This window comes from Rhinoderma darwinii, chromosome 12, assembly GCF_050947455.1.
Source record: "Rhinoderma darwinii isolate aRhiDar2 chromosome 12, aRhiDar2.hap1, whole genome shotgun sequence".
NCBI lineage: Eukaryota > Metazoa > Chordata > Amphibia > Anura > Rhinodermatidae > Rhinoderma > Rhinoderma darwinii.
The window spans coordinates 31744882-31816970 of NC_134698.1; the positions used below are offsets into that span (position 1 = coordinate 31744882).

The following is a 72089-nucleotide window of genomic DNA, read 5'->3' on the forward strand; positions in this document are numbered from 1 at the left end:
TGGGCTCCCGTACAAGGCAGACTCGGACGCCATTTTCTGGCGTCCGATTGCCACAGCAACCCAGCGATTACATCACTGGGTTGCCGGTAGGGTGAAAACCTATCAGATGCTGCGCTCTATTGAGCGCAGCATCTGAGGGGTTAATCTGACGGATCGGAGAATAGCTCCGGTCCTGGCAGTTACAGGAGGGTGCCAGCTGTATAATACAGCTGTCACCCCGCGGTGATGGTGCCGGCTCTGCTTCTGAGCCCGCACAATCACTGCGCCGTACATGTACGGCGCTTTGCGGGAAGCACCTCCCGACAGCGCCGTACATGTACGGCGCATGTCGGGAAGGGGTTAAACTACAAGAAACAAACACCTTTATGTAAGAAAAACTTCTCTGTTCCACTGGACAGGGCACCTAGAATATGTGTAGTTACTGGGTACATTGTATTTGCACTTGGTGTTACACTTTTCAGCAGGATTTATACTTTATTCTCAGCTGATTACCTGTAACATCTTTTACTCGCAGAAATATTCACAGATACCATACGTTTTATCTGGCAAGTGTCTAAAATCAAATTTTTCTTACTCTAATTTGCATTGCATGGGAAGGCCTCTCAAGGTCTGTTCTCTTTGTGGGAGGTGGGTATGATAAGGTTGGCACCGGTCTGCCAGGACTGTTCTGTAGGCAAATCAAACAGCTCTACAGGCCTAGGGGACAAATTTCTCACTAGTATATAACGTACAGGTCAGGGCAACATATTTATCGCTAGCATGAAACGTACAGGCCTAGGGGACACATTTATCACCATGTTTGTAACTTACAGGCCTAGGGGACACATTCATCACCTGTATGTAACGTACAGGCCTATGGGACACATTTATCACTAGTATGTAATGTACAGGCCTAGGGGACACATTTATCACTAGTATGTAACGTGTAGGCCTAAGGCAACACATTTATTACTAGTATGTAACGTATAGGCCTAGGGCAATACATTTATTACTAGTATGTAACGTACAGGCCTAGGGGACACATTTATCTCGAGTATGTAACGTACAGGCCAGGGGGACGCAATTAATACTAGTATGTAACGTATAGGCCTAGGGGTCACATTTATTACTAGTATGTAACGTACAACCCAGGGGGGACACAATTATCACTAGTATGTAAGTACAGGCCTAGGGGACACATTTATCACTAGTATGTAACGTACAGGCCTAGGGGACACATTTATCCCTAGTATTTAACCTACAGGCCTATGGGACACATTTATCACTGGTATGTAACATACAGGCCTAGGGAACACAATTATTACTAGTATGTAACGTACAGCCCAGGGGCACACATTAATCACTAGTATGTAACTTACAGGGCTAGGGGACACATTTATCACCATGTTTGTAACTTACAGGCCTAGGGGACACATTCATCACCAGTATGTAACGTACAGGCCTATGGGACACATTTATCACTAGTATGTAATGTACAGGCCTAGGGGACACATTTATCACTAGTATGTAACATATAGGCCTAAGGAGACACATTTATTACTAGTATGTAACGTATAGGCCTAGGGGACACATTTATCACTAGTATGTAACGTACAGGCCTAGGGGACACATTTATCACTAGTATGTATCGTACAGGCCTAGGTGGATACATTAATCACTAGTATGTAACGTATAGGCTAGGGCAACACATTTATTACTAGTATATAACGTATAGGCCTAGGGCAACATTTATTACTAGTATGTAACTTACAGGCCTAGGGGACACATTTATTACTAGTATGTAACGTACAGCCCAGGGGGACACATTTATCACTAGTATGTAACGTACAGCCCAGGGGGACACATTTATCACTAGTGTCAGGTCCGTATTTCACACCGAAAAACCACCTCTGTAAATTGAAAGCTGAAGGCATGCCTGGAGAGAAGTACACCACACAGATGTTTGGTACAGCTTCCCTCTCTCAGTCAGGAGGAAGACTGAAAACTTTTTATTCAGAACAAAGAAACACAGAAAGAGACACATGCCTCCTCCCCAGAGATGTGGGAGTGCCCAAGCCCCCACCAGTTTCTCAGACTCACTCTTCTTGCATTCCAGGGGGCGGTGTCTTCCATAGGTGTGTCCAACATGAACAAAGAACTTATTATAGATCAGTATATTACACAAAGAACTGAAATGTATATACATATCTGTGAAGATAATATTTTTCAAACAATATACATAGTAATGATCCCTGACACTAGTATGTAACGTACAGGCCTAGGGGACACATTTATCACTAGTATGTAACGTACAGGCCTAGGGGATGCATTTATCACTAGTATGTAACTTATAGGCCTAGGGGACACATCACTAGTATGTAATGTACAGGCCTAGGGGACACATTCATCACCAGTATGTAACGTATAGGCCTACGGAACACATTTATCACTAGTATGTAACTAGTATGTTAACGTATAGGCCTAGGACAACACATTTATCACTAGTATGTAACGTACAGCCCAGGGGGACACAATTATTACTAGTATGTAATGTATAGGCCTAGGGGGTCACATTTATCACTAGTATGTAACATACAGCCCAGGGGGACACAATTATTACTAGTATGTAACGTACAGGCCTAGGGGACACATTTATCACTGGTATGTAACGTACAGGCCTCGGGGACACATTTATCACTAGTATGTAACGTACAGGCCTAGGGGACACATTTATTACTAGTATGTAACGTACAGCCCAGGTGGACACATTTATTACTAGTATGTAACGTATAGGCCTAGGGCAACACATTTATTACTAGTATGTAACGTACAGGCCTAGGGGACACATTTATTAATAGTATGTAACGTATAGGCCTAGGGGACACATTTATTACTAGTATGTAACGTATAGGCCTAGGGCAACACATTTATTACTAGTATGTAACGTACAGCCCAGGGGGACACATTTATCACTAGTATGTAACGCACAGCCCAGGGGGGACACATTTATTACTAGTATGTAACGTACAGCCCAGGTGGACACATTTATTACTAGTATGTAACGTACAGGCCTAGGGGACAGATTTTTCACTAGTATGTAACGTACAGCCCAGGGGGACACAATTATTACTAGTATGTAATGTACAGGCCTAGGGGACACATTTATCACTAGTATGTAAGGTACAGGCCTAGGGGACACATTTATTACTAGTATGTAACGTACAGGCCAGGGGGACACATTTATCACTAGTATGTAACGTACAGGCCTAGGGGACACATTATCACTAGTATGTAACTTACAGGGCTAGGGGACACATTTATCACTAGTATGTAACGTACAGCCCAGGGGGATACATTTATCACTAGTATGTAACGTACAGGCCTAGGGGAAACATTTATCACTGGTATGTAACGTACAGGCCTAGGGGACACATTTATTACTAGTATGTAACGTACAGGCCTAGGGGACACATTTATCATCATGTTTGTAACTTACAGGCCTAGGGGACACATTCATCACCAGTATGTAACGTACAGACCTATGGGACACATTTATCACTAGTATGTAACGTACAGGCCAGGGGGACACAATTATTACTGGTATGTAACTTACAGGCCAGGGGCAAACATTTAGCAATAGTTTCCACAACAGTGACAGACAAGACTGTACGTCACATTTAAATCAATCATATAAACAACTGTAAAAAAAACTTTACTTTTTTTATGTGTAGGTATGTTGAAACGTAACCAAGTTTTGTACTCTCACCGATGGAACTTTTCTTCCACAATTATGATAATAAGCCTTTGACTATCTCATCCCAGGCACCATCTTTTTTAACACGGTCATGATAGGATTCCCCTCTGGAATCCCAAAGTTAAGGCCTCTCCTGGACCATAGTAATAAACTTCTCCACCTCGAGAATTCTTGACATGGCTGCAGTTTTCTTTTCTGGGATCTCCTGTGGTCCATCGTGCTGAACAAACACTTTCTGGTTCCACCTACTTTTTTTTTTATATATCTTTATTTTTGCCGTTTCTTTAGCAACTGACGCGTGAAAACTGGACACCACACGGATGTCATCCGCATGATGTCCATTTTTTTCACGCATCCATAGATTTCAATGAGCGAGACACACTGCAAAAATGGAACAAAATAGGACATGCTGCGTGAAAAATCACGCAGGTCTGAACAGCCCCATTAAATTGCATGGGCCCGTGTGTTGTGCGTTTTTTTAACGGACACCACATGGACGTGAAATACGGTCGTGTGAATAAGGCCTTAGAATGTAAGATTCACATGTAACTTTCACATTTTGAAAAACGTCTTCACAATAAAGACTTTTGTTTGAAATGGAATAGAGAATACATTTATTGGTCTGTAATTAAACGCCACACTAAATACTTATATAGGTGTTGTTTTGTATAATTCATATGCAAACTCTTCTGTGTGTGCTTCATCTTTACATAACCCAATAAAATCAATTTCAAGATGAAATGGTCCGTCTGCTCTGTCAGCAAGTGTAAATCCAAGAGTGGTAATCTTGAAAAAGAAAAAAAAAACATTCTATTAAAAGACATTTACAAAAATCTGCCAAGATGAAGCACAGATTTACATGCAGTGTGCATTAAATTAATGCCAACTCAAGAGGGTAGGTCCCAGCTGCATGTGGGCCCATGAGAAGTAGGGTCACTGTGGGCTGCCTGTATACTCAATCCATGGTCTTGAGCATGGTTACCCAGATTGCCACAGGTCCCCAAAGCCCTCGGGACCCTGGCATCCACCCAGGTTTGCCTCCTGCTGCCACAAGCCTTGCCATAGCTAAAAACACATACAATAAAATAGCAAAATACTGAGCCTTTTAATAAATACCATTTACACACCTTATCTGGCCACAGTGGGTACTGACCATCTTGAATTCTTCCTCGGCTTGTCATGAAAAACTTGGACAAGGGAATCTGTAACATAGTTTGAAAATTAAAGGTTACAGTGGATCAGTCATCTGAATAAGGACATCATATTCAAAGTGCAGCATATTATTCCAAACCGCACAAAAAAATTTTGCGCCATTTGACTAATAGCACCTTATCAAAAATTATATGTAACGGAATCCTAGTTGTAAGTCCACTGTATTCATGGAGGGAGTACTACCCTTATAAATACATCAGACTCATAACTTATTTTTTAACAAACATATTGTAAAGCCTCAAGAATAAATAAAAACAACATAAAAATAAACAGGATTCCATTGCGGAGAAGTAATGCAAATAGTACGGCGTGTGACTGCTGAGGCCACTGATCAGCTGCAGCGGTATCATGATGGCCAGTTGTGAACACACACCGGTGGGGTCGTCTGCAGAGGATCAGAGAGGTGTATAGGTTTTTTTTTGTTTTTTTTATATCATTTGCTGCTGTTGCTTGTTTGTTTTTTCCCGAAGTCGGATAACCCCTTTAACCCCTTAACCCCTTCAGGACCCAGCCACTTTTTGACCAAATGAAACAGCCTCATTTTTTAAATCTGACATGTGTTACTATATGTGGTAATAACTTGGGAATGCTTTTACCTATCCAAGCGATTCTGAGATTGTTTTCTCGTGACATATTGTACTTTAAGTTAGTGAAAAAATTTGGTCGATATATTCAATATTTTTGTGTGAAAAACACCAAAATTTAGAGAACATTTTAAAAAAATTAGCATTTTCTAAATTCAAATGTATCTGCTTGTAAGACAGATAGTTATACCACACAAAATAGTTACTAGCTAACATTTCCCATATGTCTACTTGAGATTGGCATCATTTTTTGAACATCCTTTTATTTTTCTAGGACGTTACAAGACTTATACGTTTAGCAGCAATTTCTCAAATTTTCAAGAAAATTTCAAAAGCCTATTTTTTTAGGGACCAGTTCAGTTCTGAAGTGGCTGTGAGGGCCTTATATATTAGGAACCCCCACAAATCACGCCATTTTAAAAACTGCACCCCTTAAAGTATTCAAAACAGCATTTAGAAAGTTTCTTAACCCTTTATGCGTTTCACAGGAATTTTGCAGAAATGTAAATTTTAATCAATTTTTCCTGTAATACTGAAGGTTTTTACCAGAGAAACACAACTGAATATTTATTGCCCTGATTCTAAAGTTTTTAGAAATATCCCACGTGGCCCTAGTGCGCTACTGGACTGAAACAAAAGCCCCAGAAGCAAAGGAGCACCTAGAGGATTTTTGGGCCTTACTTTTCTTAAATTATATTTCAGGCACCATGTCAGGTTAGAAGAGGTCTTGTGGTGCAGAAATAATGAAAACACCCCAAAAAAGAACCCATTTTGGAAACTACACCGCTTGAGGAATTAATCTAGGGGTGTAGTGAGCATTTTGACCCCACAGGTGTTTCATAGATTTCATTAGAATTGGGCAGTGAAAATGAAAAATTACATTATTTTCAAATAAGATGTAGCTTTACCTCAAAATTTTTCATTTTTTTCAACAAATAAATGAGGAAAAGCACCCCAACATTTGTAAAGCAACTTCTCCAGAGTACGGAAATACCAAACATGTGGTCCTAAACTGTTTTTTGGACAAGCAGCAGGACTCAGAAGGGAAGGCACGCCATTTAGCTTTTGGAGCCCTGATTTTGCTGGATTCATTTCTCTGAACAATGTCGCATTTGTAAGGCTCCTAAGGTACCAGTACAGTGGAAACCCCCCAAAAGTGACTCCATTTGGGAAACTACACCCATTGAGGAATTAATTTAGGGGTGTAGTGAGCATTTTGACCCCACAGGTGTTTCATAGATTTCATTAGAATTGGGGCAGTTACATTATTTTCCATTAAGACGCAGCATTAGTTCAAAATTTTTCATTTTCTCAACAAATAAAGGAGAAAAAGCACTGTGACATTTGTAAAGCAACTTCTTCAGAGTAGGGAAATACCCCACACGTGGTCATAAACTGCTATTTGGACACACAGCAAGGCTCTAAAGGGAAGGAGCGCCATTTAGTATTTGGAGCGGAGATTTTATAAGATTCGTTTTTTGACACCATGCTGCATTGAGCTATAGTACCAGTACAATGGAACCCCCAGATAAATTACCCCGTTTTGGAAACTAGATCCCGCAAAGAATTTATCTAGGGGTGTAGTGAGCATTTTGACCGCACAAGTGTTTTGCAAAAATGAGTAAACAACAAATGTTGCAGATTGAAAATTGCTGTTTTCCACAGATATGCCATTTCAGTGCCCAATGTGTTGTGCCCAGCTTGTACCACCGTAGACACACATCCCATAAATTGTTAAGCGGGTTCTCCAGAATACAGTAATACCCCATATGTGGTCATAAATTGCCGTTTGGGCACACTGCCAGGCATAGTTGGACCACCATTTGGCTTTTGAAGCGCAGATTTTTCTTGGTGTTTTAGTGGTATTTTATCTTATAATGTGGGGGCATATGTAAACTGGGCGGAGTACATCAGGGTATATGTAAGCTGGGCGGAGTACATCAGGGTATATGTAAACTGTGAGGAGTACATCAGGGTATATGTAATATGTGTGGAGTACATCAGGGTATATGTAAGCTGTGAGGAGTACATCAGGGTATATGTAATATGTGTGGAGTACATCAGGTCATAACAGGATGATGTAATAATGGGGAGAATGAATAATCCATGGATTGGTGTGGTACGCTTTGAACCAATCCTTTATGCACAGGCCGGGATTATTGGGTATTATACAAAATAGCTGCGCTCCAGTATTGCCTAATCTTTGACTTCTTCACTAGCCCTATAAGCCGCACAAGGCCCTAAAGTTTCCTCATCTCCGCTGCGTCTACGGGGTCCACCTGTGGGGTCCAGCAAATGACGATGTGGGGTATTTAGTGAAATTCTTCTGGACCTAAAAAATGAGTCTGGGCCGTCATTTTGCATCATTGCGTTTTGAGAGTCATAACGTGTTATTTTTCCGTTGACGGAGCTGTGTGAGGGCGCGTTTTTTGTGGAACGAGCTGTAATTTTTATTGGTTCCATTTTGGGGTACATGCGATTTTTATCACTATGTATTCCATTTTTTGGGAGATGAGGAGACCCAAAAAAACAGCCATTCTAGCACGTTTTTTTTTTTACTGTATTCACCGTGCAGTATAAACAACATGTTAACTTTATTCTGCGGGTCGATACGATTACAGCGACACCAAATATATATCGTTTTTTTACGTTTTACTACGTTCCCACAATAAAAATACTCTTTTCTAAAAAAAAATCATGTTTTAGTGTCGCCATTTTCTGACAGCCATAACTTTTTTATTTTTTAGATATCGCTGCGGGACGGCCTGTTTTATGCGTGACGAACTGTAGTTTCTATTGGTACCATTTTGCATTACTTGCAACTTTTTGATCACTTATTAAAAAAATTTGAGACAAGATGACCAAAAAATAAAATATTGTCATTGTTTTTTATTAAAAAAATTTACTGTGTTCACCGTACAGTAAAAATAATGTGACATTTTTTATAGATCAGGCCGTTCCGAACGCGGCGATACCTATTATGTATAGTTTTTTTTCATGTTTTCATTTTTTTTCTAATGATAAAAGAGTTGATCAGGGAAACAGGGCAAGTGTTGTTTTTATTATTTATTAATCTTTCTTTCACATTTTTTACTTTTACACTGACCTGGGGACTTGAAGATCTGGTCTTCTGATCCCTGCTATGATACACTACTTATGTAGTGCAGTGTATTGTAACTGTCATTCTTCAACTGACAGTTAGCGTATTAGGTCCTGCCTCTGGCAGGACCTAATAGGCTTCCGTACCTGGGCAACAAGGAAGCCTAGCAACGGCTTCCTGGTTGCCATAGCAACCATCGCCAGCCACGATCCATCGCGGGGCGGCGCGGGGGGTACAGAGGGAGCTCCCTCCCTCTGTAAACCACTTCAATGCGGCGGACGTCATTGACAGCCGCATTGAAGGGGTTAAATGGCTGCGATCGGTGGTAACAGCCATCGCAGCGGCATGTCAGCTGTGTATAACAGCTGACAGCCGCTGAAGATAAAGCGCGCACAGCTCCTGTGCTCGCTTTATCTTCAGGGCGTGACTGTACGCCCGTGTGCGGGAAAGCACTTGGAATTTGGACGTACAGTCACGCCCAATCGTGGGAAGGGGTTAATGACCAGGCCATTTTGCACGTTAATGACCAAGGATTGTTTTTTGTTTTTTCACGGTCACATTCCAAGTGTCGTAACTTTTTTTTATTCTTGTTTTGCAGGACAAGTTGTATTTTGTAATTGTACCATTTTTAGATGCTTATAATATATTGATTAACCCCTTAAGGACGCAGCCTAGTTTTGGCCTTAAGGCTCAGAGCCCATTTTTCAAATCTGACATATTTCACTTTATGTGGTAATAACGTCGGAATGCTTAAACCTATCCAAGCGATTCTGAGATTGTTTTCTCGTGACACATTGGGCTTCATGTTCGTGGTAAAATTTGGTCGATATATTCAGTGTTTATTGGTGAAAAATTGCAAAATTTAGAGAAAATTTTGAAAAAACAGCATTTTTCAGTATTTAAATGCATCTGCTTGTAAAACAGACGGCTATACCACCCAAAATAGTTACTAGTTCACATTTCCCATATGTCTACTTTAGATTGGCATCGTTTTTTGAACATTCTTTTATTTTTCTTGGACGTTACAAGGCTTAGAACATAAACAGAAATTTCTCATATTTTTAAGAAAATTTCAAAAGCCTTTTTTTTAAGGTACCTCTTGAGTTCTGAAGTGGCTTTGAGGGGTCTATGTATTAGAAACCCTGATAAAACACCCCATTTTAAAAACTAGACACCTCAAAGTATTCAAAACAGCATTTAGAACGTTTTTTAACCCTTCAGGCATTTCACAGGAATTAAAGCAAAGTGGAAGTGAAATTTAAGAAATTTCATTTTTCTTGCTGAATTAAAATTTTATTAAATTTTTTTTCTGTAACACAGAAGGTTTTACCAGAGAAACACTACTAAATATGTATTGTCCAGATTCTGCAGTTTTTAGAAATGTCCCACATGTGGCTCTAGTGCGCTCGTGGACTAAACTACAAGCCCCAGAAGGAAAGAAGCACCTAGTGCATTTTGAGGCCTCTTTTTTATTAGAATATATTTTAGGCAGCATGCCAGGTTTGAAAAGGTGTTGAGGTGCCAAAACAGTAGGAATCCCCCAATAGTGACCCAATTTTGGAAACTACACCCCTCAAGAAATTAATTTATGGTTGTTGTTACCATTTTGACCGCACAGTTTTTTCACAGCACCTATTTGAATTGGGCTGTGAAATGAAAAAAATTTAATTTTTTCCAATAAAATGTCATTTTTTATCAAAATTTCTTATTTTCACAGGGAACAAAATACACCATTTTGTTGCCCAATTTCTCCAGAGTGCAGCAATACCCCATTTGTGGCGATAATCTGTCGTTTGGGCCCATGGGAGGCCTCAGAAGGGAAAGAGCGCTGTGTGTTCTTTGGAGTGCAGATTTTGCTGGTTTGGTTTTCGGGTGCCGTGTCGCATTTGCAGAGCCCCAGAGGTATCAAAGCAATGGAAACCCACAGATGACCCCATTTTGGAAACTACACCCCTCAAGGAATTCATTTATGGGTAATGTAACCATTTAGACCCCATAGTTTCTTCACAGAACTTATTTGAATTGGGCTGGGAATTAAAAAAAAAAAAAAAATTCCAATAATATGTCGTTTTAGCTCAAAAATTCTTATTTTCACAAGAAATAAAATACTCCATTTTGTTGCCCAATTTTTCCTGAGTGCAGAAATACCCCATTTGTGGTGATAAACTGCCGTTTGGGCCCATGTGAGAGCTCAGAAGGAAAGGAACACCATTTGGCCTACTGGGGATTTTCTAGTGTGAAGTCATGTATGCAGAAGCCCCTGAGGTACCAGTACAGTTGAAACCCGCAAGAAGTGACCCTGTTTTAAAAACTACACCCTTAAGGCATTCATCTAGAGGTGTAGTGAGCATTTTGACCGGAGACCTACACCCCATAAACTGTAATGTGGTTTTCCCGGGTATGGCAATACCCTACATGTGGCTGTTATCAGCTGCCTGGGCACACAGCAGGGCCCAGAGGGAAAAGACGAGGGGGGATAAGCTGTGCGGAGTGCATCAGGGTAAGTAAAATTGGGGTAAATTATAAACCAAGGGATGTATGATAAATTTTAAAACACTCTTTCATACAGAGCTCTGGTTATTTGGGACACGTGTCACATTGATATATTGTGTCATCCCTCATCGCCCTCTTATAGCAGACTTTGCACCTCTTTTGACTTTTTCCCTTCTTGCCAGTTTGGGGAACTTCTCCTGGAAAGTGTTGCCGCCCTGGTACGATGCGTGTGGCCTCGCTTCCAGAAGTACTGGGTGCCCCCCCTTCTTGGTCCCTAAAGTTTAGGTTCTTGATAATCACCCCTTGAAATTACAGGAAAGTTCCCCTCTGGCCTGCACATCGATGTAGCACGTACGCATTGTACAATGCCATCTGTATGATGTGCACGGCCAGATTCTTATACCACACCGCATGGCGCTGTAGGGCTTCAGGACTTGATCTGACAAGTCCATCTCTCCCATGTACCTATTGTAGTCCAGGATGCAGTCTGGTTTGGGGGTGGCCTTTGCTTCATATATCCTAAATCTGTAGGCATACCCTGATGCACTCTCGCACAGCTTATACGTCTTCACGCCATACCTTGCCCTCTTACCCGGCAGGTACTTGTGGAATTGAACCCTCCCTTTAAAATGTACCAAGGACTCATCAATAGAAATACACTTCTTGGGGGTGTATGCTTGGGAAAACCGGGCACTGAAACGGTCTAATAGGGGTCTCCGTTTAGACAAACGGTCAAAACTGGGGTCATCTCGGGGTGGGCACGGCTCATTATCAGTATAATGTAAGAAGCGAAGTATTGCCTAATTTATTTATTTTTTTAGATTACAGTTCAGTTCTGAAGTTGCTTTGAGGGGCCCATATATTAGAAACCCCTATCAAACACCCCATTTTAGAAACTAGACCCCTCAAAGTATTCACAACAGCATTTAGAAAGTTTATGAACCCTTTAGGTGTTTCACAGAAATTTAGAGCAAAGTAGAGATGAAATTAAAAAAAATCCTCTTTATACCATTTTTTTTATAACACAAAAGGATTTATCAGAGAAACGCAACTTATTACGTATTGCCCAGATTCTTCAGTTTTGAGAAATATCCCACATGTGGCCCTAGTACGGTAATGGACTGAAGCACCGGCCTCCGAAGCAAAGGAGCACCTAGTTGATTTTGAGGCCTCTTTATTATTAGGCACCATGTCCGGTTTGAAGAGGTCTTGTGGTGCCAAAACATTGGAAACCCGCCAAAAGTGACCCCAATTTGGAAACTAGACCCCTTGAGGAATCCATTGTAGTTTTCTTGGGGTGCATGCGGCTTTTTGATCAGTTTTTATTCTATTTTTAGGTGGCGTGGTCTACTATTCTACTATTGTTCTTTTATTCTATTTTTTTACAGCGTTCACCGTGTGCTATAAATGACATACTCACTTTATTCTGTGGGGCGATACGATTACGGCGATACCAGATGTTTATAGTTTTTTTTTATGTCTTATGGCGTTTGCACAATAAAATAAGTTTTGTAAAAAATCATTCACTTTTTGTGTTACCTTATTCTAAGCGCCAGAACTTTTTTATTTTTCAATCAATAAAGCCGTGCGAGGACTTATTTTTTGCGTAACGAACTGTAGTTTCGATCACCACCATTTTTAGGTACATGCGACTTTTTGATCTCTTTTTATTCCATTTTTTGGGAGGTGAAGTGACCAAAGAATTGTGATTGTGGTACGGTTTATTATTATTTTCTTTTACGGCGTTCACCGTGCGGGATAAATAACGAAATAATCTTGTAGTTCAGGCCGTTACGAACGCGGCGATACCAATTATGTATAGTTTATTTGTTCGTTTATATATTTTTATTAATAATAAATGACTGATAAGGTAAAAAGGGGGATCTTTACTTTTAATACTTTTAAAACTTTTATTTACTTATTTTTACACATCTTGTTTTTACTTTTTTTTTTACTTTATTACTTTGTCCCACTAGGGGACTTGAGGACAGGAGGCCCTGATCGCAATTCTAATACACTGCACTACATGCGTAGTGCAGTGTATTAGAACTGTCAGCTACTCACTGACAGCAAGCATAGTGGGTCCTGACTTTGTCAGGACCCACTAGGCTTCCGTCGATGGCATAGCCGGACGCCATTGTTTGGTGTCCCGTTGCCATAGTCACCATCGCCGGCCGCTATCGTGTAGCAGGCCGGCGATGGCAGCTTAACCCCTAAAAACCCGCGATCTCTAAAGAACGCGGCTTTTAAGGGCTTAATCAGCGGGGACACAGCGATCGGTCCCCGCTGTAGCAGCTGTGATAGCTGCTGTACGAGACAGCAACTGTCACAGCTCCTGTATGTGTCGGGAGAACGTCCGAAACGGCCGTTACTCCCGAGACGTACTATTAGGTCATGGAGCGCGAACGATACAGCTGCCATGACCTAATAGTACGTCCAGGAGAGGGAAGGGGTTAACTTTTATTAACTTTATTTTAGGAGAGAATTAAAAATAAGCAGCTATTCCAGCATTAATTTTCACGTTATAAATTTACGCAGTTTACTATGCAGCATAAATAACATGTTAACTTTATTCTATGGGTCGGCACGATTACGGGGATACCAAATCTGTAAAGGTTTTATATGTTTTCCTACGTTTGCACAATAAAAAGCCTTTTAGAAAAAAATTACTTGTTTTTGCATCGCCGCATTTCAAGAGCCGTAAATTTTTTATTTTTCCGTCAATGTGGCCGTATGCGGGCTTGATTTTTGCGGTCCAATGTGTAGTTTTCATTAGTACTATTTTGGGGTGCATAGGACTTATAGATTAACTTTTATTTAATTTTTTATGGGGGAAATGGGAGAAAAGAGAGAATTTTGCTGTTTTTTGCGTTTTTTTTGGACGCCGTTTATCCGGTGGTTTAATTAATGTGTTCATTTTATTGTTCAAGTTGTTACGATCGCGAGAATACCATATATGTGCATGTGTTATTTGTTTTGACACTTTTACTAAATAAAACCACTTTTTGGGCAAAAAAAGTAGTTCTATTTGATTTTGACTGTAATTTTTTATTTTTTTTTCACAAACTTTATTTAACGGATTTACATTTATTTTTTTTAGTCCCACCACTGGACTTCATTATGCAATCTGCTGATCGCATATATAATGTTTTGGTATACTTAGTATACCAAAGCATTATTGCCTGTCAGTGTAAAACTGACAGGCAATCTATTAGGCCATGCCTCCGGCATGGCCTAACAGGCATTTGATGAAGACAGACCTGGGGGTCTTTGTTAGGCCCCCGGCTGCCATGGAAACCCAACGGCGACCCGTGATTTCTTTGCAGGGGCGCCGATGGGGTGACAGAGGGAGCTCCCTCCCTCTGTCAAACACATTAGATGTCGCTGTCACTATTGACAGCGGCATTTAATGGGTTAAACTGCCGGAATCGGAGCGCACTTCGATTCCGGCAGTTGCAGCAGGAGCCAGGCTGTGTATAACAGCCGTGCTCCTGCCGCTGATCGTGTGGGTACAGTGGCAGTACCCGCGCCATCACAGGAAGGATATATCCGTCCTCCTGCGCGAACTAGCAGCTGCAGAGGACGAAATATAATAAACCAGAGAAAAAGAGTCCATATATATCCACATCTGAAGAAATTAAACATCTTTATTGATAATAAATACATAGAACAAAAAAAACAGAGAATCTAAAAATGAGTCCTTGACTAAGTCACAATACCAATATAAAACGGAATATTAAGTCACATAAGAGTATACATGTTACATTGATAATCGGAATTACTCCTACACAGGGTATATCTATAGAAGTTATATAAATAATAAGATGTAAATACAAAAAGTACAGCAGACCGGACCATTAGACCATTTGCCTAAGGAAACTAGTGTTCCTGGGGAAATAACAAGTGTCCCTATGAATCCAGTGAATGCACTTACCCATATTGAGGAGAATCGTGTGACCCAGAGTGTGGAAGTGCGCCCCGACGCGCGTTTCGCTTGTAGCTTTCTCAAGGGGTCTATATATCCGTCCTTCGGCGTTAAGGGGTTAAATAGGGCAGTATATTATGTTGACATATGCTTTAAATTATTTTATACTTGGTTTAATTTATGTCTAAACACAGAGTAAAAAAGTATAAAAAAATATGTACATGATAATTGACACTTTATTTATTTGAGATAAGGATACGACAGATCTTTCCCATGCTAAACTGACATTAAGAATGACAAATTCAAGTGAAAAAAAATTGCATCTACTGAAACACTACCAAACGTATACGTTTGCAGAACACTATTAGTGTCAAATTCTATTGGGTTCACTACAACCCTTTACTCCCTATGACAAAATAAATCATGGGACATTTACTTTAAAAAATAAAAAGGAGAGAAGAACAGAGCAATGGTTCAATGTACTGCTAATCTAACAAATCATATAACAATATTGCAAAAACATCACAGTGCTGCCCTTTTACAACTATTGTGCCCCATATAATGCCTTAGTTATCCTATATGATCTGACACACTGCTTAAAGAGGCTCTGTCACCAGATTTTGCAACCCCTATCTGCTATTGCAGCAGATAGGCGCTGCAATGTAGATTACAGTAACGTTTTTATTTTTAAAAAACGAGCATTTTTGGCCAAGTTATGACCATTTTTGTAGTTATGCAAATGAGGCTTGCAAAAGTCCAAGTGGGTGTGTTTAAAAGTAAAAGTCCAAGTGGGCGTGTATTATGTGTGTACATCGGGGCGTTTTTAATACTTTTACTAGCTGGGCGTGCTGATGAGAAGTATCATCCACTTCTCTTCAGAACGCCCAGCTTCTGCCAGATCACGCTGTGACGTCACTCACAGGTCCTGCATCGTGTCAAATTCTGCAGCAGCATCAGCGTTTGCAGGTAAGTAGCTACATCGACTTACCTGCTAACGCCGATGCTGCTGCAGAATCAACTGTAGCCTCTGGTGCCGATGTGTCCTCGCTCGTCTGACACGATGCAGGACCTGTGAGTGACGTCACAGCGTGATCTGGCAGAAGCTGGGCGTTCTGAAGAGAAGTGGATGATACTTCTCATCAGAACGCCCAGCTAGTAAAAGTATTAAAAACGCCCCGATGTACGCACATAATACACGCCCACTTGGACTTTTACTTTTAAACACACCCACTTGGACTTTTGCAAGCCTCATTTGCATAACTACAAAAATGGTCATAACTTGGCCAAAAATGCTCGTTTTATAAAAATAAAAACGTTACTGTAATCTACATTGCAGCGCCTATCTGCTGCAATAGCAGATAGGGGTTGCAAAATCTGGTGACAGAGCCTCTTTAACTCTCTACCACGGATCTAAATAAGCTATATAACAACTAACTGACTACAAGGTCCCTTGGCGGGGCAAGAATCCTAAAGCGCCCTCAACTCAGTCGTCCATCACAGATATATTTCGCAGAAATTCTCTGCCTTCCCTACTTCAGGACACGGATTCAGAAATGTCGGCATCACAGGCGTCACAAGTTGAAGGTCCAGAACCTTTACCGCAAAGAACTCCAAAAAGAACCTCACCCTCAATAGCCCCTTATACGGCCAGGGAAGATCATCTTACTAAAGAGGACTTAACAACAACATGTATGGATGCGTTGCATCAGAAATTGAATGCTTCCTTTCATAAAGAATTACAAGGAGCGACGCATGATCTTACAATGGAAATAACCTCAATTGGCTTCCGTACAGATCTCCTAGAGACAAAACATGATCTAGACCAGGGGTCTCAAACTCGGCTGGGTAAGTGGGCCACATATAGAAAAAAATGTGAAGTTGACGGGCCGCATTACTTTCAAATTTGATACAATACAAAATTATTGTTAATCAATTAGTTATTTGAACTAGTATAATAATACTACATTACTATAATAATACCGCTAGGTTTAAACTTAACGGAAATTTGCGAGATTTCTCCATGTGCTTATTTCAACAATGCAGTTTTAAAGCTTAAATGTTGCTAAATGCAGTCCGGTGGCTCAGTTGGCAGCATTTGGCAGACACACAAATGTCAAGATTGGGCAGCCCCTTTTTAGATAGTGCCACAGAGCCCTCTGTAGAAAGTGCCACAGAGCCCTCTGTAGAAAGTGCCACAGAGCCCTCTGTAGAAAGTGCCACAGAGCCCTCTGTAGAAAGTGCCACAGAGCCCTCTGTAGAAAGTGCCACAGAACCCTCTGTAGAAAGTGCCACAGAGCCCTCTGTAGAAAGTGCCACAGAGCCCTCTGTAGAAAGTGCCACAGAGCCCTCTGCAGACGCTGCCACAGTGCCCTCTGCAGACGCTGCCACAGTGCCCTCTGCAGACGCTGCCACAGTGCCCTCTGCAGACGCTGCCACAGTACCCTCTGCAGACGCTGCCACAGTGCCCTCTGCAGACGCTGCCACAGTGCCCTCTGCAGACGCTGCCACAGTACACCACCAGTAGACAGCTCCATTGGGGCTCCCTCTAGGAGTGGAATCCCCAGCCAGAGCGTTGCCCACGCTTTGGCCAGGGATTCCTCTGCTGGAGGAGCCCCTGATGTCACTGTCCATACACAGTGACGTCAGGGGATCCTCCTGGACCGGAATGTGATGTTAGGGGCAACTCCAGAGCCGGTGTCCCAGAGCGGAGCATTAGTATAGGATCTGCTCTGGAACTCTGGGGAAGCAACTGACATCAGTGTCCATATATGGACAGTGATGTCAGGGGCTTGCCCAGAGCTGGAGTCCCGGAGCAGAGCCGCTTCTAGCAATCTGCCTAGGATTCCAGCTCTGCTCATGACATCTCTGTTCCTACTGGGACTCCTACTGGGACTCCTACTGGGACTCCTACTGGGACTCCTACTGGGACTCCTACTGGGACTCCTACTGGGACTCCTACTGGGACTCCTACTGGGACTCCAGCTGTGCTCCTGACATCACTGTCCAGCTCTGGGGAAGCCCTAGACATCGCTGTCGATACGTGGACAGCGATGTCAGGGGATTCCACAGAGTCCTGGAGCAGAGCCTATGCTAGCGCTCTGCCCGGGACTCCGGCTCTGGGGAAGTCCCATACATCGCCTGTCCATATATTTACAGCGATGTCAGGGGATTCCACAGAGTCCCGGAGCAGAGCCGATACTAGTGCTCTGCCTGGGACTCTGCTCTGGTGAAGACGCTGACAACACTGTCAATATATGGACAGCGATGTCAGAGAATTCCACAGAGTCCCGGAGCAAATCAGATACTAGCGCTCTGCCCGGGACTCCGCTCTGGTAAAGACACTGACAACACCGTCCATATATGGACAGCGATGTCAGGGAATTCCACAGAGTCCTGGAGCAGAGCCGATACTAGCGGCTCTGTGTCCCACGGGCCGCAGATGACCGCCTCAGGGGCTGCATGTGGCCCGCGGGCCGCGTGCTTGAGACCCCTGATCTAGACAGAATAACCTGCGCTTACAAGGAGTTTCAGAAACGATAGAAGACCTCACAGACTATGCAATGCAACTTTTTGCCTACTTATTACCAAATTATCCGACTAATCAATTCCAGATGGACCGTATACACCGCGCACTGCGTCCTAGGCCTGCTGTCGGAGAAAGACCAAGAGTCTTCATGACATTACAGTGGAGGAAGAAGTTTTTAAAGCGGCTCGTGATCAAGAACCACTACAGATTTTTGCGGATGTATCTCCAATTACCTTGGAAAAACTATGACCACTGAAACCTTTAATGGACATGCTAAGAGTGGCTGGGATCAGATACAGATGGGGTTTCCCATTCAGACTAACCTTTAACTACAAGGGCTCACCGCATAACATCACAGCACTAGACATGGAATGGAGACTGTTCATCCGACTAGGTCTCAAAGAAGGGACTCCCATTCCGGCATTAGCAGACTGACCTTGTCAACGCCTCCCATTAGAACCCATCTGGACAACTGCACGGCGCCGACAACTACATTTGACTCCTCCGGCAGGTCCAGCCTCGCCAAGACCAAGATCACCAAATGCGACCTGAGGTGACAGGTAAAGATATACAATGTAATGTATACCTGACATTTTTCTTCTTATAGACGCTATGGAGCTTTTTCCTCTTCAAAACCACCTAATCTTCCCGGCCGGTATTGAGAGGAACTGGGCCAAATATATTGCACTAGTATGCCTTGCTTGGTAAATTCTCACAAAATGAATTCTACTTTTTCCCATGACTAAAATAGCTTCATTTACTTGGTACTGTAGTGGGTCAGCCAAAGTTCTGGTGGCGCCCCCGCATTAGTCTCGCTGAGCTTACTCAGGGACAGTTTTATCGGGCGCTGGATTTGCTCAGCAAGACGAGAAAGAGATAGAGACACCCGAATGGGGTCACGTGGGGGGCACTTAGCCAAACTCTGCTATTGTTTCATTGTTATGCAGTTACCTGTTAAACGTCTTATTCTTTTCAGCAGCAGCTATATTCTACATACATAAGTACTTTGTTCTTATCTCTATAGCGTAAATATCTTGTATTTTTATGGCTTATACTGTAATTACACATAATGTAAAAGGTTTTAAAAGATCGACAGAGACGAGTGGCTTTCACTAACTATAAGAGGCTTCATGGCGACATTATAATATTACAGGAAACACATTTCTTCACTCTAGCTACCCAAAATACTTTGATAGATCATTCCAGAGAGTCTACTTATCTACCTCAGAGACAAAAAAAAAAAAAAAAAAAAAAAGGAGTGGCCATTCTCTTCAGGAATACACTTCCATATACAGTAACAGACTCCATCATAGACCCGGATAGTAGATACATTATCCTTACAGGCCAACTAGCGGGACAATGCGTTACATTTGCATTGATTTACGCACCTAACTCCTCGGGAGCCACCTTCTTTACCAACTTCTTTAGACCACTGGAGAAATTCTCAGACTTCTATATCATCCTCAGGGGTGACTTTAACATAGTGATGAATGCACAATGGCATAGAAGCAGTCCCAACACCAATGCGCAGTCGGCTCCAAAGTCATTCACGTATAGGATGAAACAATTATCACTTGTAGATTTATGGAGACAGGATCATCCCCTAGATAAGGAATACTCTTTCTACGCCACAGTACATAACAGTTACTCTAGGATAGATTATATCCTAACATCATCTCATCTATCCACTAGACCACATAATACCTCTTACATCGAATGTGCATGGTCAGACCACAATATCCACTCACTACACGTCTGTATTGGCAACGCCACACGCACACCATCATGGAGGCTAAATGATTCCCTACTCCCTACAAGAGTATTTCATCACTAATACCCAACCTGATACATCACCCGCTCAAATATGGCTGGCACATAATGCGGTAATAAGAGGATTATTAATGGCGAAAAGGATCAAAACTTAAAAAAGAGAAAGGTTACAACTTCTTAATACACTGTTATTGACCCAGGCTGGAACGTCAATATATTAATAAACCAACTACTATATTAACCCAGATAGAGGAAACTCGCTGCTCTCTCAGAGCATTAGAGGAGTGTAAGGCTGAAAAAGCACTTAGGAGGGGCAAAGCAAAACTATATGCATATCCCAACAGAGCTACCTCTATGTTCTCAAGAAAACGAAACACTCACATTAGAGGTAAACAGATTTAACAAATACATAACACGGGAACACTAACTACGAATCCGCTTGACATATTAGATACCATGAGTACATTCTGTAATGCTCTATATAGTAAACCCTCCTCTTTGAACACTACCGAGCTACCTGGCTGGCTTTCAACACAATCGCTTCCGTCTCTGACGGCTGAGGCAAGATTACAACTTAACTCTCCGATCACAGCAAATGAGGTCACTGAAAGCATACAAACCCTTGCCTCATCAAAGAGCCCTGGTACTGACGGATACTCCGCTCTATACTACAAAACATTTTCACATATATTAACTCCTCACCTAACTACGTACTTCAATACTCTTATGACAGGCGACATACCACCTCCGTAATTTTCACATGCTAATATATCACTCATTCCAAAACCGGGTAAGGATGAAACACACTGTTTTTCAATCTACGTCCTATACGGGTTCTTAACGTAGACCACAAATTATTTCCGAAAATACTTTCATACGTTCAAATAGACTTGCACCGTATATGACCTCATTAATATCTCCCGATCAAACGGGTTTCATACCAACACGACAGACAGACAACATTAGACTGGCTCACAATATTATTCTCCATGCTACTACTCACAAACGCCAATTACTAATTGTGAGTCTTGATATTCAGAAAGCATTTGATTCTGTTGACTAGAACTACTTATATAGCGCATTTCTCCAATTTGGTATTAGGGGTCCATACCTAACAGTTATCAGAGCGATATATCACTCTCCTCAAGCTTGAGTAAAATTCTTAGGTCAATTCTCTCCCTATTTTCAGATACAAAAGGGGACACGGCAGGGATGCCCGCTATCTCCTCTCTTGTTTGCTCTCGCCATGGAGCCTCTTGCACAACACATTCGCCTAGATCAGGACAATAAGGGATACCGCTTGGATACCCACTAGTTTAAATTTAGCATATATGCAGATGATATGCTTTATTCATTACAACAGCACTTGTCTCTTTACCAAACCTTATGGATACTCTTACCCGTTTTGGATTATACTCGGGATTGGTGGTAAATCTACTTAAAGGGATCCTGTCATCAACATCTTACCTGTTAAACTCACCTGACCCCTCAATGGCCGCAGCTGTCCAGAGTTCATTCCTGTTCTCTTCTTTCCTGAAGTCCTCCTCTGTCAGTAAATATCGTCGTTTAAACTTTTCCCGCCTTTTATGGTAATTATTTTTCCCTCTGGGATGCAGCTTCTTAACCCCGCCCACCGCCACCACCTGTCCGGCCCTGACTGGCTAAGGAGCTGTCAATCAAAAAGAAGGAGGTGGAGTCCACTCTGAGATGCTGGAGGAATGAAAACCTGACTCTTTTCAGATGAAGATTTGACTCTTTTCTGCTCATTTGCATACGGCGTGGGACCACTGAAAAACTGAATACTAAAGCTACAGAGCTTACTTAGAACATATTTATAGCTTTGATGACAATGATTTTTCACCCACTTTCACCAGATATTGCTGGCTTTATAGCTAAAATGCTGGTGACAGGTTCCCTTTAAATCAACTGCTATGCAACTTAATTTTGGATTTCAATGGAAACATTCCCACTTGACATATTTAGGAATTGCCCTTGCTAGAGACTCAAATAATTTATACCTTAGTAACTACCCCAAAAAATTTGCTTCTATCAGGAAACTACTAGAGATACCCAGATACCTTATATCATGGATGGGCAGGCTCATCGCAGTTAGAATGACACTTCTACCCAAGCTGCTGTATTTATTTAGTGCCCTTCCTGTTAAGGTTCCTCTTCATTCTATCTCACATATACAGCGGAAAATAAACAAATTTATATGGGCGAATCGAGAATCAAGAGTTAGTAAATCCACGTTGCATCGATCCACCTTTAGAGGTGGACTTAGCCTTCCAGACCTAAAATTATATTATTATGCCTCACAAATCGCAGCCTGGAACTGTGACCCCCAGCACTGTAAAATGGGTTCTGTTTGAATCTCTTACCACATCTCTATCCTCACTTAGGGCACTGATGTGGTCTCCAGAATTAAAATCTCACACATCGACAAAAAAATGATCAAACGCAAGATCCAGCGTTCTTGGATGAATTGGCTTCTGAACTCCGCTTTTACTTTGACACCAACATTACGGCAGACTCTAATCCTCTTTCAGTTTGGGAAGCCCATAAATGCGTCATGAGAGTTGTTCTCATACGGATTAGCTACACACTCAAAAATGAATGCGCTGCAGTCTTTACAGAGCTAGTGGGAAAAATACACGCCTTGGAACTCTCACATAAAAGGTTATTAGACCCGGGTTCGGGAGCGAAACTGATAAGGCTGCGGGATAAATTACGTACTCTGACACTTTCAGCTGCCAAAGCCTCCCACGCTAAATGCCGTAGACACTACTATGAATTTAGCAACAAGCCGAGTCGCACGTTAGCACGGGCATTATGCAGAGAGCACGCACAAACGTTCCATTCATTACCACACCGGAATGCATGACGGTACACTCTCCGGGACAAATTGTGGAAACGTTTCGTTCCTACGATTTAAAGTTGTACAACCTGCGTGATTATGCGGGCATCCCCCCCCCACCAGTTCCAGACGCGACGACATCAGGTCATACATTCAGTCCTCGGGATTAGGCCAGATTCCGCAGGAGGCGGTAACGGCATTAGATGCCCCGATTTAAGAAGATGAATTTCTTGAGGCCCTCAAAACATCCCCTACGGGTAAGGCTCCAGGCCCTGATGGTCTTTCATTGTCCTATTATAAAAAAACAAAAAACGTACTCCCCATCTCACTAGTCCCTTTTTGGCTGCTTTTAATTCCATTCCTGAGGGCGGAGCGCTGCCTGCAGACACATTAAGAGCTCATATAACTGTGATACCTAAGGAGGATAAGGACTCTTCCCTCTGTAGTAGTTACCATCCCATTTCCCTTAAAGGGGTTGTCCCAAGTTGATAAATGGAGCTATAAAGCTCCCCCATGTAAAAATTAGAAGAATTCTAATTACCTGTCCGTCGTCCAGCGACGTCGTTTTCTTGATATCCTTGATTGAAGTTGCGGTCGGTCCCTCTTTGTATCCTGCTCGTTGCCTAGGTTCTTTAGCGGTGGCCGCGCATGCGTAATGACATCCTCTGCGTCCTGTCATTTACTCATGAACGCGCATCTCGGCGCATGCGCAGGAGATGCAGTGGAAGGCACCCGTCGCGAGAAGTCTGCGCTCCGCTAAAGGTAAGTGTGTGTGTGTGTCTGTGTATATATGGGTGTGTTTGTGTATATGTGTGTTTATGTGTGAGTGTATATATGGGTGTATTTGTGTGTATGTGTATATGTTTGTGTATATTTTTGTGTTTGTGTATATGTGTGTGTGTATATGTTTGTGTGTGTGTGTGTTTTTGTATGTGTGGGTTTTGTGTATGTGTTTGTGTATATATGGGTGTGTTTGTGTACATATGTTTGTGTGTATATGTGTGTGTGTTTTTTTGGTGTGTTTATGTGTGTGTGTTTGTGTGTATATGTGTGTGTATATATGGGTGTGTGTGTGTATATATGGGTGTTTGTGTATATGTTTGTGTGTGTGTTTGTATGTGTATGTTTGTGTATATATGGGTTTGTTTGTGTACATGTGTTTGTGTATGTTTGTGTGTATATGTGTGTTTGTGTATATGTTTGTGTGTGTTTGTGTGTTTGTGTATATGTGGGTGTGTTTGTGCATATGTTTGTGTGTGTATGTTTGTGTTTTTGTATATGTATATGTGTGTGTGTATATATGGGTGCGTTTGTGCATATGTGTATAGGTTTGTGTGTGTATGTTTGTGTGTGTTTTTGTATACGTGTGTTTGTGTATATGTGTGTGTGTTTGTGTATGTTTGGATATGTGTGTTTGTGTATATATGGGTGTGTTTGTGTACATGTGTTTGTGTACATGTGTTTGTGTGTATATGTGTGTGTGTATATGTGTGTGTGTTTGTGTATATATGGGTGTTTGTGCATATGTGTATATGTTTGTGTGTTTTTGTATATATGTGTGTGTGTATGTATATATGGGTGTGTTTGTGTATATATGGGTGTGTTTGTGCATATGTGTATAGGTTTGTGTGTTTTTGTATATGTGTGTGTTTGTGTATGTATATGTGTGTGTGTTTGTGTATATATGTGTGTGTGTTTGTGTATATATGGGTGTTTGTGTACATGTGTTTGTGTATATGTTTGTGTGTATGTTTGTTTATATGTTTGTGTGTATGTGTTTGTGGAATATATGGGTGTGTGTTTATGTATATGTTTGTGTGTGGTTGTTTGTGTGTGTGTAGGTGAGTATAAGTATCGGTATTGTTCACATTGATAACTTTTTTTTTATGTTGTTGCAGATTTTGATGTACCAATTGGACTACATCTTCGATTCGTTGGACTACTGCGTAGATCTACGTTTTTTGAAAATTTTAATAAAATGGTTAACGAGGGTTTTGTTGGGGATTTCTTATTTCAATTAAAAAAAATTGTCTGTGTTTTTTTTTCAAACTTTATTAGTGCCTAGATAATGGTAGTTGGCTGATTGACAGCGTCCATTATTAAGGCGGTACTTAGTGTTAGCCGGTGCAGAGGCTAGCACTAACCACCCATTATTACCCCGGTACCCACCACCACCAGGGGTGCCGGGAAGAGCTTGGTACGAACCAGTACCCGACCATCTGTTGTGATGGTCGGGCACTGGGGCGGCCGTAGGCTGGTATTATGAGGCTGGGAAGGGCCAAAAACAGTGGACCTTCCCACCCTTGTAATGCTAGGCTGCTGCTGCTGTGTTGTATCGGGCTGGTTATAAAAATGTGGGGGACCCCCACGTCGTTTTTTTTTTAAATTTAACAATAGACGTTGGGTCCCCCACATTTTTAATAACCAGCCATATACAAGGCCGCAGCAGGCTGGCATTACACGGGTGGGAAGGGCCACTGGTTTAGTACATTCCCAGGCTAATAACACTGTGTTGTTTGTGGCTGGTTATGATAAATTGGGTGGAACCCCATGTCTTTTAAAAAAAATAATAAATAAATAATAAAAAAAATGACGTGGGGTCCCCCCCCATTTTTATAACCAGCCAGATACAACACAGCAGCAGCAGCCTAGCATTACAAGGGTGGGAAGGTCCACTGTTTTTGGCCCTTCCCAGCCTCATAGTACCAGCCTGCGGCCGCCCCAGAGCCCGACCATCACAACAGATGGTCGGGTACTGGATCGTACCCAGCTCTTCCCGGCACCCCTGGTGGTGGTAGGTACCGGGGTAATAATGGTGTTTAGTGTTAGCCTCTGTACCGGCTAACACTAAGCCTCCCCTTAGTAATGGACCTTGTCACTCAGACAGCGGCCATTACTAAAGTGATAGTAATAAAACTTGAAAAGAAAAAGACAAAGATATAGATAAAATATTTTATTGAAATAAAGCACCCAACACAACCCTCATTAACCATTTTATTGTTAAAAAAAAAAAGCGTCATCTAAGTAGTCCTCGAAACCGACGTAGTCCAAACACCAAACCTGTAAAAAAACAAAAATATAAAAAAAAAAAAATGAAATAAAACATGTCGTAGGCTTAGTTTCACTTTCATGTGTGATACTGACTGTTATACCATGTATAGAAGCCTGCGGCAAAGTTGGCTTAGATACAGGGCGCCAGCAGACCGTATCATACATGGCCATACAGACATTTATACAAACAAACATACATACATACATACATGCACATATACACATACAAACATGACAACATACATGCAAGCAAGCAAACATACATGCAAGCAAACATACATGCAAGCAAACATACATACATGCAAGCAAACATACATACATACAAGCAAACATACATACATACAAGCAAACATACATACATACAAGCAAACATACATACATACATGCACATATACACATACATGCACATATACACATACATGCACATATACACATACATACATGCAAACATACATACATGCAAACATACATACATGCAAACATACATACATGCAAACATACATACATGCAAACATACATACATGCAAACATACATACATGCAAACATACATACATGCAAACATACATACATGCAAACATACATACATGCAAACATACATACATGCAAACATATACATACATGCAAACATACATACAAGCAAACATACAAGCAAACATACATGCAAACATACATACAAGCAAACATACATACATACATGAAAACATACATACATGAAAACATACATACAAACATGAAAACATACATACATGCAAACATACATACAAACATACACATACACACATACATGCACATATACACATACAAACATGACAACATACATACAAGCAAACATACATACATACAAGCAAACATACATACATACAAACAAACATACATGCAAACATGCATACAAACAAACATACAAACAAACATACATACAAACAAACAAACATGCATACATGCAAACATACATACATGCAAACATACATACATGCAAACATACATGCACATATACACATACAAACATGACAACATACATACATGAAAACACAAACATGAAAACATACAAACATACATGAAAACATACATACATGCAAACATACATACATGCAAACATACATACATGCAAACATACATGCACATATACACATACAAACATGACAACATACATACATGAAAACACAAACATGAAAACATACAAACATACATACATGAAAACATACATACATGCAAACATACATACATGCAAACATACATGCACATATACACATACAAACATGACAACATACATACAAGCAAACATACATGCAAACATACATACATACATGCAAACATATACATGCAAACATACATACATGAAAACATACATGCACATATACACATACATGCACATATACACATACAAACATGACAACATACATACAAGAATACATACATACATGCAAACATACATGCACATATACACATACATGACAACATACATACAAAAATAAACTCACCTAAGACGTTCCCACGAAGAGCTTAACGGTCCCGTCACTTTTCTTCTCCCATTCACAATAACAGAGCGGTGGGCGCAGATGGCGTAATCACGTGTGCCTGATATGATTACGTCATCTGCGCCACAACGCATTGTTACTATGAATGGGAGCGGCGCCAAGAGGAAGGAAGATGGCAAGTGACGGGACCGTTCAGAGCGCCGTGGGAACGTCTTAGGTGATTATTTTATTTTATATATTTTTAGTTGTTCGCCGGGTGCTGATGCAGCACCGATGCGGCGGGTACAAAAATGTAGTGACAGGGTGGGGGAGGGAAAAGTGGCTTGCCGAAACGGGGTGAATGTAGTGTAGTGTAGTGTAGTGTACAGTACATTCACGGTAAGTTCGTCTCAATCGGGCTTACCATGCCCGCTTGAGACGAGCATTCTCCCGATGTTGCTAGAACTACAGTATCTAGCAACATCGGGAGCGCGCACACTGCAGAGCAGAGCGGCTTGATTGACATCAAGCCGCTCACGCCCCTTTTTAGAAAAGATAACCAGCACTAGCTGAATTATCAAGTGTAAAAAAAAGGCACTTAGGAAATGAATTTTTATATTTTTTTAACACCAAATGTTTTAAAATTCATTTCCTGCTTAGAATGTATAAAAAAAAAAAAATTTGAGTCAACTTGGGACAACCCCTTTAATTTAGATTTAAAACTTTTCTCAAAGATATTAGTCACGACTCACGCCATTCCTATCTAAAATAATTAATGGGGACCAGACGGGCTTTCTTCCTTCGAGAGAGACCAGGGATAATAGCATCCGGGCGGCCAACCTCATTGAACATATTACCGCCTCCTCTGTACCAGCTTTTTTGCTCTCTACTGATGCCGAAAAAGCATTCGACCGGATTAACTGGTCGTTTCTCCAGGAGACTATCTTATATAGGTCTGGGCCAGGGTATGCTCAGTTGGCTTTTGAGTTTGTACTCCTCCCCTTCGGCATCGGTGAAGGTCAACGGCCATAATTCCTCCTCCTTTCCCACTTTTAACGGAACCCGCCAGGGCTGCCCGCTATCACCTCTGATTTTCACGTTGTGTTTAGAACACTTCCTATGTCATATCCACGATAATCCGGATGTTGCGGGTGTACAGGTTGGGGATACGACCCACAAAGTCACGGCATACGCGGATGACTTACTATTTTTGCTCTCAGTGCCTAACCTAATGGCTGAATATCAGTAGTTTGCATCAAAGTCCAATTTTAAAATAAACTTTCAAAAGTCAGAAGCTCTCAAGGTCTCCGTCCCATCCCAATTGGTGGCAGCCTTGGCAGATTCCTTCCCTTTCAAGTGGGCTGCTAGCTCCATTAAATACCTTGGCATACGTCTCGCGAATCGGCCCTCCCACCTCTATGCATGTAACTATCCCCATATATTGCGTACACTTAAGGGAGACCTTGAGAGATTGTCTAAAGGGACCTTCACTTGGTTTGGTTGTTGTGCCATATTCAAGATGAATGTGCTGCCCAGTATGTTGTACTTCTTTCAGGCCCTCCCTATCAACATACCACGTCTTTTCTTTACCTCCGTCTCTTCTTTAATGCTCAAGTTTATCTGGTCGAACAAGCTACCGCGCATTGCTCGCACGACTCTGACACGCACGAGGTTTGATGGAGGTTTGGGCTTGCCTGATATCCGCCACTCCTACCACATTTAGCACGCATCGTGGATTGGTGTCGGCATGGCAATTCCAAACCATGGGTCAAGTTGGAACAATCCTTTTGATCTTTTCCTATTGCTGCGGCCCCATGTTTGTTAGATCAGATCCCACCATCTGCGAGATCTCATTCCCTTATCGGTCCTACTCTTCGACTTACGACACTTGTATTCAAGAATTTCTTGATCTCACCTTCCCACGTCCCCGTTGTACCCCATATTGGACAATCCCTCCTTTCAGCCGGGTTGCGAGCCTGGTCCTTTCTCTCACAAATGCCTCGCTAGCGAGACTCAGGCCCATCATTACATCATTAACGACAGCTGGAAGACGTCATCTCAACTAACCAATAGTGCGGACCCGGGCCACCTCCCGTTCTGGCAGGCTTCCCAATTAGGTCACTTTCTTTTATCTCTCTCCCGGGCAACTGAATTTTCCCGTTCGTTAACAGCCTTTGAAACTATATGCACAATATCCGGTCATCATCGCCACACCCTTTCGGTAACGTATAGTTTGTTAAATTCCCCAATGGCAGACTCGCATCCACCTTATTTGGCTAAATAAGCGACTGATCTTGACATAACTATTACAGCGGATGTACGTACTCAGTTGTATACCATGACTCATCAATCTTCTATACCTAGTAGAATTCAGGAAGCAAGATTTAAAGAGGCTCTGTCACCAGATTTTGCAACCCCTATCCGCTATTGCAGCAGATAGGCGCTGCAATGTAGATTACAGTAACGTTTTTATTTTTAAAAAACTAGCATTTTTGGCCAAGTTATGACCATTTTTGTATTTATGCAAATGAGGCTTGCAAAAGTCCAACTGGGCGTGTTTAAAGTAAAAGTCCAACTGGGCGTGTATTATGTGTGTTACATCTGGGCGTTTACTTCTTTTACTAGCTGGGCGTTCTGACGAGAAGTATCATCCACTTCTCTTCAGAACGCCCAGCTTCTGGCAGTGCAGACACACAGCTTGTTCTCGAGAGATCACGCTGTGACGTCACTCACTTCCTGCCCCAGGTACTGCATCGTGTCGGCCACATCGGCACGAGAGGCTACAGTTGATTCTGCAGCAACATCAGTGTTTGCAGGTAAGTAGCTACATCGACTTACCTGCAAACGCCGATGCTGCTGCAGAATCAACTGTAGCCTCTGGTGCCGATGTGTCCTCGCTCGTCCGACACGATGCAGGACCTGGGGAAGTGACGTCACAGCGTGATCTCTCGAGAACACGCTGTGTCTGCACTGCCAGAAGCTGGGCGTTTTGAAGAGAAGTGGATGATACTTCTCGTCAGAACGCCCAGCTAGTAAAAGAAGTAAACACGCCCAGATGTAACACACATAATACACGCCCAGTTGGACTTTTACTTTAAACACGCCCAGTTGGACTTTTGCAAGCCTCATTTGCATAAATACAAAAATGGTCATAACTTGGCCAAAAATGCTCGTTTTTTAAAAATAAAAACGTTACTGTAATCTACATTGCAACGCCTATCTGCTGCAATAGCAGATAGGGGTTGCAAAATCTGGTGACAGAGCCTCTTTAAGATCCTGACGAGATGGTACAGGGTACCCTCAAGACTTCACAAATTTTACCCTGGGGTGTCCCCCATGTGTTGGAGGTGTGGTGTGGGGTGGGTGAACTTTTGCATACCTATTGGGACTGTCAGCGATTAACTGCCTTCTGGGATAAGGTTTGGGGTGTAGCCTCTAGGTTCACTGACTATACACTGCCCAGATGCCCGGAGCTTCTTCCTGCTTCATCTGTGTGACATCCCGATCTTCACATACAAGAAGTCAATAGTGCGACATCTGATCAATACGGCTCGTGCTTGCATTCCGGCTATGTGGAAACAGGTCGAGCCACGCACAATGCGCCTTTGGTTTCAGAAGATCCAAGAAGTGAAACGTATGGGGGAGCTTACGGCTTCCTTACGGGACAATCATGATAAGTTTATGCGCTGTTGGTTAACCTGGGTAAGCTTTGAGAATTCTTCGGAGTATATCGCTATGTTGTCCTAATAGTCTGTAGCTATGTATACTTATATTTCTTATGAGACGTTCGCTTATGGGATGGCCGCTGAGGATACATCCCCCTTATACCCCTCTTCTTTCTCCCTCATCCCTTCCCCTTTCTGGTTCTTTCCTTCCCCTCATATTCTTCTTCACGGTCTTATCTTTCTAACCTTCCTTATGGGTGATCTCTGTTATATCAGCTTAGTTGCACTTTTAGGCTGCTAGGGGTCACCATTGGTCCTGCCTTCTTTGGTTTTGTGTTTTGTTCTTTTCTGTGCTCACATGTTACAATTGTATATCATCGAGTCGGGATATGTTGTGTTTCTGACGCAAACTTGTGATAAATAAAAACAGAATTTATAAAAAAAATTTTTAGCAAACACTCCCTAACACTCTGTCTACTTTGCCGGGATAAGTTTAAACTAATATCACATCCATCGTCTTTACAACCTTTATTACTTAATCCTGATTTCACACCGGGATTGTACCCAGAGGACTTTCAGTGGTGGACCTCATCAGGTTTCAGTTCCTTAATTAAATTATGCAAAGATGGTAAACCCCTCCCCTTTGAGACTCTACATCAGGACCTTCAAATCCCTCTCCGGGAACATTTTAGATACCTACAAATACACCACCTTCTTTCTGAATTTGCCTTTCTACCCCATGACCCCAGTCTAACTTTTTATGAAGCTACCTGTCGAGGCTCACCTAGGGAAAAGGGGCCAATTTCAGTCTTGTACTCACAACTTAGAATTGCAACATACAATGGTCCTACTACATATATGCTAGCTTGAGAAAGAGAACTAGGGACTTTACCTGAATCGAGCTCGTGGCAACAGATATATGATAGAACCGCTACATTCTCCCTATCGAACAACATTAAGGAATCCTCGTATAAAATCTTAACAAGTTGGTACCTTACTCGATAGAATAGCCAAATTGTTCCCAGGTAGTTCTGATACTTGTTTTAGAAACTGTGGAGAGAGGAGAACTATTGCCCGCATATGGTGGTCCTGTCCAGTAATACAGGCCCACTGGAAAATAATAGAATGCCTTATTAACTCTAAATTACATTTACAAATCAAGTTATCCCCTTGGTCAGCGTTGCTGAACGCAGACATTCCTGATATACCTAAACAAAGTAGAAAATTAATATCACATATTCTATAAGCAGCAAAATGGACAGTAGCAATAAGCTGGAAATCCCTAACTATTCAGTTTTAAATAAAAGAGATACAACAATTTGAGAAAATAGTCAGTATTCTCGAAAACAGACATCCAAAATGTGAAGCCCAGTGGATTGTTTGGTGATCGTAAAAATGGCTTAGAGACTTTTGTTTGATTATGTGAATCACTTATACATGAAAGAACCAAAACCTTTGCTAAAGATAGCTGCACCAATTTTTGATTGTTTTCATTTTAAGTTTTATTCTGTCTTACTAACTTCTAATAACTCGCACATGATATTCGAACATCACCTAGAGATAACCATTTACTGAGTTTTAATACATAATAATCTAGGAAGAGATTACGTGTTTTTCACTAACACCATACTTGTACATATGGTTATATAATAAACAACAAAAAACAAATGTATTTTTGTATTCAAACTACATATGTTTAAGTATCAATCTATCTCACAATGTTTCCTACTGAAAATACTATCGTAGCTCTGCGAAGCTATAAAAGCTCCCGACTTGTGGGAATGTCTACTGATTTATCATGTCTTTTTTGTCAAATAAAGAGTTTTAAAAAAAAAAAAAAGAACTACATGTCGATCAGTGGTTGGCACAAAAGAAGGAACCTCCTACAAAAGTCATCTGCAATGCCTCTTCTGAAGGAAGTTCAGCTAATGCCCCCTTAACATCTTGTTTGGAGGCCTCTGTTGGAGGTATATATATAGGCATACAGTGGAGTATGCCGCTAGACAGCCCCCTCCCCTTCTCCTGGCACAATGTAGGGATTCCAGCCATGGAGACGCTCCTGACATCACTGTCCATATATATGCAGTGACGTCAGGAGCTTCCCTGGGGCTGGAGTCCCCCAGTCAGATCATTAGGAGACCGTGTCTCCTCACAATCTCCTCAACACACAGGCGGCGGCCAGTCAGGAAGACCAAAAGATGCTGGAGAAAGGGAGTTGGAAAAGTTGAGACACCCAATATACACAAACTGCCTCAATACACTTTCACTCTGTATACCCCAGTCCTGTCACACTGTATAGCCATTTACTGTACCAAAACCCCTTGTTCTGTCGCCCTGTATACCACTCATCCCAATACCCAGTCCTGTTGCTCACTGAGGTGGTGGAGAGAGCAGGGGGTGGATCTATCAGGGTCCCGGAGAAGCTACTTTATCCCCAGCCCTGGGTGGAGCTTCCCCACGCATACATTAGACTTACAGGTGTTGTACTTGTGTTTGTACCGGTGTTTGCTATGAGGTCTTAATAAAATTACCTTTAAAAAAAACAAAAAAACAACGTAAACATATGATGTACTCCATTCAATAGAATACGTCACCCATAGAATGCCATGTTAAAAAAACAACTTATGCCAGGTGGTATACAATTTTTTTTGCTGGATCTCGTGATGTTGAATAGTGTAGTCTACTACAAATGCTGACTAAAAAAAACATATACTGACATATACCAGCCAGACAGAGACCAAAAGAACAGTCTCTCTTAGTCCACTGTCGGGCTAATGGTGCGCTAATAAACATGTTTCTCATATATGTCGGGAGCTTTGCCAATGTACACGTTAAACGTAGTAAAGAAACATGATTTGAAGCTGGTGGAGCAGCCGATAAAATTGTAAACAATGGCATTTTACACTGGATCCTTTGTTGAATTAGTACCTTAACATCCTGCCAGTATGGGCCACCGCGAGTGTAAAGAAAATAATTGTATAAATCATCCCACTGTGCAGAAAAATACATCTCAGACTGGATGTTCACCATCCAAGGTCGTCCGTCTCCCCGAACCCTCAAATGAAGTGTATTAAATTTGGACCAATCATAAGACAACTTGCGATTGAAGGATCCCTGTAATAAAGAAAGAAACAGATCTCCTATGAAGTAAAGGAAGGAGAACATATCAAGCAGGCAAAGCTCAGCACTGGGAAAGTAGGACAGAAAAGTTATACAATACACATTTTCCTTGTCATATTTCTTATAAATAACTAAATTAACTTTTTAGGTCTATTCAGTGACATTTCTGAAGATAGCTGAACATAACAGTTGATACAGAACGAAGAGGCACTACTGAAATTTCTGGGTGCTTCCAAACAAGGGATCGACCAGTGCCAAAAAGGGTTAAAGTGCTATACGAAAAGCTGTGGTTTCTTTGCTCCTTTAGATATTATATTCTGACATGTTAAATGGTAATTATAGGATAGAATTCCACTTTAACCCCTTCCCTACACAGCCAGTTTTAGTTTTTTCATTTTTAGATCGCCACATTCCTTGGAATTCACTAGAATTAGCCATGAATAAGTACACAGATCGTGTTCAAAACGCGTAGGCTCTCTTTTGCCATTTAGACCACCTTGTAGTGCGTTCCTTCTCCAGTGTTCGTCATTTGATGTCTATCTTTCAATAAAGCAGGAAATTTAGTTTTCCTTTTACTACTACACTTCGCTAGATCCTTCCTTTTTTCCCTACTCTATACTCCCTCCTGCTCCCGCTATGACGTACATGAACACCACGGTGCGGTAAAGGGGTTAAAGACATCTCAAAGAGACCACCTCTGTCCGTATGTCCTATTCAGGACCCCTCCCTATGAACCAGAACAGAGAGCAGCTAACAAATAGGGGCTTTCGCTGTGGAAGACTTGAGACATCCATTGGAATGGCCGGCATGAAATACATTTTCCCTGAAGTAGCCACTCCATAGTACATTTAGAGCAACCGGGGCAACTCCAGCTGTTCCTGAACCCCCAAATACACAGATTCACTATTATTATTGCACAAACCTTTGGCGCCTTTGATCTCAAGGTACAATATCCACTGAATTTTGTTTCTCCATCGCCAGGCACTTCATTATTTAGTACTCCATAAAAGAGAACCGTCTGGTTGTTGTTGCCAAGTTTCAGCAAGGCCTGGCTTTTACCACCTATCTCCACATCTGATGACACCACCCAATTCTTAAAATCTTCTGGGCTTCTGAACTCCCACACCACACTTGTCTGTTCCAAGAGATCTTGCCTTAATGTTTTGCCACCTGGACCTCTAAGGTGATCCGCTGCTTCTTTCATCATAAGACCTAAGTGTTTCTTGAGACTTGTAACTCCATTTCTGATACTAAAATCTGTTTTCTTCCAAAAAGGTGTAGTATCTGGAGGAAGACCAGGTCTTCTGTAACTACTGCTGAGTAAGATCGGATAATGAAAGATAGGATAGAAGGCAGGACAAAGTCTTATAGTCCACTGATAGGACTTGCATAGGTTGAGTCCTCTGTTTATTTTAAGTGTTAAAGCCATTGTGTCACGATGTACTGCTCAGTATAACCATCACTTGGCTCCTATATGTCCACTCAATCCAGATGCATTTTCCTGCTCAAAGAGTAAGTAGAAAGTAAATGGGATGTATAAGAATTATAAGACTCATAACGGACAACCCCTATTAATGGATGTAAAGGGAAGTGTTTTATGTGTGTGTGTGTGTGTGTGTGTGTGTGTGTGTGTGTGTGTGTATGTATATATATATATATATATATATATATACACACACACACACACACACACACACACACACATACATATACACACACACACCCACGTCCTTTTTAATTAATCAGACTATAAAAAGTTAAATTTATTTTAGTAATTCAATTCAAAAAGTGAAATTCATAAATTATATAGATTCATTACACACAGAGTGATCTATTTCCAGCATTTTTTATTTTAATGGTTTCTAATAGTTTCTCACAATGCTGATATTGTATAGTCTATCCTCCTCATTTCTTTTGTTTTACTTGGTACCAGCACTCCACGCATTTGAAAAAATACCCAGCTGATTTTAATTCAGGAATTACATCATAAGTGTTCCTGCTCTTGCTTGTGCTCTCAGTTGGCCACTGGGGGCGCATGGCAAGTTGAGCTCATTCCATCTGTTCACATGTTGTGGTGCTGTATGGCGGTGTCTGTTGCTGTAGTGCTGCACTTGTGGGGGGACGTGGCCCAGAGCCAAGGAGCCTTGGCACGGTCTTTTAGCATGGGTGCTTTTGGACCACTGGGTTGCTCCCTCTGCGGGAGCGGTGCTGCGGTGGTGGGGGCCGCGATGCGGTGCTGCAGCCGACAGAGTAGGGACCCACTTTAAAGAGGTCGCCGTGAAGTGGCAAGTGGGCTTATACAGTTTGATCAAAATGTTTACAAAGAACCTCATGTTCATGTTTCTAAATTATGCCTAGCGGCTCAGATCAACGTATATATTGTGGATTGTGCGGTCCATGTCTAGTTTCTCACAATGCTGATTTTTTCTTTTAATGTTGATGACTATGGCTAACAGTTAATAAAAACCCGAAATTTAGTCTCTCAGCAAATTAGATTATATAAGCCCAATTTCTAAAATGATTTTTAATACCGAAATGTTGGCCTACTAAAAGTATGTACAGTATATGCCCTCAATACTTGGTCGGGGCTCCTTTTGCATGAATTACTGCATCAGTGCGGCATGGCATTGAGGCGATCAGCCTGGGGCACTGCTGAGGTGTTATCAATGCGGTGTGACATGGAGGTGATCAGCTGGTGTCACTGCTGAGGTTTTATGGATGCCAGGTTGCTTTGATAGCGGCCTTCAGCTCGTCTGCATAGTTGGGTCACGTGTCTCATCTTCCTCTTGACAATACCCTATAGATTCTCTATGGAGTTTAGGTCAGGTGAGTTTCCTGGCCAATCTAGCACAGTGATATTGTGGTTATTAAACCAGGTATTGGTATTTTTGGTAGTGTGAGCAGGTGCCAAGTCCTGCTGGAAAATGAAATCAGCATCTCCATAAAGCTTGTCTGCAGAGGGAAGAATGAAGTGCTCGAAAATGTCCTGCTAGACGGCTGCGTTGACTCTGGACTGGACATAACACAGTGGACCAACACCAGCAGATGACATAACTCTCCAAACCATAACTGACTGTGGAAACTTCACACTGGACCACAAGGAACTTGGATTGATGCCTTTCCACTCATCCTCCAGAATCTGGGGCATTGATTTCCAAATGAAATGCAAAATTTACTTTAACCTGTAAACAGGACTTTGGACCACTAAGCAACAGGCCAGTCCTTTTTCTCCTTAGCACAGGTAAGATGCTTCTGACGTTGTCTCTCGGTCATGAGTGGCTTGACACAAGGAATGCGACAGTTGTAGCCATGTCCTGGAGACGTCTGTGTGTGGTGGCTCTTGAAGCACTGACTCCATCCGCAGTCCACTCCTTGTGAATCTCCCCAGACTCTTGAATGGCCTTTTCTTCACAATCCTTTTATGGCTGCGGTTATCCCTGTTGCTTGTGCACCTTTTTCTACCACACATTTTCCTTCCTCTCAACTTGCCATTAATATGCTTGGATACAGCACTCTATGAGCAGCCAGCTTCTTTAGCAATGTCCCTTTGTGGCTTACCCTCCTTGTGGAGGGTTTCAATGACTGTCTTCTGGACAACTGTCAAGTCAGCAGTCTTCCCCATGATTGTGTAGCCTACTGGATCAGACTGTTGGACCATTTAAAGGCTCAGGAAACCTTTGCAGGTGTTTTGTGTTGATTAGCGTGTGTGTATTAGAGTGTGTCACGATCTCGGGGTATGTGGACCCACTAGGCCGCTCTGCCGTAGCGGAGAGGCAGCTGGCCAAGTCACAGTCTATGCAAGAGTCTATACAAGTCTGTAGCACAAGGGTACCTGAAATAATCCAGATGGTGGCAGGGGCACTGCACAGATGGTAGTAGGTGCAGCAGGTTGCGCCAGACATGGCGGATGACAACGGGAGCAGTAGGTTGTGCCAGACGTAGCAGATGACAACAGGTGTAACAGGGCACGACCCCAAACAGGCTCAAGAACAATAACAGCACGGGATACAGGTAGGAGGGCTCGGGAAACAACAGGAACAGGATAACACTAAGGGACCATTTGCAAAGAATAACATGGGGTTTACTAACAACGCTCAGGCTAGGATCAGAAGGGCAGGGCCCTTTTTATAGTTCAGGGTGAATAATTAATGAATTAATTTACATATGCACGCTGGCTATTTAAGACTGGGAACCAGCGTGCGCCCTCTAGTGATCACTACGGGACAGAGCGGGTGTTTGTACCGACGTCTCTGGGGAGGAAGACACCAGCAGGAAGAGAAAGATCTGCGGGAGGCAGGTAAGTGAAGGTCACGGTCTGTGTGACACCATGAGTCTACAATCTTTAACTTTTACCCAATATTCTAATTTTCTGAGAGACTAAATATTGGGTTTTCATTAACTGTTAGCCATAATCTTCAACATTAAAAGACAAAAAAATGCTGGAAATAGATCACTCTGTGTTTAACCCCTTAATGACCGGGCCTGTTTGGACCTTAATGCCCAAGCCAGATTTGTTAAATCTGGTATGTCTGACTTTATCAGAGAATAACTCCGCGAAAGTTTTGAAAATCCAAGTAATTCTGACATTGTTTTTTCGTCACATGTTGTACTTTATTTTAGTGGTAAAAGTAGACTGATACGATTTGCGGAAATTAATTAAAAAATAGAAAGATTGAAGAAATGTTGTAAAAATTATCATTTTTCCCTATTTTTAACTGCAATATGTCACATATGTACATACATAATGTACAATTTTTTTTATTAAATATATATTTCCATCTCTTTAATCTATTTTGGCAGCACTTTTGAAAAAAATAAATAATTTTTTGAGCAATTTAGGAGACTTACAAATTTAGTAATAATTTTATACATTTTGAAGTACATTTTGTTTTCCTGCACCAAGCCAGGTTTTCAGAGGCTCATAGGTGTCAGAATGGTGGAAACACCCACAAGTGACCCTATTTTGAAAACGACACCCCTTAAGGTATTTATTAAGGGGTGTTGTAAGTATTTTGACCCCACAGTTTTTTTGTAAGAATTCATGCAAAGCAGGCGTAAAAAAATATAATTTCACTTTTTTCATAAAAGTATCACTTTGAAGACCGATTTCTTTGTAAAGCGACCATAAGAATGAAGAAACACACCCCAAAATCTATCACCCTGTTTCTCCTGTTTTCAAAAATACCCACATTGTGGCCCTAATGCGTTGCCTGGACACACGGCAGGGCCCAAAACGAAGGGAGCACCCGGAGACTTTCAGGACTAAATTTTGCTTGAAAATGTTTTAGGCCCCACTGTACATTTGGAGAGGCTTTGAACTACCAGAACGATAGAAACTCCCCATAAATGACCCCATTTAGAAAACTAGACCCCTTAAGGTATTTATCTAGGGGTATAGTAAGTATTTTGATTCCACAGTTTTTTGCTAAATGTAATACATAGCAGGTGAAAAAAAAAAAATGTCACTTTTTTCATAAAAGTGTCAGTTTGAAGACCGATTTATTTGTAAAGCGACCATGAAAATGAAGAAACACACCCCAAAATCTATCACCCTGTTTCTCCTGTTTTCAAAAATACTCCCATTGTGGCCTCGATCTGCTTATTAGACATGTGGCTGGGCCAAAAAGAGAGGGAGCACCCTTTGGCTTTCAGGGCACAATTGAATAAATTCTAGGCCCCATATCATGCATTTAGAGGCATTGAGCTAGCTGAACAAAAAAAAAAAAACACGCAGAAATGACCCCATTTTAAAAACTAAACCCCTAAAGGTATTCATCTAGTGGTGTAGTGAGCATGCGGACCAAAATTTTTTATAGGAGGAAATAATGGGTATTATTTCAGACACTATGGGTATATAATGTTTTCTTCAAATTCTTATTACGTTTCCAGATAAAATAGAGGAGACGTGGTAGAAGGTTATTTTGTTAGAAATATGCCACATTAATAAATTTGTGCGGCATACAGAAGAGAAGTGAAGCCGTGTATTCATAATGGATACATGTTGCTATAGACGTATTTGCCTGTACTTATGACTATGTCTTGCTGAAGAAGCAGTTGTCCCGCATCTGTGCCATTATGATGTCATTGTGGACAGAATTCTGTCCTAATATAAAATCAGTCAGAGAGGAAAAAATAAACTGTACTGGAGTGACGGGCAATATCTTCAAACAAATGGAGGAAAATGTATCCAACTATGTGGCAAACTCGAGTCTGTTCACTAGATAGAAGAACACCTGCAGGGCTGTCAAGACAAGCTTTTTTTTTTTTCAGTGACTGGTTGTACAACGTCTCTTTAGCTCCATCAATCCTTAGGAGGGACGAATGTGCCAAGTGACGCGGTAAACCATAACAGGCCCGTGCCCGGCAAGGTAGAAACCGCTATGTGCACAAAACAACCAATCACCTACAGAATATATAAAGGGACAGTGTCCAAAACCATCTATAGGAACAGTAAAGGATCACTAATCCCCAAAAGGATGTCAGTATTTCCATAAGAACCGTAACAAAGCCCATGGTGTATTGATAAGGAACAGCTCAATTATTAGAGATCCTCCAAAAAAAATAAATATCATGCCCGTATCACGGTACAGAATTAGGAATGTAACAGCCGTATGTGGCAGGACATAGTCATAACAAAAAGGAAATACATCTCCAATTTATTCTTGTAACCATTGCTAAAATGCACGACTTCCACTAATTCAGGGGCGGCACGGGCCGCAGGTGTTGGATTTATCTACTAATAAATGCAATGCCCACATTTATTTTTTATTTCAAGAACACTTGTGGGGTCGGTCCATGTTCTGAATAGACAGATGTGGGCTCCTGCACAATAAACTGTATTAATTTGTGAGTGATCACGTCCAGGATTTAATTGTCCAAGAATTGTATCAAAAAAATCATAAAGGGGAAATTTAGTTTTACAGTCTGAAATAAATAAACCTCCCCATGAGAATCCCTCCCTCCCTTGGAAAGCCCAGAAACTAAACAAAAAAATATGCATAAATGAAATGGACTCCCTAAAAAGAATCCACCCCACCCCACGCTTTTTGGTTTTCCCTAAATTATAGATAAAATTAATAATTAGAAACGGTGTGGTAGGTCTCAAAACAGGGGTAGTTGCACAGGCCTGGATTTGAAGGGCATATGGGGCAGTAAAACCGGGAATCGCTCCTCCTTCCGTGTTTACTGCACACCCGGCATCTCTTTTGGGGGTATCTTTGGTTCACAGAGGCAGGGACGGGGTGAAGGAAGTGGCCTCAGTGAGCCTTTTGACATTCTCTGACTCGAAGGATTCTCTAGGTGCTGGGGAGTCAAACAGGAGGTGCTCTATAATTTTCTCCTGATACTGGAGGAAACTGAGCGTTCCCTGGGTCTTGCACAGCACATAGCTGTTGTAAGTGGCCATTTGGATGAGGTAGATCGCTACCTTTTTATACCAGGCCCTAGTTTTGCACTTGACCAGGTACGGTTGTAGGACCTGGTCAGATAGATCGACTCCCCCCATGAACTTGTTATAGTCCACCACGCAGACCGGTTTCCTCTTATCAGAGGTAGCGCCCCTCTCTCTTACTGCCACTGTGGTGTCCTCGTGCACGGTGGAGAGCATGTACACGTCCTTTTTGTCACTCCATTTGACAGCGAGCAACTGGTCACTTGCAAATGAGAGTGACGCACCCCTTACTAGTCGCCTGGACACCAGTCGTTGAGGGAAGCCGACTATTTTTGCGCACCGTCCCACAGGCCCCTGTATTCGCAGCATGGAGGGACTTATACAGGGGGACACTGGTGTAGTAATTGTCGGTGTACACATGGTACCCTTTTTGTAGGAATGGCACCATGAGTTCCCAGACAATTTTCCCACTAATGCCAATATCCTCTGGGCATCCTGGGGGATTAAGGTGGCGGTCCCTGCCCTCATAAATGAAAATGCCACAGGTGTAGCCCGTTGTGCTCTCGCACACCTTATAGAGTGTCACTCCGTATCGGGCTCTTTTGGAGGGGAAAACGATAGAAGGCCCTTGAAGGACATAACGGACTCATCTACCGCTAGTTTTTGGCCTGGGGTGTATAAATTGAAAAATGAGTCACTTAGGAGGGAGATAAGGGGTCTCAGTTTGTTGAGGCGATCATAGGCTGGGTCACTTCTTGGGGGGATTTGTGTATTGTCAGAAAAATGCATGAAACGCATTAAAGTCTCATAGCGCGTTCGGGCCATAACGGCTGCAAATACAGGCGTGCTATGGATAGCGCTGGTAGCCCAATAGGAGCGGAGAGAGTTTTTTTTTACTATGCCCATGTTTAGGGTAATTCCCCAAAAAAAAATAATTTCAGAAACTGTTGTGGGGATCCATCCTCTGGCATAGCAAGACCTGGGATTTTGGGTGCCAAATTGCCTGGCGTATAAATTAGTCTGCTGGACGATTAGTTCCAGGACCTGATCGCCTATAAACAAATGAAAAAAATTATAGGGACTTTCTGAGCCAAGTTCTGCTTCTGACGCAGTGTCCGTATCACTGCCGGAACCGCTAGAGCACAGCATGGCGTATGCCTGCTCTGCAGAGAACATTCTGCAGCTTCTGCGGTTCATGTTCACTACACTAATATTTTTTTATTTTTTTTTAGAAGACAAACAAAAAAACGGGGGTGATTACGTGTAATCTGGGGTCATTACGGACAATATCGGAACACTGGCGAGTATGTGGTGTATTTTACAGTATAATACAGCACAAGATTTGTATAGTATTTCTCTCTCTCCTCTCACAGGTCAACTACAGTGAGAGGAGGGAGGGAAAGAGCACAAATCCTGTGCTGTATTTTGAAAATATGGGACTATGGTCACTGTGATACTATGTACAGGCAGAATAGCTGCCTTTCACTGACAGCGCATGCGTACGCCATTTTTTTTATTTTTTTTTCCCGGCAGTTGGGGGGGGGCACGATCGGGGGCCTAACAAGTAGTTTTTTATCTCCTCTCACCAAACATTCATGGTGAGAGGAGATAAAAAGTTAATTTACACTGCTACACTAATTGTAACGGCGATCGCCGGTATTCGTTGAATACCGGCGATCGCCGGTTTGGGGACCGCTAACAACAGTCCCCAGACTGTGCTCCAAGCCCTCAGCTACCTCTGGTAGCTGAGAGCAGGGAGCTATCCCTCTGCACGGCGCCGGAATCTTACTGAGATTGTGGGCGCCATTTTTTTTCTCTTCCCGGCAGCTGGGGGAGGAGAAGAGAAGGGGGGCACGATCGCGGGCATCGGAGGCCCTTCAGGTTAGTTTTTTATCTCCTCTCACCAAACATTCATGGTGAGAGGAGATAAAAATGTCGATTTTCCACCCCTGCACTCATTGTAACGGCGGTCGGCGGTGTATCGGCGGTTTGGGGACCGCAAACAACGGTCCCCAGACTGTGCTCCAAGCCCTCAGCTACCTCAGGTAGCTGAGAGCAGGGAGCTATCTCTCTTCACAGCGCCGCAATTTTATTCTGATGCAGCGCCGTGAAAATGCGTATGCATCAGAATAAAGCCCGTTAGTGGCCGCCGTGAAAAGGCGTATTGGCGGTCACTAACGGGTTAATGAATATATATAATATATGAGTTTCACTTTTTGAATTGAATTACTGAAATAAATTAACTTTTTGATGATATTCTAATTCTTTGAGAAGGACCTATATATGTATCTACTGTCCCATCAGACATAGGTGTGTATTCACACTTATGCCCATGGGAAAATGCCCCAGGTAATGAGAAAAGAGTTGGCTCCAGACGGCTGCATTGTCTTGTTTACACTCTGGGAGGAACAGAAAATTTCCTTTGATCCTCTTGTCTCCTACCCTTCAGGGGGAAGCCATAAACAGTGGAGACATCCTATAATGCATTCCCACGTCACAAGAGGTTCCCACAGCCAGCCCCCCACCCTGCACATGCATGAGTTTGGCACAGCGATGTCATACAGGAGTGCATGGACAGGGCTTAAATACGAGTGCACTCCCCAGACCTTCACTCTACCCCCAACCTGAGATGACCTGCACATTAGCCCCCATCAGAAGAGAAGCTGGATTCTACCAAAGCAGGCCTGCTGAAAACACTCTACAGACCCTGGACAACACCAGCAGACTAAGTATCTTTACTCAAGCTGCTGCATCCCTCTACAGCAATAGCTTAACCCCTCCAGCACCTTCCAACTATATTTAACCCTAGCCTATGATACCAGAACCCTGCCATCTTATAACCCTAGGCCTTAGCCCACATCCTACAAACCTTATCCTATTACAACCCCCTCTGCCCTTTCTCTTTCCCTACAGCCCTTATTGTATTAACCTCTTAGCTACAGGGACAGTTAGAACCAGGTGGGGCAGGGTCACAGAAGTGTGAGCATTGTATTGTATTCTGTGTGTGTATTTAGGTACGTGGGTTGTTACTATTATTATAGGATTGTACGGGTACTGTTAATATCTTGTTGTTATATTGTACCACGTGTAGTGTCCGTATACTTGATACATATTGATAGTTATTATGTGTTTTGAGGTATACTGATTCTATACCGTAAATATATGGCTGGGTTCACACGACCATGTTACGTCCGTAATGTACGGAACGTATTTCGGCCGGAAGACCCGGACCGAACACACTGCAGGGGGCCGGGCTCCTAGCATCATAGTGATGTACGATGCTAGGAGTCCCTGCCTCTGCGTTGAACTACTGTCCCGTACTGTAATCATGATTACAGTACGGGACAGTTGTCCTGCAGCGAGGCAGGGACTCCTAGCACCAGATCCGTCACCATTGAAATCAATGGTGATGCAAACGGAAACCTATAGATTCCGCTTGTTTCAGTTTCCATTGAACGCGGATGTGAACGCAGCATTAGTTAATAAATCTTGTTTTGTTTACTATACAGATGTGTCGTGAATCACTGCATGCACACGCGCACACACACACACACACACACACACACACACACACACACTTAGTAATAATGCAAATAGAAGGCGTAATACAAGGGAAAATGTAGGTGAGCTAGGCATAACCCTAGTGACCCTAATAAACGGAGGTAGTAATAGTGGGGGACACTAGCACAATGAACCCCACTAAATACTCACCCTTTAACAATGGTCTTTTCAACCTAAGGCAAGAGAAAAGGGGACCTCTATTATCTAGAGAACAGATCTATAGCAAAGGGTTGCTGTAAAGAGAACCTCTCATCCCGGACCACTGCTCCATCACATAGACCACCCTTTTGTTTTGGTAGGAGTGTAATGCTTAATTTTCCCTGGGGCATAAGGAAAAGTAACAAGCGGTACCAGCTGATTGTGGTGGGTCTTATCATGATCTGGTCTCTGGGGGAACTAGATGGTAAAAAGGTATCCACCATTCATAATACACTGACACTTCCAGTTCTGTAGAGATCACTTCTCAGCAGTCATCTCATTATCCTAGCAGCCATTATTACACTGATATGTAACGTTTCTATATATAGATAATACATGATCCCGTCATAATAGACTGATCCTCCCTGTTTTGTAGAGATCACTTCGCAGAAGTCATCGCATTATCATCAGAGGCAATTACAATGAGGGGTAACACACACACACATATAAAATATATATATATATATATATATATATATATATATACACATACATATATACATACACATACATATATACATACACACACTACCGGTCAAAAGTTTAGGGTCCCTTAGAAATGTCCTTATTTTTGAAAGAAAAGCACAGTTTTTTTCAATGAAGATAACATTAAATGAATCAGAAATACACTCTATACATTGTTAATGTGCTAAATGACTATTCTATCTGCAAACGTCTGGTTATTAATGCAATATCTACATAGGTGTATAGAGGCCCATTTCCAGCAACCATCACTCCAGTGTTCTAATGGTACATTGTGTTTGCTAACTGTGCTAGAAGGCTAATGGATGATTAGAAAACACTTGAAAACCCTTGTGCAATTATGTTAGCACCGCTGTAAACAGTTTTGCTGTTTAGAGGAGCTATAAAACTGACCTTCCTTTGAGCTAGTTGAGAATCTGGAGCATTACATTTGTGGGTTCGATTAAACTCTCCAAATGGCTAGAAAAAGAGGGCTTTCATGTGAAACTCGACAGTCCATTCTTGTTCTTAGAAATGAAGGTTATTCCATGCAAGAAATTGCCAAGAAACTGAAGATTAACCTACAACAGTGTGTACTACTCCCTTCAGAGGACAGCACAAACAGGCTCTAACCGGAGTAGAAAGAGAAGTGGGAGGCCCCGCTGCACAACTGAGCGACAAGACAAGTACATTAGAGTCTCTAGTTTGAGAAATAGACGCCTCACAGGTCCTCAACTGGCAGCTTCATTAAATAATACCCGCAAAACGCCAGTGTCAACGTCTACAGTGAAGAGGCGACTCTGGGATGCTGGCCTTCAGGGCAGAGTGGCAAAGAAAAAGCCATATCTGAGACTGGCTAATAAAAGGAAAAGATTAATATGGGCAAAAGCACACAGACATTGGACAGAGGAAGATTGGAAAAAAGTGTTATGGACAGACAAATCGAAATTTGAGGTGTTTGGATCACACAGAAGAACATTTGTGAGACGCAGAACAACTGAAAAGGTGCTGGAAGAGTGCCTGTCGCCATCTGTCAAGCATGGTGGAGGTAATGTGATGGTCTGGGGTTGCTTTGGTGCTGGTAAATTGGGAGATTTGTATAAGGTAAAAGGGATTTTTAATAAGGAAGGCTATCACTCCATTTTGCAACGCCATGCCATGCCCTGTGAAAAGCGCTTGATTGGAGCCAATTTCATGCTACAACAGGACAATGACCCAAAGCACACCTCCAAATTATGCAAGAAATATCTATGGAAGAAGCAGACAGCTGGTATTCTATCTGTAATGGAGTGGCCAGCACAGTCACCAGATCTCAACCCCCAGCTTGACCGTATGGTACGCAAGAAGTGACCATCAAGCCAATCCAACTTGTGGGAGGGGCTTCTGGAAGCATGGGGTGAAATTTCTCCCGATTACCACAGCAAATTAACAGCTAGAATGCCAAAGGTCTGCAATGCTGTAATTGCTGCAAATGGAGCATTCTTTGACAAAAGCAAAGTTTGGAGAAAATTATTATTTCAAATAAAAATCATTATCTCTAACCTTGTCAATGTCTTGACTATATTTTCTAGTCATTTTGCAACTCATTTGATAAATATAAATGTGAGTTTTCATGGAAAACACAAAATTGTCTGGGTGACCCCAAACTTTTGAATGGTAGTGTATATATATATATATATATATATATATATATATATAGCCATTTGGAGAGTTTAATCAAACCCACAAATGTAATGCTCCAGATTCTCAATTAGCTCAAAGGAAGGTCAGTTTTATAGCTCCTCTAAACAGCAAAACGGTTTACAGCAGTGCTAACATAATTGCACAAGGGTTTTCAAGTGTTTTCTAATCATCCATTAGTCTTCTAACACAGTTAGGGTATGTTCACACGGCGGGGGTCCGTAACGGCTGAAATTACGGGGATGTTTCAGCCTGAAAACATCCCCGTAATTTCAGCCGTTCCGGCATGTGCAGGCGCTTGAACGCCGCGTCAATTACGGCCGTATTTAGCGCTGCTATTCATTGGAGTCAATGAATAGCGGCTCCAATTACGGCCAAAGAAGTGACAGGTCACTTCTTCTACGCGGGCGTCTATTTACGCGCCGTGATTTGACAGCGGCGCGTAAATTTACGCCTCGTGTGAACAGACAAACGTCTGCCCATTGCTTTCAATGGGCAGATGTTTGTCAGCGCTATTGAGGCGCTATTTTCGGGCGTAATTCGGGGCAAAAACGCCCGATTTACGTCCGTAAATAGGCCGTGTGAACATACCCTTAGCAAACACAATGTACCATTAGAACACTGGAGTGATGGTTGATTAATTTAATGTTATCTTCATTGAAAAAAACTGTGCTTTTCTTTCAAAAATAAGGAAATTTCTAAGTGATCCTAAACTTTTGAACGGTAGTGTATGTATGTATATATATATATATATATATATATATATAAAACAGGATCCACCATTATTAACCCCTTCCCGCCGGATCACGTACAGTAAAGTCATTAAAACTAGTGTCTTACTGCATTTTCACGTTACTGTACGTCATGGAGATGAAGCTGGCTCAGGAGCTGAGCCAGCGACATCACCGCCGGGTGACAGCTGTATGTTACAGCTGGCACCCTGAGGTATCGGGCAGGATCGGAGCTAGCCTCCGATCCGACCGATTAACCCCTCACATGCTGCGTTCAATAGAGATCGCAGCATGTGAGGAGTTTATAGCCACCGGCACCCCAGCAACGTGATCGCTGGGTTGCCGGTGGCTGCAAAGGCGATCGGAGGGCTAATGCTTACCTCCCGATCCGCCAGTAACGGAATCCTCCTATGCCCCGTCGTCAGCGGGGCCCAGGAGGCTTCCGGTACCATCGGCAAGATGGCGCCGTCTCAGCTTCCGGCTCAGAAGCTGAGCCGGCGTCATCAGCATTGGGTGTCCGCTGTATGTTACAGTGGACACCTCGATCTATCGCCAGGAACCGGAGCTAGCTCCGATTCCTGGCATTAACCCCTTCGATGCAGCGATCCATTGTGATCGCTGTATCCTAGAGGTTTGTAGAAATTCGGCAGCCTTGCCACGCGATGGCAAGACTGGCGACTGCTACCATGGCAACAGGAGCCCTAACAATGGACTCCTGTCTGCCATTACGTAAGCTGATTAGGCCCCGCCCAGAGGCGGAGCCTGATCGGCTTGCTGTCAGTGAACAACTGACAGTTCCAATATATTGCACTACATAGGTAGTGCAATGTATTAGAACATCAAACCAGTCCCCTAGTGGGACTAAAGAAAAGTGTAAAAAAAAAGTGTAAAAAAAGTAAAAATAAAAGTTGTAAAACATACAATAAAAGTTTCAAGTAATAAAATAAAACACAATCGCCCTTTTTCACTTATCAAGTCGCAGCGACCGTAACGACCTGAACTATAAAAATATTATGTTATTTATCCAGCGCAGTGAACGCCGTAAAAAAAAAACTCAAAAACACTGCCATAATTACTGTTTTTTTGGTCACAGTCTTCCAAAAATTGAAATAAAAAGTGATCAAAAAGTCGCATGTATCCAAAAATGGTACCTATAAAATCTATACCTCGTCTCGCAAAAAACAAGCCCTCACACAGCTCCATCGACGAAAAAATGTAAAAGTTAAGGCTCTCACAACTTGGCGACAGAAAAAATACATGCTCTTTCCAAAAGTAATTTTATTGTGCAAAATTTGGTATCGCCGGAATCGTACTCACCCACAGAATAAAGGTAAAATGTACTTTATAACGCATGGTGGACGCTGTATAAAAAAAAACAACTAAAAAACTATGGCAGAACTGCTGTTTTTTTTGTCACCTTGCCTCCCAAAAAAAGGATAACAAGTGATCAAAAAGTTGCATGTACCCCAATATGGTACCAATAAAAGCTACAGCTCGTCCCATAAAAAAAGAACCCTCATACCACTACGTCTATGAAAAAATAAAATAAGTTAAGGCTCCAATACGTCAGGAAAGAAAAATATCCAGTTGTGAAGGCCAGAGGGGAACATTTCTTCTGTTTCAAAAGGCGATGTATCAAGGCACTAAAATTAGGGAGCCAGGAAGGGGAGGGCCCAAATATATCTGCTGGAAGCGAGGGTGCCCGTATTATACCAGGACAACACTTTCCCGGCAAAATTCCCAAAACTGCAAAGGTGCGGAGTGTGGACCAAAAGGGGGATAAAGAAGGACATTTATCAGTGCGACACCGGCCTGTGCAGACTGGATCGATCACAGCGTAATACACATCTATGGATCATTTTATTATTTTTTTTACCTTATTATTATACCACCTAACTATGCCCCTGATGTACTCTGCCCAGCTCAGATATGCCCCACATTATAAACGGAAACAACAGTGATACTCCAAACAAAACAATTACCAAGCAAATTCCACGCTCCAAAACCCAAATGGCGCTCCCACCCATCTGAGCCCCACAGTGTGCCCAAACAGCAGTTTACTTCCACATATATGGCATCACCATACCCGGAAGAACCCTTCTAACAATTTTTGGGTGTGTGTCCCCAGTGACACAAGCTGGGCACGACATATTTGACACTGAATTGGCATATCTAGGGAAAATTTTTAATTTGTACCTTCCGCAGCGCAATCATTTATGGAAAAGACACGTGGGGTGAAAATGCTCACTACACCTCTTAATAAATGCCTTGAGGGGTGCAGTTTCCAAAATGGGGTCACTTCTCAGGGGTTTCTTTTATTATTTCACATCAAAGCCTCTGCAATTGTGAACCAATACTTTATATGTCGCCAAATTAGGCCTCAATTTTACATGGTACTCTTTCACTCCTGAGCCCTGTCGAATGTCCAGGCAAAAGATTAGGGCCACACGTAGGGTGATTCTAAAACAGGGAAACACCGCATAATAATTGAGAGCTGTCTTGTTATGGTGGCACAAGCTGGGCACCACATATTGGCGTATCTAAGGAAAAATTCCCATTTTCATTCTCCCACATCGTGTGCACACAAATTTCTGCAAAACACCTGTGGGGTTAACATGCTCACTACACCTCTAGGTGAATACCTTGAGGGTGTTGTTTCCAAAATAGGGTCACTTGTGGGGGGGATCCACTGTTTTGGTCCCACAGGGACTTTGCAAATGCAACATAGCGACCAGAAACCAAATGCAGCAAAATCTGTACACCAAAAGCAAATGGCGCTCCTTCCCTTCTGAGCCCTGCCGTGTGCCCAAACAGCATTTTATGACCACGTGTGGGGTATTGCCGTACTCCAGAGAAGTTGCTTTACAAATGTTGGGGTTCTTTTTTTCCTTTATTTGTTGAGAAAATTAAAAATTTGGAGCTAAAGCTACGTCTTATTGAAGAAAAAGGATTTTTTTTATTTTCACTGCCCAATTCTAATAAAATCTATGAAACACCTGTGGGGGCAAAATGCTCACTACACCCCTAGATGGATTCCTCAAGGGGTGTAGTTTTCTCAATGGAGTCACTTTTTTGGCGTTTTCACTGTTTTGGTCCCTCAGGGGCTTTGCAATTAGGACATGACCTCCGCAAATCATTCCTGCTAAATGTGATCTCCAAAAGCCAAATAGCGCCCTTTCCCTTCTAAGCCTCGCCGTGTGTTCAAACAGCTGGTTATTACCACATGTGGGGTATTGTTTTACTCGGCAGAAATTGCTTTACAAATTTTACGGTGCTTTTTCTCCTTCACTCCTTGTGGAAATGAGAAAAAATTAGCTAAACCTACATTTTCTTTGAAAAAATTTAGATTGTCATTTTCAGGGCCTACTTCCAATAATTTATGCAAAAAACCTGTGGGGTCAAAACACTTACTATACCCCTAGATAAATTCCTCAATGGGTGTAGTTTCCAAAATGGGGCCACTTGTGAGGGTTTCCACTGTTTTGTCCCCTCAGGGGCTTTGCAAATGTGACATGGCCTGCGCAAACCATTCCTGCTAAATTTCAGCTCCAAAAGCCAAATAGCGCTCTTTCCCTTCTAAGCTCCGCCGTGTGTCCAAACATCCGTTTATAACCACATGTGGGGTATTGTTTTACTCGGGAGAAATTGCTTTACAAATGTTGTGGTGCTTTTTCTCCTTTAGTCCTCATGGAAATTAGAAAAAATTAGCTAAACCTACATTTTCTTTGAAAGAATGACGATTTTCATTTTCTCGGCCTACTTCCAATAATTTCTGCAAAAAAATCTGCGGGGTCAAAATGCTCACTTATCCTAGATAATTTCCTCAAGGGGTGTAGTTTCCCAAATGGGGTCACTTTTGGTGGATTTCCACTGTTTTGGCACCGAAAGAGCCCTTGAAACCTGACATGGTGCCTAAAATATTTTCTAATAAAAAGGAGGCCCAAAATCCACTAGGTGCTCCTTTGCTTCTGAGGCCGGTGCTTCAGTCCATTACCCCACTAGGGCCACATGTGGGATATTTCTAAAAACTGCAGAATCTGGGCAATAAATATTGAGTTGCGTTTCTCTGGTAAAAACTTCTGTGTTACAAAAAAAATAGATTAAAAATGAATTTCTGCAAAAAAAAAAATGAAATTTGAAAATTTCACCTCTACGTTGCTTTAATTCCTGTGAAACGTTTAAAGGGTTAAGAAACTTTCTAAATGCTGTTTTGAATACTTTGAGGGGTGAAGTTTTTAAAATGGGGTGACTTTTTGGGGGTTTCTAATATATAAGGCCCTAAAAGCCGCTTCACAACTGTACTGGCCCCTGTAAAAATAGCCTTTTGAAATTTTCTTGAAAATGTGAGAAATTGCTGCTAAAGTTCTAAGCCTTGTGACGTCATAGAAAAATAAAAGAATGTTCAAAAAACGATGCCAATCTAAAGTAGACATATGGGGGATGTTAATTAGCGACTATTTTGTGTGGTATAACTGCCTGTCTTACAAGCAGATACATTTACATTTAGAAAAATGCACATTTTTGCAATTTTTCACAAAATTTTGGTGTTTTTCACTGGTAAATATTGAATTTATCGACCATATTTTTCCACTATCATAAAGTCCAATGTGTCACGAGAAAACAATCTCAGAATCGCTTTGATAGGTAAAAGCATTCCGGAGTTATTACCACATAAAGTGAAATATGTCAGATTTGGAAAAATGGGTCTGGTCCTGAAGGCCAAAATTAGCTTGGTCCTGAAGGGGTTAATAGACTGATCCTTCCTGTTCTGCAGAGATCACTTCTCAGCAGTCATCTCCTCATCAAAGGCAGCATTACAATGACACGTAACACCTCTATATATATATATATATATATATATATATATATATATATAGATTACACAGGATCCACCATTAATAACAGGTGATTGCTCTGCTCCTATTCTTTCCCCTCTCTACATAATGACATCTCCACAGGTCACAGATAATGCCTAGAACACTCTCCCATAGAAGTCAATGGGTCCCCCCCTGTTCACAGGTTCCTATGGATCATGTGGCTGCTGTAAAGCATATCTCTAAATGCTGTTAACAGCAGCTCAAGCAAGATGGCTGCCCCCATAATCATGTACAGAAAATATACTATCAAAAAATTAAGATTAGAAAAAAAGATTATGTTTCACTATCTGGTTTTAAATAGCAAAAAAAATAAAAAATAAAAAGGTGATACATTACCTTTAAAGGGATTCTCCCACAAAGGACATTTTATCACCTATCCACTGGGTAGGTGAGAAATATATGTTCGCTGGGACCCCCATAATCCACGTTGAGGAGGAGTTTGAATGAAGAGACGGTCGAGTATTCATGATGCCGCTCCATTCCAAGTCTTTGGGACTGACGGAAACAGCCGAGCGATGCACTAGGCGGTCTCTGTCAGTCCCTTAGCCTTTGAAAGGCGCGGTATCATGAATGCTCGGCCGACTCGAGACCTGCTTAGGTCTCCCTACTATTAAACAAAGTGGAGAGCCAATAACAAACAGCAGCTCTCACTAGATAAACTGCAACCGTAGGTGTACAGTGAAGGAAATAAGTATTTGATCCCTTGCTGATTTTGTACGTTTGCCCACTGTCAAAGACATGAACAGTCTAGAATTTTTAGGATAGGTTAATTTTACCAGTGAGAGAGATTATATTTTTAAAAAAAACAGAAGAAAACATTGTCAAAATTATATATATTTATTTGCATTGTGCACAGAGAAATAAGTATTTGATCCCCTACCAACCATTAAGAGTTCAGCCTCCTCCAGACCGGTTACACGCTCCAAATCAACTTGGTGCCTGCATTAAAGACAGCTGTCTTAAATGGTCACCTATATAAAAGACTCCTGTCCACAGACTCAATTAATCAGTCTGACTCTAACCTCTACAACATGGGCAAGACCAAAGAGCTTTCTAAGGATGTCAGGGACAAGATCATAGACCTGCACAAGGCTGGAATGGGCTACAAAACCATAAGTAAGACGCTGGGTGAGAAGGAGACAACTGTTGGTGCAATAGGAAGAAAATGGAAGACATACAAAATGACTGTCAATCGACATCGATCTGGGGCTCCATGCAAAATCTCACCTAATGGGGTATCCTTGATCCTGAGGAAGGTGAGAGCTCAGCCGAAAACTACACGGGGGGAACTTGTTAATGATCTCAAGGCAGCTGGGACCACAGTCACCAAGAAAACCATTGGTAACACATTACGCAGTAATGGATTAAAATCCTGCAGTGCCCGCAAGGTCCCCCTGCTCAAGAAGGCACATGTACAGGCCCGTCTGAAGTTTGCAAATGAACATCTGGATGATTCTCAGAGTGATTGGCAGAAGGTGCTGTGGTCAGATGAGACTAGAATTGAGCTCCTTGGCATTAACTCAACTCGCCGTGTTTGGAGGAAGAGAAATGCTGCCTATGACCCAAAGAACACCGTCCCCACTGTCAAGCATGGAGGTGGAAACATTATGTTTTGGGGGTGTTTCTCTGCTAAGGGCACAGGACTACTTCACCGCATCAATGGGAGAATGGATGGAGCCATGTACCGTCAAATCCTGAGTGACAACCTCCTTCCCTCCACCAGGACATTAAAAATGGCTCGTGGCTTGGTCTTCCAGCATGATAATGACCCAAAACATACAGCCAAGGCAGCAAAGGAGTGGCTCAAAAAGAAGCACATTAAGGTCATGGAGTGGCCTAGCCAGTCTCCAGACCTTAATCCCATCGAAAACTTATATGGAGGGAGCTGAAGATCTGAGTTGCCAAGCGACAGCCTCGAAATCTTAATGATTTACAGATGATCTGCAAAGAGGAGTGGGCCAAAATTCCATCTAACATGTGTGCAAACCTCATCATCAACTACAAAAAATGTCTGACTGCTGTGCTTGCCAACAAGGGTTTTGCCACCAAGTATTAAGTCTTGTTTGCCAAAGGGATCAAATACTTATTTCTCTGTGCACAATGCAAATAAATATATATAATTTTGTAATGTGATTTTCTTTTCTTTTTTTATATAATCTATCTCTCACTGGTAAAATTAACCTAGCCTAAAAATTCTAGACTGTTCATGTCTTTGACAGTGGGCAAACTTACAAAATCAGCAAGGGATCAAAAACTTATTTCCTTCACTGTATTACATGGACGGTCGGTCATGAATGGCCATCATGCATTAATAAATTTCAGCTGCAATTTATATCTAACGGAAACCTTCCCCGGTCATCAGCTGTTTGGCAGGAGTGTGAGGAGCTGGAGCTGTCGATTGTTATGGTGGCTTCCATCTGAAAATCGTCTGTCTTGGTAAAATTAATGGTTTGTCCATGTAAAAATTTACAAGCCGGATCATGAAGGGTGAGAGCCACTCTGCGCTCTGGTTACTAGAGGGGTCCTGTGTGAGCAGCCTGATTATCATTATGTGTTACCTAAATGATTGGTTCTGAGTAAGGCTGGGTTCACACGACCTATTTTCAGACGTAAACGAGGCGTATTATGCCTCGTTTTACGTCTGAAAATAGGGCTACAATACGTCGGCAAACGTCTGCCCATTCATTTGAATGGGTTTGCCGACGTACTGTGCAGACAACCTGTCATTTACGCGTCGTCGCTTGACATCTGTCAAACGACGACGCGTAAAAATACAGCCTCGTCAAAAGAAGTGCAGGACACTTCTTTCAGACGTAATTTGAGCCGTTCTTCATTGAACTCAATGAAGCACAGCTCAAAATTTACGGCTGTCAGAGAAGCCTCGCAAAATGCGAGGAGGAGCATTTACGTCTCAAACGAGGCAGCTGTTTTCTCCTGAAAACAGTCTGTCTTTTCAGACATAAAAGCCTCTCATCGTGTGCACATACCCTTATGGAAACTTGTTTGATTCGCTCTCCTGCCACGTTTACAGCTGGAATGGTTTTTATAGTTTCTGCACTGAAAATCCACAATAATGTATAGTAGGGTCGCACGATGAATCGAAAATTTCAATACTATTTTGCTACTGTGCAGGGCCAAACGGTTTGACACCATGAATTATGTATTTCAAAACTAAGCTATGCAGCCGCAGATTTTAGTATTGTAACACATTAATATTTATTCACTAGTACTGCAGAGAACATAGAGCGCGGACTGCACAATGCCCACAATGTTCTGTCTTTCTTCGGTGCCCGTCCCGGAGCACCGCTCAATAGTGCGGCGCCGGCCACATCAAAGAAGGAACGTTCTCTTTTTCGTAGCTCGTCATTAGCAGCTGGACGTTTTCCTCATCATGCACGTCATACTGATGGCGCGGGCATAAGTGTGCCCATGTGATTGGGATGCGGGGCAATGGCTGTCATACACATTTCTAATAGCAGGGTTTGGGGAAAGGTCTGATCTTCGCCATTGACCCCTTGTTTGCCACGATCAAATCTGACCACGCCATTCAAAGGGAAAATCGCATCACAGGGAATGCCTGTGATGTGATGGAGGGACATAACATATATGGACAGATAGCCCAGGGTCCATTGAAGGACCCCAGGGCTGTCTGACCATATTTCCAGTTGTTAGGGCATACCTATTCATATGCATGCTAATGTACTGGCATATCGATATATATGTCTGTAAATGAAAGCTAAAAAATAAAAATATGAATTAAAAATCCACCTATGTAATTTAAAATAAAAAAAACAGCATTTGTTTTATTCTGCTGCAGATTTCCCATTTTCTACTATGAGAGGTGAATACATGTATTTTACTGCAGCATTTCACAGGGTTATAATAAGAACCCAGACTAAGGGTATGTGCACACGCACTAATTACGGACGTAATTCGGGCGTTTTTGCCCCGAATTACGTCCGAAAATAGCGCCTCGATAGCGCTGACAAACATCTGCCAATTGAAAGCAATGGGCAGACGTATGTCTGTTCACACGAGGCATATATTTACGCGCCGCTGTCAAATTACGACGCATAAATAGACGCCCGCGTCAAAGAAGTGACCTGTCACTTCTTTGGCCGTAATTGGAGCCGTTATTCATTGACTCCAATGAATAGCAGCGCCAATTACGTCCGTAATGGACGCGGCGTTCAAGCGCCTGCAAATGCCGTTACGGCTGAAATTACGGGGATGTTTTCAGGCGGAAACATCCCCGTAATTTCAGCCGTTACAGACGCCCTCGTGTGAACATACCCTAAGGCTAGATTCACACAACCATGTTACGTCCGTAATGGACGGAACGTATTTCGGCCGCAAGTCCCGGACTGAACACACTGCAGGGAGCCGGGCTCCTAGCATCATAGTGATGTACGATGCTAGGAGTCCCTGCCTCTCCGTGGAACTACTGTCCCGTACTGAAAACATGATTATAGTACGGGACAGTTGTCCCGCAGCGAGACAGGGACTCCTAGCGTCGTACATAACTATGATGCTAGGAGCCCGGCTCCCTGCAGTGTTCAGTCCGGGACTTGCGGCCGAAATACGTTCCGTCCATTACGGACGTAACATGCTCGTGTGAACCCAGCCTAACAGATAAGCAACTTCATTACTGATTGAACGTTCAGTGAAAATATATGAACAAATACGTGTGGCAACGAACATAGATAAGGAACATCTCTCTATTTGCAGTGTTATGCCCCTTTAAGTATCAGTGTCCTGACTCGAAGTTATTCAATATAGGCATTGGGCCATTTACAGTCCTGTTTATTCTATCTGCTCCATATATTGACTACATAACAAGTTCCTACATTGACGGGTATTATATAACACAAGTAGTAACGCGAGGCGGTTATTTATAGAAAGTCCGGGCATGCCCTTACCGTCCTATGTACACGGCGGAACAGGAGATTACGCCGATCGCGCTCATGACGTCATTGCTGTGAGACGCGCTGGCTTGAATCGAGCTTTATTAAAACAGGTGTAGAACACAAAACGAACAGAACATGCTCAGACTTTATTTCTTCTTCGTTTGACGTAATACAATATTTTTGTGATTGTTATTTATATAGCATTAACTATAGCTGTCTTATAAATAAGTCATAGAAACCTTAAAATAACCAACCATCTAGCAGTAAATTCACCTAGACAAGTCTTGTGCGACTGGATAGATGGAAGGATAGTGTGTGTGATACATTGAGATTTATTAATACTGGTACATTACAAATGTTGCACAAGTTTCATCTGGCAGTCCCGCGTGCGCCACTTTCATTAATAGGGCGCACTGTTGATGAATCTGCCTCTGATTGGACTTGCTTTTGTTTTCTAACTCTACTAGTACAAAAATGACGGAAACCTTTGATAAACTAATGAAGGTGGCACAGTGATCAATCTTCCTCATTGTTTTTGATGTGGCCATTGTTTTATCTGACATCCGCCTTGCATATAATATAAAGCAATTACAGGATGAAAGCAAAAATATTCATAAATAAATAAAAATAATCCTAATACAATGGTCCTGTCACAAAATTCTCTATGATGTTAAGGACTCAACAATGCAAGATACATCCACATCCATGTAAACTAGAAGGAGCTACAAAGAAAAAACAAGTTCTGTCAACTCCCTTATACTGACATTGCCAATTTTCTACATGCACCAAAACACAGTTTTATATAAGGTGATGTATGTGTTACATAGGTTCAAAAAAGACACAGGTCCATCTAGTTTAACCTCTTTCAATCAATTACACATTTTCCATTGCTGGATTATTTGTAACCCTCAATGCCATTTGTCAATAAATAAACATCTAGCCCTTTTGTAAATGCTCTTGGTGTAGGACATTACATAGTTTGACTACTGTAACCATACCTCCCAACTTTTGAATTCGGAAAAGAGGGACATTTTAAGCCACGCCCCCTAACCACGCTCAATATCAGGCATCAACATATCAAATCGCGGTCAGATCCTTCTGCAAATAACGTGCGTGCATTATCACTGCGGATCCCTAGACTGTCTGGATATCACAGATATTATGGATCCGGTTATGTCGTCTTTGTGTTACTTTTCCTATCTTGGGTATAACATTTGCTCATCACGGCGGCAGCAGCTGCAGGACAAACCAAAAGGCTGAGAACAATGAAAGTCAAGAGGGAGACCCTGTGGTGGATGACTTTTCAATTGACAGGTAGCAGAGTTACATGATGGGGATTTTTTTTCCAGTTGTGTAACTCTGCTATCGGTCAATAGAAAAATCATCCACCAGAGCCCTCCTGTAGATTGCTCCACACACAGCCCCCCTGTAGATAGCTCCACACACAGCCCCCCTGTAGATAGCTCCAGATACAGCCCCCCTGTAGATAGCTCCAGATACAGCCCCCCTGTAGATAGCTCCGCACACAGCCCCCCCCTGTACATAGCGCCACACACACAGCCCCCTGTACATAGCGCCAGATACAGGCCCCCTGTAGATAGCTCCACACACAGCCCCCCTGTAGATAGCTCCACACACAGCCCCCCTGTAGATAGCTCCACACACAGCCCCCCTGTAGATAGCTCCACACACAGCCCCCCTGTAGATAGCTCCAGATACAGCCCCCTGTAGATAGCTCCAGATACAGCCCCCCCGTAGATAGCTCCAGATACAGCCCCCCTGTAGATCGCTCCACACACAGCCCCCCTGTACATAGCTCCACACACACAGCCCCCTGTACATAGCGCCAGATACAGATCCCCTGTAGATAGCTCCACACACAGCCCCCCTGTAGATAGATCCAGATACAGCCCCCCTGTACATAGCGCCAGATACAGCCCCCCTGTAGATTGCTCCACACACAGCCCCCCTGTAGATTGCTCCACACACAGCCCCCCTGTACATAGCGCCAGACACAGCCGCCCTGTAGATAGTTCCAGATACAGCCCCCCTGTAGATAGCTCCAGATACAGCCCCCTGTAGATAGGTCCAGATACAGCCCCCCTTCAGATAGCGCCAGACACAGCCGCCCTGTAGATAGCTCCAGATACAGCCCCCCTGTAGATAGCTCCAGATACAGCCCCCCTGTAGACAGCTCCAGATACAGCCCCCCTGTAGATAGCGCCAGATACAGCCCCCCTGTAGATAGCTCCAGATACAGCCCCCCTGTAGACAGCTCCAGATACAGCCCCCCTGTAGATAGCTCCAGATACAGCCCCCCTGTAGATAGCTCCAGATACAGCCCCCTGTAGATAGCTCGATACAGCCTCCCTTTAGATAGCTCCAGATACAGCCACCCTGTACATAGTGCCACACACAGCCCCCCTGTAGATAGCTCCACACACAGCCCCCCTGTAGAAAGTTCCAGATACAGCCCCCCTGTAGATAGCTCCAGATACAGCCCCCATGTAGATAGCTTCAGATACAGCCCCCCCGGTAGATAGCTCCAGATACAGCCCCCTGTAGATAGCTCCAGATACAGCCCCCCTGTAGATAGCTCCAGACACAGCCCCCCTGTAGATAGCTCCAGACACAGCCCCCCTGTAGGTAGTGCAACACACAGCCCCTTAGGCCTCATTCACACGGCAGGGTTTCCCGGCCGGGTGCCGGCAGTTCATAAATCGGCCGGCACCCGGCTGCATTAGGAATAATAGACCCCTAATGGAGCTATTCACACGACCGATTTTTTGACGTTCGGGAAATCCGGCCGTCAAAAAATAGGACATGCTCTATCTTCGCCCGGGTACCCGGCCGCCCGGCTCCCATAGAAGTCTATGGGGCCGGGTATTACACGGCCATCACCGGGATGTGTCCCGAGTGATGGCCGGGCTTCCCGGCGCTTGCGCTCTATCTCCTCCTCCTCACAGCGCAGAGTGCATGTGAGGAGGAGGAGTTGATGCCATTCTGACGAATGGCATCGCTGCACACTGTGTGGCAGGGCCGGGGTGTACAGCAGGTGGAGGGATCGCTGCGCTGGCTCCCTTCCCCTGCTTGTTAAAATCACCCTGGCCCGGCGACACCTTAGATGGCGCCGCTAGCAGCTGCTGCTGATGCGGCTGCTACTACTGTAGCGACGCCACTATAGCAGAGCGGGGAGGTATCTCCCCGCTCTGCTATGTGCTAGCCGCACTTTAGCTCCTTGAAGGAGCGGAATCCCCGTGTTTTCGAGGATTCCGCTCCTGGACAGAGCGCTTGATGTCTCTGTCCATATCTGGGCAGTGACATCAGGGGAAACTCCTGAAGCGGAATCCCCGAACACATGGGGATTCCCCTTCAGGAGTTGCCGCTGATGTCACTGTCCGGATCTGCCCGGCCCGGCACGGATGCAAAACTTTATGCAAACCGGCCGGGCAGAATGGCCGATTTTACCGGCCGGCACTCGGGCTCGGGAACGACCCGTTCGTGTGAATCCCGCCTTAGGCCTTATTCACACGACAGGGTCCGAGTGTCGGCAGATAAAAACCGTTTTGCATCCGTTCCGATTCCGTTCCGGGCCGTGTTGCCGTTTTTAACGGCAGATTTTGACCCGTTTTGCATCCGTTTTTTTCCCTGTCCGTGTTAAAATCGGATGAATTTCATTTAAATTTGTTGCCACACACTTCCCTCTGTAGATAATGCCACAGCCCCCCTGGTAGATAATGCCACCCAGCCCCCTGTAAGTAATGCCACCCAGCCCTCTGCAGGTAATGCTACCCAGCCCCCTGCAGGTAATGCCACCCAGCCCCCTGTATGTAATGCCACCCAGCCCCCTGTATGTAATGCCACCCAACTCCCTGTATGTAATTCCACCCAGCCCCCTGTATGTAACGCCACCCAGCCCCCTGAAGGTAATGCCACCCAGCCCCCTGAAGGTAATGCCACCCAGCCCCCTGTACGTAATGCCACCCAGCCCCCTGCAGGTAATGCCACCCAGCCCTCTGTATGTAATGCCATCCAGCCCTCTGCAGGTAATGCCACCCAGCCCCCTGTATGTAATACCAACCAGCCCTCTTCAGGTAATGCCACCCTGCCCCCGGCAGGTAATGCCACCCAGCCCCTGGCAGGTAATGCCACCCAGCCCCCGGCAGGTAATGCCACCCAGCCCCCTGAACGTAATGCCACCCAGCCCCCTGTATGTAATGCCACCCAGCCCCTGCAGGTAATGCCACCCAGCCCTTGCAGGTAATGCCACCCAGCCTCCTGTAGGTAATGCCACCCAGCTCCCTGCACATAATGCCACCCAGTCCCCTGTAGGTAATGCCACCCAGCCCCCGGCAGGTAATGCCATCCAGCCCCCGCAGGTAATGCCACCCAGCCCCCTGTATGTAATGCCACCCAGCCCCTGCAGGTAATGCCACCCAGCCCCTACAGGTAATGCCACCCAGCCCCCTGTAGGTAATGCCACCCAGCTCCATGCAGGTAATGACACCCAGTCCCCTGTAGGTAATGCCACACAGCCCCTGCAGGTAATGCCACCCAGCCCTCTTCAGGTAATGCCACCCAACCCCTGGCAGGTAATGCCACCCAGCCCCCGGCAGGTAATGCCACCCAGCCCCCGGCAGGTAATGCCACCAAGTCCCCTGTAGGTAATGCCACACAGCCCCCTGTAAGTTGCACCCATCCCCCCCCCCTTCCAGGAGAAGTCACTGACTTCAATGTCCATATATGGACAGTGTAGTCACTGACTTCTCCTGGAGAGGAATTCCCTGCCACAGGTTCGGGAATTCCGCTTCAGAAATGAGTGACGTTGCTGTGTCCATATATGGACAGTGTAATCACTCACTTCTCCTGTAGCGGAATCCCCGGCCTTAGGGTCGGGGATTCCGCTTCAGAAGTGAGTGACGTCGCTGTGTCCATATATGGACAGTGTAGTCACTCACTTATCCTGTAGTGGAATCCCCGGCCATAGGGTCGGGTGATTCCGCTTCAGAAGTGAGTGACGTCGCTGTGTCCATATATGGACAGTGTAGTCACTCACTTCTCCTGTAGCGGAATCCCCGGCCATGGGGTCGTGGATTCTGCTTCAGAAGTGAGTGACGTCGCTGTGTCCATATATGGACAGTGTAGTCACTCACTTCTCCTGTAGCGGAATCTCCGGCCATGGGGTAGAGGATTCTGCTTCAGAAGTGAGTGACGTCGCTGTGTCCATATATGGACAGTGTAGTCACTCACCTCTCCTGTAGCGGAATCCTCGCCCATGGGTCGGGGATTCCGCTTCAGAAGTGAGTGACGTCGCTGTGTCCATATATGGACAGTGTAGTCACTCACTTCTCCTGTAGCGGAATCCCTGGCCATGGGGTCGGGGATTCCGCTTCAGAAGTGAGTGACGTCGCTGTGTCCATATATGGACAGTGTAGTCACTAACTTCTCCTGTAGAGGTAGAAAATATCGAGGCACTCACCGGATATTCAACAAATTTCTTTATTTCTGGATCTTGGTCAGGATGTGGAAATAGCCTACGGCCGTTTCACGTGCGTACACGCTTCCTCAAGGCCTTGGCGTCACTTCCTCTACCTGCCTTTTTATCCACATGTCAGTACAAAATGTTATGCAACAAAATACTAAAAGACAGGGAAATACACAATATATAATATGGTGAAATAGTATATCATATTTGTATCAACATAGAGTAACAATGTGTTACTATTTATTCATTACGTTTAAAAACAACAAGGTTCTTTTATGTTATAAAGGCACTGAGGTCGTTTCGGTCATTAAGGCCGAGAGGTCCTAGTGCCCCTGTCTGTGAGATGATTTCTGCCTCTTTTTGCAATAGAACTCGATGCCTGTCTCCTCCAGACACTAACGGTTTAATGTGAACTATACCCACAAAACGCATACATCTAGCATTGCCTCTATGTTCTTCCTGCATATGCTGTATCAATCTAGGACAACCCTCACTTGTGACTAGTGATCTAATATGTTCACGAAATCTAATATACATGGGTCGGATAGTTTTACCTACATAAAATCTGCCACAGTTACAGACAATAGCATATACAACATATTGAGTTCTACATGTTATCAGCTCATTGATTTCAAACGCACAGCCCCCTAAATTAAGGTTCCTAGTGTGAATGATGGAGTTGCAATAATTGCGCTGTCCACATTTATGATTACCTTTCGGTCCTATAGCTGATAACCAATTCTCATTTCCCTTCTCTTTTTGGGAAAAACGACCTCTAACTAATATGTCCTTTAAGTTTTTGCATCTACGGAAAGATATTATTGCTTTCCTAACTGCGACCTCCATTAATAGAGGATCATTTTCAACATGTGGACAGTGCACATGTGCACATGTGGACAGTTTTTTCTTTGTAAAAGTAGTAATATATTTAAAAATAAACTATATAAATTTGCTATCACCGTAATTGCATTGAGCCGCAGAATAAAGTTAAGTTGTCGTTTTTACCGCACGGTGAAAGCCGTAAAAACAAAACCTAGAAAACAATGGAGCAATTTTTTATACGTTACCCAGTACATTATATGGTACTGTAAATGATGCCAATATAAATTACAACTCCCCCCGCAAACAATAACCCCTCACACCACTCTGTTGACGAAAAAATAAAAAAGTTATGGCTGTTGGAATGCAGGGAGTGAAAAACTAAAACGAAAAAACGAAAAAATGTGTGGGTCTTTAAAGGGTTAAGTTAAAGAAAAGATTTCAAGAATTTTTCTTACTGTATTACTACAGTATCAAAGATCAAGAATGCAGAAGACTGCTGTAGTTGAGTATCTTTTTTTTTTTTTTCGTACTTTTTTTGTTTGTGTGTTTTTGTTTTTGTAGGTTCCACTGTTTGGACTACTTCGCTGATATAAGTTTATTTCGTTCTTCTTTTGTTTTTTTAAAATAAAATCGTGAGAGTTGTGGGAGTTTCAATAAAAAAATGTTTTCTTATGTCACTGTATTTTTTTTAATTCTTTATTACCGCCTTAGTAATGGCCGCTATCTGATTGACAGCGTTCCATTACTAAGGCTGGGGCTTATTGTTAGCCAGTAAAAAGTCTAGCACCAATTCCCCCATTATTACCACAGTACCCACCGACACCAGATGTACCGGGAAGAGCTGGGTACGATCCAGTACCCGACCATCTAAAGCGATGGTCGAACACTGAGGCGGCCACAGGTTGGGAAGGGACTAAAGCCCAACCTACCCTGGTAATGCTAGGCTGCGGCTGCTTTATTGTATCTGGCTGGTTATGAGAAATGGAGGAGCCCCACGTTTTTTTAAAATAAATAATTAAGAAAAAAAATTTGGATTAAAAAACGTATACTCACCTACAGCAGTCTTTTATCTTTCTTCTCCCCTGCGCTGCAATAAACTTTAGAGTTCAATGAACTCTAGCTTCTATTGAGGTGCCCGGGACCTAGAGATGCGACAGAAATATTAGTAGGTATTAATAATTCTAGCGGATCTGGAAGGTCCTGTGCGGCAGAAAAAGCTAACGCAGGGACTCCTAAAGCTACACAGGAGTCCCTGTAATAGCTATGTGACGGGGGTTACTAGCGGTCACATTGAAGTGTTAGGTAACAGCAGGGGGTGGCAGCTCCTGCGATGACTGCAGTGGCTGCCACTCTTCAATAAAATGCCTCCCGTCTTCCACCTTGAAGCGAGAGTCGCTGTAGGTCCCTGTGAACAGCGCATGCCACAGAGCATACACAGTTCACAGCTAGAATAGATCCAGCTTGTGAGATAGGATCAGCTCCCTTGCCTACTTTCCTATGCCCTGTGTGTGCCATATAGCACCTGTGTATGCGTTGTGCAGAGACACATACACAGATGCTGATAAGGATACCTGCCGCCACAAAAAGAAAACGCTTTTTAATAACTAATGTTACATAGTGACATAGTACGGTTGAAAAAAGACACATGCCCATCAAGTTCAACCAAGGGATGGGAAAAGGGAAGGAAAAAATTTCTACACATAGGAGCTAATATTTTTTTGTTCTAGGAAGTTATCTAAGCCTTTTTTAAAGCCATCTACTGTCCCTGCTGTGACCAGCTCCTGCGGTAGACTATTCCATAAATTCACAGTTCCCACAGTAAAGAAGGCTTGTCGCCTCTGCAGGTCGAACCTTTTTTTTTTTCCAGACGGAGGGAGTGCCCCCTTGTTTTTTGAGAGGGTTTTACATAGAATTGGATTTCACCATATTTTTTTTAATCATGTCCCCCCTTAGTCGTCTTTTTTCAAGGCTAAATAAGTTTAATTCTTTTAATCTTTCCTCATAACTTAGATTCTCCAGGCCCCCTATTAGCGTCGTTGCTCTTCTTTGTATTTTTTCCAACTCCAGGGCATCCTTTCTATGAACTGGAGCCCAGAACTGAACTGCATATTCGAGATGAGGCCTCACTAATGCTTTGTGAAGTGGTAATATTACATCCCTGTCCCGCGAGTCCATGCCTCTTTTAATACACGACAATATCTTGCTGGCCTTTGAAGCAGCTGATTGACATTGCATGCTCTTATTTAGTTTATGATTTATAAGTACACCCAGTTCCTTCTCATCAATTGAATCCCAGAGGGTAGCTCCCCCTAGGACATATGATGCCTGCAGGTTGTTCGTACCCAGGTGCATAACTTTACATTTATCTACATTAAACTTAATTTGCCAACTGGACGCCCAAACACTTAGTTTGTTTAAATCCGCTTGCAATTCACAAATATCTTCCATAGACTGAACATTACTACATAGCTTGGGGTCATCTGCAAAAATAGAAATAGTGCTATTAATCCCATCCTCTATATCATTAATAAATAAGTTGAATAATAGTGGTCCAAGCACTGAACCCTGGGGTAAACCACTTTTTATCGGGGACCATTCAGAGTAGGAATCATTGACCACAACTCTCTGGTTACGGTCCTTGAGCCAATTCTCAATCCAATTACAAACTATACTTTCTAAACCTATAGTCCTTAATTTACCAATTAGACGTCTGTGAGGGACAGTGTCAAATGCCTTTGCAAAGTCCAAAAACACTATATCCACAGAGGCCCCTCTGTCTAGGCTTCTGCTCACCTCTTCATAAAAACAAATCAGGTTAGTTTGACAAATTCTGTCCTTAGTGAAACCGTGCTGGCTGTCACTTATAATACTATTTATTGTCACATAATCCTGTATATAGTCCCTCCAAAAGCCCCTCAAACATTTTCCCCACGATGGATGTTAAGCTTAATGGCCTATAATTACCTAGAGCCATTTTTTAAAATAGACACCACATTTGCCCTGCGCCAGTCCCTTGGCACTATACCAGTCGCTAGAGAATCTCTGAATATTATGAAGAGGGGGACAGAAATAATTGAATTAAGCTCTTTAAGAACTCTAGGGTGTAACCCATCTGGTCCCGGGGCTTTGTGTACATTTATTTAATTTAGCTTGGACCATAGCTACATTCATCCAATTCAGTATATCAAGTGATATATTAACAGCACTGGCACCGGCTACATCAGCTGCTCTTTCTTCTGATGTACTGTATAGACAGAGCTAAAGAACCCATTTAGTAACTCTTCCTACTCTTGATCCCCTGTGACCAACTCCCCATTACCACTATCTAGGGGTCCTACATGTTCAGACCTTGGCGTATTGGCATTTATATACTTGAAGATTTTTTTGGGATTTGTTTTACTATCCTTGGCCACCTGCCTTTCATTTTGTATTTTTGCTGATTTTATTACATTTTTACAGATTTTATTACGCTTTTTATAATTTAAAATGGCTACAGCTGTACACTCAGATTTGTATTTTTCAAATGCCCTTGTTTTTATCATGTATCCAGCTAGTAGTCGGCGGGATGGTAATGCAGGTAAGCCAAGACAATTGATAGTTGTAGGGGATTCTATAATCAGGAAGACGGATAGAATAATTTGTCGCCAAGACCGCCTCAACCGAATGGTTTGCTGTCTCCCTGGTGCCAGGGTTCGGCATGTGGTGGAACGGGTGGACAAATTGCTGGGAGGGGCTGGTGATGATCCAGCTGTTGTGGTCCATGTCGGTACCAACGACAGAATAAATGGTAGGTGGAGGAGCCTTAAGAATAATTTTAAAGAACTAGGCTACAAGCTGATGGGAAGGACCTCCAAGGTTGTATTCTCAGGAATACTGCCTGTGCCATGCGCATCACAGGAAAGACAGCGGGAGCTCAGGGAGTTAAATGCATGGCTTAAGTCTTGGTGAAGAGCAGAAGGCTTTGGGTTCCTAGAGCACTGGGCTGACTTTTCATTGGGGTACAAACTGTATTCTGCAGATGATTTGCACCTAAATGGAAGGGGGTCCGCTGTGCTGGGGGAGAGAATTCTAGCTGGGGTGGCGGAGTATTTAAACTAGGGCTGAGGAGGGAGGTCAATGTAGAAAAAAAAGGGGTAGCCAGGTTAGAGAGGGGTCAGACTATATTGGTGGGGGGAGAAACAGACGGTGGGGAGAGGACTAGGCAACAAGATAAGGAGATCCTTTCGTTACAAAACAGCAGTGAAAATAAAAAGGCCCAAATGTCAAATAATCACATCTCTGATACTGAAAGTGAAACATTTAAAGGCAAGTTAAAGTGTATGTTTACAAATGCCAGAAGTCTAGCAAGCAAAATGGGGGAGCTGGAGGCCTTGATACTGGAAGAAGATATAGATATAGTTGGTGTTGCTGAGACATGGCTGGACTCTTCACATGATTGGGCTGTAAATCTACAGGGTTTTACACTGTTTCGGAAAGACAGGACACATAGAAAAGGTGGTGGTGTATGTCTGTATGTGAGAAGCGATATGAAGGTGAGTGTGAATGAGACAATAGAGGGTGAAGATTGTGAGGAGGTTGAAACCTTGTGGGTGGTATTACAAAGGGAGGTAAACACTGAAAAAATTACTTTTGGTGTAATCTATAGACCCCCCAATATAACTGAAGAGATAGAAGGTCAAATATATAAACAGATGGAGCGGGAGGCACAGGCGGTACTGTTGTGATAATGGGAGATTTTAATTACCGGGATATTAATTGGTGTCATGGTTCGGCTTCAACTGCAAAGAGGAGACATTTCCTCAACCTGTTGCAGGAAAATTTTATGGGCCAGTTTGTGGAAGACCCGACTAGAGGTGAAGCTCTGTTGGATCTAGTCATTTCTAATAATGCAGAGCTTGTTGGGAATGTCAATGTTCGTGAAAACCTTGGTAACAGTGATCATAATATAGTTATATTTTACCTATACTGTAAAAGACAAACACAGGCTGGGAGGGCAAAAACACTTAATTTTAAGAAGGCCAATTTCCCCAGGATGAGGGCTGCAATTCAGGATATAGACTGGGAAGGACTAATGTTAAAAAATGGGACAAATGATAAATGGGAGATTTTCAAATCTACTTTGGGTAATTATAGTGCAAAATTTATTCCTACAGGTAACAAGTATAAACGACTAAAATTAAACCCCACATGGCTTACACCTTCTGTAAAAAGGGCAATACGTGACAAAAAAAAGGGCATTTAAAAAATACAAATCTGAGGGTACAGCTGTAGTCTTTGTAAAATATAAAGAGCTTAATAAAATCTGTAAAAAGATAATAAAATCAGCAAAAATACAAAATGAAAGGCAGGTGGCCAAGGATAGTAAAACAAATCCTAAAAAATTCTTCAAGCATATAAATGCAAAAAAGCCAAGGTCTGAACATGTAGGACCCTTAGATAGGAGTAATGGGGAGTTGGTCACAGGGGATCAAGAGAAGGAAGAGTTACTAAATGGGTTCTTTAGCCGATGCCAGTACTGTTAATATATCAGTTGATATACTGAATTGGATGAATGTAGATATGGTGCAAGCTAAATTAAATAAAATAAATGTGCACAAGGCCCCGGGACCAGATGGGTTACACCCTAGAGTTCTTAAGGAGCTTAGTTCAGTTATTTCTGTCCCCCTCTTCATAATATTTAGAGAGTCTCTCATGACTGGTATAGTGCCAAGGGACTGGCGCAGGGCAAATGTGGTGCCTATTTTCAAAAAGGGCTCTAGGTCTTCGCCGGGTAATTATAGACCAGTAAGCTTAACATCAATTGTAGGGAAAATGTTTTAGGGGCTATTGAGGGACTATATACAGAGTTATGTGACAATAAATAGTATTATAAGTGACAAGCCAGCACGGTTTTACAAAGGACAGAAGCTGTCAAACCAACCTGATTTGTTTTTATGAAGAGGTAAGCAGAAGCCTAGACAGAGGGGCCGCTGTGGATATAGTGTTTTTGGACTTTGCAAAGGCATTTGACACTGTCCCCCATAGACCGACTTACCTGCAAACGCTGATGCTGCTGCAGAATCAACTGTAGCCTCTGGTGCCGATGTGGCCGTCACGATGCAGGACCTGTGAGTGACGTCACAGATCTGCACTGTCAGAAGCTGGGCGTTCTGAAGAGAAGAGGATGTTACTTCTCTTCAGAGCGCTCAGCTAGTGAAAGTATTAAAAACGCCCCGATGTACGCACATAATACACACCCATTTGGACTTTTACTTTTAAACACACCCACTTGGACTTTTGCAAGCCTCATTTGCATAACTACAAAAATGGTCATAACTTGGCCAAAAATGCTCGTTTTTTAAAAATAAAAACGTTACTGTAATCTACATTGCAGCGCCTATCTGCTGCAATAGCAGATAGGGGTTGCAAAATCTGGTGACAGAGCCTCTTTAAGGACTATAGGTTTTGAAAGTATAGTTTGTAATTGGATTGAGAATTGGCTCAAGGGCCGTATCCAGAGAGTTGTGGTCAATGATTCCTACTCTGAATGGTTCCCAGTTATAAGTGGTGTACCCCAGGGTTCAGTGCTGGGACCCCTATTATTCAACTTATTTATTAATGATATAGAGGATGGGATTAATAGCACTATTTCTATTTTTGCAGATGACACCAAGCTATGCAATATAGTTCAGACTATGGAAGATGTTTTCGAATTGCAGGCAGATTTAAACAAACTAAGTGTTTGGGCGTCCACTTGGCAAATGAAGTTCAATGTAGATAAATGTAAAGTTATGCACCTGGGTACGAACAACCTGCATGCATCATATGTCCTAGGGGGAGCTACACTGGGGGAGTCACTTGTTGAGAAGGATCTGGATGTACTTGTAAATCATAAGCTAAATAACAGCATGCAGTGTCAATCAGCTGCTTCAAAGGCCAGCAAAATATTGTCGTGTATCAAAAGAGGCATGGACTCGCGGGACAGGCATGTAATATTGCCACTTTACAAAGCATTAGTGAGGCCTCATCTAGAATATGCAGTCCAGTTCTGGGCTCCAGTTCATAGAAAGGATGCCCTGGAGTTGGAAAAAATACAAAGAAGAGCAACGAAGCTAATAAGGGGCATGGAGAATCTAAGTTATGAGGAAAGATTAAAAGAACTAAACCTATTTAGCCTTGAGAAAAGACGACTAAGGGGGGACATGATTAACTTATATAAATATATGAATGGCACATACAAAAAATATGGTGAAATCCTGTTCCATGTAAAACCCCCTCAAAAAACAAGGGGGCACTCCCTCCGTCTGGAAAAAGAAAGGTTCAACCTGCAGAGGCGACAAGCCTTCTTTACTGTGAGAACGGTGAATTTATGGAATAGCCTACAGCAGGAGCTGGTCACAGCAGGGACAGTAGATGGCTTTAAAAAAGGCTTAGATAATTTCCTAGAACAAAAAAATATTAGCTCCTATGTGTAGACATTTTTTACTTCCCCTTTCCCATCCCACT

At 42.8% G+C, this 72089-nt stretch overlaps 1 protein-coding gene across 1 annotated transcript; it reads right to left on the reverse strand.

Annotated features, from left to right (window-relative positions):
• Positions 1-4318: 4318 nt before the first annotated feature.
• NDUFAF1 (NADH:ubiquinone oxidoreductase complex assembly factor 1) lies at positions 4319-58376 on the reverse strand. The gene is made up of 5 exons (XM_075843281.1): positions 58310-58376; positions 35414-35992; positions 34300-34485; positions 4861-4935; positions 4319-4519 (listed from the first exon to the last, which is right to left on the reverse strand). Exons 2-5 carry the CDS (start codon positions 35918-35920, stop codon positions 4382-4384), a joined length of 906 nt encoding a protein of 301 aa, XP_075699396.1. The 5' UTR covers positions 35921-35992; positions 58310-58376; the 3' UTR covers positions 4319-4381.
• Between the last annotated feature and the right edge of the window lie 13713 nt (positions 58377-72089).

What these genes read in the sequence shown, in the direction of transcription:
- NDUFAF1 (XM_075843281.1), bottom strand. Translation starts at nt 35,920, where the DNA reads ATGGCTTTAACACTTAAAATAAACAGAGGACTCAACCTATGCAAGTCC. An exon ending in TGAGATCAAAGGCGCCAAAG is followed by an intron (nt 34,486 to 35,413) that starts GTTTGTGCAATA and finishes TCTTTATTACAG; the next exon opens with GGATCCTTCAATCGCAAGTT. An exon ending in CATACTGGCAGGATGTTAAG is followed by an intron (nt 4,936 to 34,299) that starts GTACTAATTCAA and finishes ACTATGTTACAG; the next exon opens with ATTCCCTTGTCCAAGTTTTT.